Source organism: Bufo bufo, chromosome 6 (assembly GCF_905171765.1).
Source record: "Bufo bufo chromosome 6, aBufBuf1.1, whole genome shotgun sequence".
Classification (NCBI taxonomy): domain Eukaryota; kingdom Metazoa; phylum Chordata; class Amphibia; order Anura; family Bufonidae; genus Bufo; species Bufo bufo.
Window position 1 is genome coordinate 439,421,331 of NC_053394.1, and position 67,775 is coordinate 439,489,105.

General features: G+C 46.7%; 1 protein-coding gene and 1 long non-coding RNA gene across 3 annotated transcripts; one reads left to right on the top strand and one right to left on the bottom strand.

Moving 5' to 3' along the window:
• Positions 1 to 31,885: 31,885 nt before the first annotated feature.
• On the top strand, positions 31,886 to 43,709 carry LOC121003217. 2 transcript variants are annotated; one of them, XR_005779442.1, is made up of 4 exons: positions 31,886 to 32,375; positions 42,462 to 42,752; positions 42,895 to 43,025; positions 43,292 to 43,709. It is a non-coding gene; the product is annotated as an uncharacterized LOC121003217 (long non-coding RNA). The 2 variants fall into 2 exon arrangements; XR_005779441.1 differs by having other exon boundaries at positions 42,895 to 43,709.
• Positions 43,710 to 45,897: 2,188 nt separating this feature from the next.
• Positions 45,898 to 60,200, bottom strand: SLC16A6 (solute carrier family 16 member 6). The gene is made up of 6 exons (XM_040434875.1): positions 60,082 to 60,200; positions 53,268 to 53,503; positions 51,789 to 51,932; positions 51,560 to 51,688; positions 47,257 to 48,069; positions 45,898 to 46,545 (listed from the first exon to the last, which is right to left on the bottom strand). Exons 1-6 carry the CDS (start codon positions 60,093 to 60,095, stop codon positions 46,307 to 46,309), a joined length of 1,575 nt encoding a protein of 524 aa, XP_040290809.1. The 5' UTR covers positions 60,096 to 60,200; the 3' UTR covers positions 45,898 to 46,306.
• Between the last annotated feature and the right edge of the window lie 7,575 nt (positions 60,201 to 67,775).

Here is a 67,775-nt window from a genome sequence, read left to right on the forward strand (position 1 = left end):
AGCTATCAGTACAGGAGGAGGTGTTATCAGTGACAGCTATCAGTACAGGAGGAGGTGATATCAGTGACAGCTATCAGTACAGGAGGAGGAGTTATCAGTGACAGCTATCAGTACAGGAGGAGGTGTTATCAGTGACAGCTATCAGTACAGGAGGAGGTGTTATCAGTGACAGCTATCAGTACAGGAGGAGGAGTTATCACTGACAGCTATCAGTACAGAAGGAGGTGTTATCAGTGACAGCTATCAGTACAGGAGGAGGTGATATCAGTGACAGCTATCAGTACAGGAGGAGGAGTTATCAGTGACAGCTATCAGTACAGGAGGAGGTGTTATCAGTGACAGCTATCAGTACAGGAGTAGATGTTATCAGTGACAGCTATCAGTACAGGAGGAGTTATCAGTGACCGCTATCAGTACAGGAGGAGGTGTTATCAGTGACTGACAGCTATCAGTACAGGAGGAGGGGTTATCAGTCACAGCTATCAGTACAGGAGGAGGTGTTATCAGTGACAGCTATCAGTACAGGAGGTGTTATCAGTGACAGCTATCAGTACAGGAGAAGGTGTTATCAGTGACTGACAGCTATCAGTACAGGAGGAGGTGTTATCAGTGACAGCTATCAGTACAGGGGGAGGAGTTATCAGTGACAGCTATCAGTACAGGAGGAGGAGTTATCAGTGACAGCTATCAGTACAGGAGGAGGTGTTATCAGTGACAGCTATCAGTACAGGAGGAGGTGTTATCAGTGACAGCTATCAGTACAGGAGGAGGATTTATCAGTGACAGCTATCAGTACAGGAGGAGGTGTTATCAGTGACAGCTATCAGTACAGGAGGAGGTGTTATCAGTGACAGCTATCAGTACAGGAGGAGGAGTTATCAGTGACAGCTATCAGTACAGGAGGAGGTGTTATCAGTGACAGCTATCAGTACAGGAGGAGGTGTTATCAGTGACAGCTATCAGTACAGGAGGAGGTGATATCAGTGACAGCTATCAGTACAGGAGGAGGAGTTATCAGTGACAGCTATCAGTACAGGAGGAGGTGTTATCAGTGACAGCTATCAGTACAGGAGGAGGTGTTATCAGTGACAGCTATCAGTACAGGAGGAGGAGTTATCACTGACAGCTATCAGTACAGGAGGAGGTGTTATCAGTGACAGCTATCAGTACAGGAGGAGGTGATATCAGTGACAGCTATCAGTACAGGAGGAGGAGTTATCAGTGACAGCTATCAGTACAGGAGGAGGTGATATCAGTGACAGCTATCAGTACAGGAGGAGGAGTTATCAGTGACAGCTATCAGTACAGGAGGAGGTGTTATCAGTGACAGCTATTAGTACAGGAGGAGGAGTTATCAGTGACAGCTATCAGTATAGGAGGAGGAGTTATCAGTGATAGCTATCAGTACAGAAGGAGGAGTTATCAGTGACAGCTATCAGTACAGGAGGAGATGTTATCAGTGACAGCTATCAGTACAGGAGGAGGTGTTATCAGTGACAGCTATCAGTACAGGAGGAGGTGTTATCAGTGACAGCTATCAGTACAGGAGGAGGTGATATCATTGACAGCTATCAGTACAGGAGGAGGAGTTATCAGTGACAGCTATCAGTACAGGAGGAGGAGTTATCAGTGACAGCTATCAGTATAGGAGGAGGAGTTATCAGTGATAGCTATCAGTACAGGAGGAGGAGTTATCAGTGACAGCTATCAGTACAGGAGGAGATGTTATCAGTGACAGCTATCAGTACAGGAGGAGGTGTTATCAGTGACAGCTATCAGTACAGGAGGAGGTGTTATCAGTGACAGCTATCAGTACAGGAGGAGGTGATATCAGTGACAGCTATCAGTACAGGAGGAGGTGTTATCAGTGACAGCTATCAGTACAGGAGGAGGTGGAGTTATCAGTGACAGCTATCAGTACAGGAGGAGGTGATATCAGTGACAGTTATCAGTACAGGAGGAGGAGTTATCAGTGACTGACAGCTATCAGTACAGGAGGAGGTGTTATCAGTGACAGCTATCAGTACAGGAGGAGGTGTTATCAGTGACAGCTATCAGTACAGGAGGAGGAGTTATCAGTGACAGCTATCAGTACAGGAGGAGGAGTTATCAGTGACAGCTATCAGTACAGGAGGAGGTGTTATCAGTGACAGCTATCAGTACAGGAGTAGATGTTATCAGTGACAGCTATCAGTACAGGAGGAGGTGTTATCAGTGACAGCTATCAGTACAGGAGGAGGAGTTATCAGTGACAGCTATCAGTACAGGAGGAGGTGTTATCAGTGACAGCTATCAGTACAGGAGGAGGTGATATCAGTGACAGTTATCAGTACAGGAGGAGGAGTCATCAGTGACAGCTATCAGTACAGGAGGAGGAGTTATCAGTGACTGACAGCTATCAGTACAGGAGGAGGTGTTATCAGTGACAGCTATCAGTACAGGAGGAGGTGTTATCAGTGACAGCTATCAGTACAGGAGGAGGAGTTATCAGTGACAGCTATCATTACAGGAGGAGGAGTTATCAGTGACAGCTATCAGTACAGGAGGAGGTGTTATCAGTGACAGCTATCAGTACAGGAGGAGGTGATATCAGTGACAGCTATCAGTACAGGAGGAGATGTTATCAGTGACAGCTATCAGTACAGGAGGAGGTGATATCAGTTACAGTTATCAGTACAGGAGGAGGTGTTATCAGTGACAGCTATCAGTACAGGAGTAGATGTTATCAGTGACAGCTATCAGTACAGGAGGAGGTGTTATCAGTGACAGCTATCAGTACAGGAGGAGGTGTTATCAGTGACAGCTATCAGTACAGGAGGAGGTGTTATCAGTGACAGTTATCAGTACAGGAGGAGGTGTTATCAGTGACAGCTATCAGTACAGGAGGAGGTGATATCAGTGACAGCTATCAGTACAGGAGGAGATGTTATCAGTGACAGCTATCAGTACAGGAGGAGGTGATATCAGTGACAGTTATCAGTACAGGAGGAGGTGTTATCAGTGACAGCTATCAGTACAGGAGGAGGAGTTATCAGTGACAGCTATCAGTACAGGAGGAGGAGTTATCAGTGACAGCTATCAGTACAGGAGGAGGAGTTATCAGTGACAGCTATCAGTACAGGAGGAGGAGTTATCAGTGACAGCTATCAGTACAGGAGGAGGAGTTATCAGTGACAGCTATCAGTACAGGAGGAGGTGTTATCAGTGACTGACAGCTATCAGTACAGGAGGAGGTGTTATCAGTGACAGCTATCAGTACAGGAGGAGGTGTTATCAGTGACAGCTATCAGTACAGGAGGAGGTGATATCAGTGACAGCTATCAGTACAGGAGGAGGTGTTATCAGTGACAGCTATCAGTACAGGAGGAGGTGATATCAGTGACAGCTATCAGTACAGGAGGAGGTGATATCAGTGACAGCTATCAGTACAGGAGGAGGTGTTATCAGTGACAGCTATCAGTACAGGAGGAGGTGTTATCAGTGACAGCTATCAGTACAGGAGGAGGTGTTATCAGTGACAGCTATCAGTACAGGAGGAGGAGTTATCAGTGACAGCTATCAGTACAGGAGGAGGAGTTATCAGTGACAGCTATCAGTACAGGAGGAGGTGTTATCAGTGACAGCTATCAGTACAGGAGGAGATGTTATCAGTGAGAGCTATCAGTACAGGAGGAGGTGTTATCAGTGACAGCTATCAGTACAGAAGGAAGAGTTATCAGTGACAGCTATCAGTACAGGAGGAGGTGTTATCAGTGACAGCTATCAGTACAGGAGGAGGAGTTATCAGTGACAGCTATCAGTACAGGAGGAGGAGTTATCAGTGACAGCTATCAGTACAGGAGGAGGAGTTATCAGTGACAGCTATCAGTACAGGAGGAGGAGTTATCAGTGACAGCTATCAGTACAGGAGGAGGTGGAGTTATCAGTGACAGCTATCAGTACAGGAGGAGGTGATATCAGTGACAGCTATCAGTACAGGAGGAGGTGTTATCAGTGACAGCTATCAGTACAGGAGGAGGAGTTATCAGTGACAGCTATCAGTACAGGAGGAGGTGATATCAGTGACAGCTATCAGTACAGGAGGAGGTGTTATCAGTGACAGCTATCAGTACAGGAGGAGGTGGAGTTATCAGTGACAGCTATCAGTACAGGAGGAGGAGTTATCAGTGACAGCTATCAGTACAGGAGGAGGAGTTATCAGTGACAGCTATCAGTACAGGAGGAGGTGATATCAGTGACAGCTATCAGTACAGGAGGAGGAGTTATCAGTGACAGCTATCAGTACAGGAGGAGGTGTTATCAGTGACAGCTATCAGTACAGGAGTAGATGTTATCAGTGACAGCTATCAGTACAGGAGGAGTTATCAGTGACCGCTATCAGTACAGGAGGAGGTGTTATCAGTGACTGACAGCTATCAGTACAGGAGGAGGGGTTATCAGTCACAGCTATCAGTACAGGAGGAGGTGTTATCAGTGACAGCTATCAGTACAGGAGGTGTTATCAGTGACAGCTATCAGTACAGGAGAAGGTGTTATCAGTGACTGACAGCTATCAGTACAGGAGGAGGGGTTATCAGTGACAGCTATCAGTACAGGAGGAGTTATCAGTGACAGCTATCAGTACAGGAGGAGGAGTTATCAGTGACAGCTATCAGTACAGGGGGAGGAGTTATCAGTGACAGCTATCAGTACAGGAGGAGGAGTTATCAGTGACAGCTATCAGTACAGGAGGAGGTGTTATCAGTGACAGCTATCAGTACAGGAGGAGGTGTTATCAGTGACAGCTATCAGTACAGGAGGAGGAGTTATCAGTGACAGCTATCAGTACAGGAGGAGGTGTTATCAGTGACAGCTATCAGTACAGGAGTAGGTGTTATCAGTGACAGCTATCAGTACAGGAGGAGGAGTTATCAGTGACAGCTATCAGTACAGGAGGAGGTGTTATCAGTGACAGCTATCAGTACAGGAGGAGGTGTTATCAGTGACAGCTATCAGTACAGGAGGAGGTGATATCAGTGACAGCTATCAGTACAGGAGGAGGAGTTATCAGTGACAGCTATCAGTACAGGAGGAGGTGTTATCAGTGACAGCTATCAGTACAGGAGGAGGTGTTATCAGTGACAGCTATCAGTACAGGAGGAGGAGTTATCACTGACAGCTATCAGTACAGGAGGAGGTGTTATCAGTGACAGCTATCAGTACAGGAGGAGGTGATATCAGTGACAGCTATCAGTACAGGAGGAGGAGTTATCAGTGACAGCTATCAGTACAGGAGGAGGTGTTATCAGTGACAGCTATCAGTACAGGAGTAGATGTTATCAGTGACAGCTATCAGTACAGGAGGAGTTATCAGTGACCGCTATCAGTACAGGAGGAGGTGTTATCAGTGACTGACAGCTATCAGTACAGGAGGAGGGGTTATCAGTCACAGCTATCAGTACAGGAGGAGGTGTTATCAGTGACAGCTATCAGTACAGGAGGTGTTATCAGTGACAGCTATCAGTACAGGAGAAGGTGTTATCAGTGACTGACAGCTATCAGTACAGGAGGAGGTGTTATCAGTGACAGCTATCAGTACAGGGGGAGGAGTTATCAGTGACAGCTATCAGTACAGGAGGAGGAGTTATCAGTGACAGCTATCAGTACAGGAGGAGGTGTTATCAGTGACAGCTATCAGTACAGGAGGAGGTGTTATCAGTGACAGCTATCAGTACAGGAGGAGGAGTTATCAGTGACAGCTATCAGTACAGGAGGAGGTGTTATCAGTGACAGCTATCAGTACAGGAGGAGGTGTTATCAGTGACAGCTATCAGTACAGGAGGAGGAGTTATCAGTGACAGCTATCAGTACAGGAGGAGGTGTTATCAGTGACAGCTATCAGTACAGGAGGAGGTGTTATCAGTGACAGCTATCAGTACAGGAGGAGGTGATATCAGTGACAGCTATCAGTACAGGAGGAGGAGTTATCAGTGACAGCTATCAGTACAGGAGGAGGTGTTATCAGTGACAGCTATCAGTACAGGAGGAGGTGTTATCAGTGACAGCTATCAGTACAGGAGGAGGAGTTATCACTGACAGCTATCAGTACAGGAGGAGGTGTTATCAGTGACAGCTATCAGTACAGGAGGAGGTGATATCAGTGACAGCTATCAGTACAGGAGGAGGAGTTATCAGTGACAGCTATCAGTACAGGAGGAGGTGATATCAGTGACAGCTATCAGTACAGGAGGAGGAGTTATCAGTGACAGCTATCAGTACAGGAGGAGGTGTTATCAGTGACAGCTATCAGTACAGGAGGAGGAGTTATCAGTGACAGCTATCAGTATAGGAGGAGGAGTTATCAGTGATAGCTATCAGTACAGGAGGAGGAGTTATCAGTGACAGCTATCAGTACAGGAGGAGATGTTATCAGTGACAGCTATCAGTACAGGAGGAGGTGTTATCAGTGACAGCTATCAGTACAGGAGGAGGTGTTATCAGTGACAGCTATCAGTACAGGAGGAGGTGATATCATTGACAGCTATCAGTACAGGAGGAGGAGTTATCAGTGACAGCTATCAGTACAGGAGGAGGAGTTATCAGTGACAGCTATCAGTATAGGAGGAGGAGTTATCAGTGATAGCTATCAGTACAGGAGGAGGAGTTATCAGTGACAGCTATCAGTACAGGAGGAGATGTTATCAGTGACAGCTATCAGTACAGGAGGAGGTGTTATCAGTGACAGCTATCAGTACAGGAGGAGGTGTTATCAGTGACAGCTATCAGTACAGGAGAAGGTGATATCAGTGACAGCTATCAGTACAGGAGGAGGTGTTATCAGTGACAGCTATCAGTACAGGAGGAGGTGGAGTTATCAGTGACAGCTATCAGTACAGGAGGAGGTGATATCAGTGACAGTTATCAGTACAGGAGGAGGAGTTATCAGTGACTGACAGCTATCAGTACAGGAGGAGGTGTTATCAGTGACAGCTATCAGTACAGGAGGAGGTGTTATCAGTGACAGCTATCAGTACAGGAGGAGGAGTTATCAGTGACAGCTATCAGTACAGGAGGAGGAGTTATCAGTGACAGCTATCAGTACAGGAGGAGGTGTTATCAGTGACAGCTATCAGTACAGGAGTAGATGTTATCAGTGACAGCTATCAGTACAGGAGGAGGTGTTATCAGTGACAGCTATCAGTACAGGAGGAGGAGTTATCAGTGACAGCTATCAGTACAGGAGGAGGTGTTATCAGTGACAGCTATCAGTACAGGAGGAGGTGATATCAGTGACAGTTATCAGTACAGGAGGAGGAGTCATCAGTGACAGCTATCAGTACAGGAGGAGGAGTTATCAGTGACTGACAGCTATCAGTACAGGAGGAGGTGTTATCAGTGACAGCTATCAGTACAGGAGGAGGTGTTATCAGTGACAGCTATCAGTACAGGAGGAGGAGTTATCAGTGACAGCTATCATTACAGGAGGAGGAGTTATCAGTGACAGCTATCAGTACAGGAGGAGGTGTTATCAGTGACAGCTATCAGTACAGGAGGAGGTGATATCAGTGACAGCTATCAGTACAGGAGGAGATGTTATCAGTGACAGCTATCAGTACAGGAGGAGGTGATATCAGTGACAGCTATCAGTACAGGAGGAGGTGTTATCAGTGACAGCTATCAGTACAGGAGGAGGTGTTATCAGTGACAGCTATCAGTACAGGAGGAGGTGATATCAGTGACAGCTATCAGTACAGGAGGAGGAGTTATCAGTGACAGCTATCAGTACAGGAGGAGGAGTTATCAGTGACAGCTATCAGTACAGGAGGAGGAGTTATCAGTGACAGCTATCAGTACAGGAGGAGGTGATATCAGTGACAGCTATCAGTACAGGAGGAGGTGATATCAGTGACAGCTATCAGTACAGGAGGAGGAGTTATCAGTGACAGCTATCAGTACAGGAGGAGGTGTTATCAGTGACAGTTATCAGTACAGGAGGAGGTGTTATCAGTGACAGCTATCAGTACAGGAGGAGGTGATATCAGTGACAGCTATCAGTACAGGAGGAGATGTTATCAGTGACAGCTATCAGTACAGGAGGAGGTGATATCAGTGACAGTTATCAGTACAGGAGGAGGTGTTATCAGTGACAGCTATCAGTACAGGAGTAGATGTTATCAGTGACAGCTATCAGTACAGGAGGAGGTGTTATCAGTGACAGCTATCAGTACAGGAGGAGGTGTTATCAGTGACAGCTATCAGTACAGGAGGAGGTGTTATCAGTGACAGTTATCAGTACAGGAGGAGGTGTTATCAGTGACAGCTATCAGTACAGGAGGAGATGTTATCAGTGACAGCTATCAGTACAGGAGGAGGTGTTATCAGTGACAGCTATCAGTACAGGAGGAGATGTTATCAGTGACAGCTATCAGTACAGGAGGAGGTGATATCAGTGACAGCTATCAGTACAGGAGGAGGTGTTATCAGTGACAGCTATCAGTACAGGAGGAGGTGTTATCAGTGATAGCTATCAGTACAGGAGGAGGAGTTATCAGTGACAGCTATCAGTACAGGAGGAGGAGTTATCAGTGACCGACAGCTATCAGTACAGGAGGAGGAGTTATCAGTGACAGTTATCAGTACAGGAGGAGGTGTTATCAGTGATAGCTATCAGTACAGGAGGAGGAGTTATCAGTGACAGCTATCAGTACAGGAGGAGGAGTTATCAGTGACTGACAGCTATCAGTACAGGGGGAGGAGTTATCAGTGACAGCTATCAGTACAGGAGGAGGTGTTATCAGTGATAGCTATCAGTACAGGAGGAGGAGTTATCAGTGACAGCTATCAGTACAGGAGGAGGAGTTATCAGTGACTGACAGCTATCAGTACAGGGGGAGGAGTTATCAGTGACAGCTATCAGTACAGGAGGAGGAGTTATCAGTGACAGCTATCAGTACAGGAGGAGGAGTTATCAGTGACAGCTATCAGTATAGGAGGAGGAGTTATCAGTGATAGCTATCAGTACAGGAGGAGGAGTTATCAGTGACAGCTATCAGTACAGGAGGAGATGTTATCAGTGACAGCTATCAGTACAGGAGGAGGTGTTATCAGTGACAGCTATCAGTACAGGAGGAGGTGTTATCAGTGACAGCTATCGGTACAGGAGGAGGTGTTATCAGTGACAGCTATCAGTACAGGAGAAGGTGATATCAGTGACAGCTATCAGTACAGGAGGAGGTGTTATCAGTGACAGCTATCAGTACAGGAGGAGGTGTTATCAGTGACAGCTATCAGTACAGGAGGAGGTGATATCAGTGACAGTTATCAGTACAGGAGGAGGAGTTATCAGTGACTGACAGCTATCAGTACAGGAGGAGGTGTTATCAGTGACTGACAGCTATCAGTACAGGGGGAGGAGTTATCAGTGACAGCTATCAGTACAGGAGGAGGTGTTATCAGTGACAGCTATCAGTACAGGAGGAGGTGTTATCAGTGATAGCTATCAGTACAGGAGGAGGAATTATCAGTGACAGCTATCAGTACAGGAGGAGGAGTTATCAGTGACTGACAGCTATCAGTACAGGAGGGAGGGGTTATCAGTGACTGACAGCTATCAGTACAGGAGGAGGAGTTATCAGTGACAGTTATCAGTACAGGAGGAGGTGTTATCAGTGACAGCTATCAGTACAGGAGGAGGAGTTATCAGTGACAGCTATCAGTACAGGAGGAGGAGTTATCAGTGACAGTTATCAGTACAGGAGGAGGTGTTATCAGTGACAGCTATCAGTACAGGAGGAGGAGTTATCAGTGACAGCTATCAGTACAGGAGGAGGAGTTATCAGTGACAGTTATCAGTACAGGAGGAGGAGTTATCAGTGACAGTTATCAGTACAGGAGGAGGAGTTATCAGTGACAGTTATCAGTACAGGAGGAGGAGTTATCAGTGAAAGCTATCAGTACAGGAGGAGGAGTTATCAGTGACAGCTATCAGTACAGGAGGAGGTGTTATCAGTGACAGCTATCAGTACAGGAGGAGGAGTTATCAGTGACAGCTATCAGTATAGGAGGAGGTGTTATCAGTGACAGCTATCAGTACAGGAGGAGGAGTTATCAGTGACAGTTATCAGTACAGGAGGAGGAGTTATCAGTGACAGTTATCAGTACAGGAGGAGGTGATATCAGTGACAGCTATCAGTACAGGAGGAGGTGTTATCAGTGACAGCTATCAGTACAGGAGGAGGTGTTATCAGTGACAGCTATCAGTACAGGAGGAGGTGTTATCAGTGACAGCTATCAGTACAGGAGGAGGTTTTATCAGTGATAGCTATCAGTACAGGAGGAGGTGATATCAGTGACAGCTATCAGTACAGGAGGAGGTGTTATCAGTGACAGCTATCAGTACAGGGGGAGGGGTTATCAGTGACAGCTATCAGTACAGGAGGAAGTGTTTTCAGTGACAGCTATCAGTACAGGAGGAGGTGTTATCAGTGACAGCTATTAGTACAGGAGGAGGAGTTATCAGTGACAGCTATCAGTACAGGAGGAGGTGGAGTTATCAGTGACAGCTATCAGTACAGGAGGAGGTGTTATCAGTGACAGCTATCAGTACAGGAGGACGTGTTATCAGTGACAGCTATCAGTACAGGAGGAGGTGTTATCAGTGACAGCTATCAGTACAGGAGGAGGTTTTATCAGTGATAGCTATCAGTACAGGAGGAGGTGCAGTTATCAGTGACAGCTATCAGTACAGGAGGAGGTGTTATCAGTGACTGACAGCTATCAGTACAGGAGGAGGTGTTATCAGTGACAGCTATCAGTACAGGAGGAGGTGTTATCAGTGACAGCTATCAGTACAGGAGATGTTATCAGTGACAGCTATCAGTACAGGAGGAGGAGTTATCAGTGACAGCTATCAGTACAGGAGGAGGAGTTATCAGTGACAGCTATCAGTACAGGAGGAGGAGTTATCAGTGACAGTTATCAGTACAGGAGGAGGAGTTATCAGTGACAGCTATCAGTACAGGAGGAGGAGTTATCAGTGACAGGTATCAGTACAGGAGGAGGTGTTATCAGTGACAGCTATCAGTACAGGAGGAGGTGTTATCAGTGACAGCTATCAGTACAGGAGGAGGAGTTATCAGTGACAGCTATCATTACAGGAGGAGGAGTTATCAGTGACAGCTATCAGTACAGGAGGAGGTGTTATCAGTGACAGCTATCAGTACAGGAGTAGATGTTATCAGTGACAGCTATCAGTACAGGAGGAGGTGTTATCAGTGACAGCTATCAGTACAGGAGGAGGAGTTATCAGTGACAGCTATCAGTACAGGAGGAGGTGTTATCAGTGACAGCTATCAGTACAGGAGGAGGTGATATCAGTGACAGTTATCAGTACAGGAGGAGGAGTCATCAGTGACAGCTATCAGTACAGGAGGAGGAGTTATCAGTGACTGACAGCTATCAGTACAGGAGGAGGTGTTATCAGTGACAGCTATCAGTACAGGAGGAGGTGTTATCAGTGACAGCTATCAGTACAGGAGGAGGAGTTATCAGTGACAGCTATCATTACAGGAGGAGGAGTTATCAGTGACAGCTATCAGTACAGGAGGAGGTGTTATCAGTGACAGCTATCAGTACAGGAGGAGGTGATATCAGTGACAGCTATCAGTACAGGAGGAGATGTTATCAGTGACAGCTATCAGTACAGGAGGAGGTGATATCAGTTACAGTTATCAGTACAGGAGGAGGTGTTATCAGTGACAGCTATCAGTACAGGAGTAGATGTTATCAGTGACAGCTATCAGTACAGGAGGAGGTGTTATCAGTGACAGCTATCAGTACAGGAGGAGGTGTTATCAGTGACAGCTATCAGTACAGGAGGAGGTGATATCAGTGACAGCTATCAGTACAGGAGGAGATGTTATCAGTGACAGCTATCAGTACAGGAGGAGGTGATATCAGTGACAGTTATCAGTACAGGAGGAGGTGTTATCAGTGACAGCTATCAGTACAGGAGTAGATGTTATCAGTGACAGCTATCAGTACAGGAGGAGGTGTTATCAGTGACAGCTATCAGTACAGGAGGAGGTGTTATCAGTGACAGCTATCAGTACAGGAGGAGGTGTTATCAGTGACAGTTATCAGTACAGGAGGAGGTGTTATCAGTGACAGCTATCAGTACAGGAGGAGATGTTATCAGTGACAGCTATCAGTACAGGAGGAGGTGTTATCAGTGACAGCTATCAGTACAGGAGGAGGTGTTATCAGTGATAGCTATCAGTACAGGAGGAGGAGTTATCAGTGACAGCTATCAGTACAGGAGGAGGAGTTATCAGTGACTGACAGCTATCAGTACAGGAGGAGGAGTTATCCGTGACAGTTATCAGTACAGGAGGAGGTGTTATCAGTGATAGCTATCAGTAGAGGAGGAGGAGTTATCAGTGACAGCTATCAGTACAGGAGGAGGAGTTATCAGTGACTGACAGCTATCAGTACAGGGGGAGGAGTTATCAGTGACAGCTATCAGTACAGGAGGAGGTGTTATCAGTGATAGCTATCAGTACAGGAGGAGGAGTTATCAGTGACAGCTATCAGTACAGGAGGAGGAGTTATCAGTGACTGACAGCTATCAGTACAGGGGGAGGAGTTATCAGTGACAGCTATCAGTACAGGAGGAGGAGTTATCAGTGACAGCTATCAGTACAGGAGGAGGAGTTATCAGTGACAGCTATCAGTATAGGAGGAGGAGTTATCAGTGATAGCTATCAGTACAGGAGGAGGAGTTATCAGTGACAGCTATCAGTACAGGAGGAGGTGTTATCAGTGACAGCTATCAGTACAGGAGGAGGTGTTATCAGTGACAGCTATCAGTACAGGAGGAGGTGTTATCAGTGACAGCTATCGGTACAGGAGGAGGTGTTATCAGTGACAGCTATCAGTATAGGAGGAGGAGTTATCAGTGACAGCTATCAGTACAGGAGAAGGTGATATCAGTGACAGCTATCAGTACAGGAGGAGGTGTTATCAGTGACAGCTATCAGTACAGGAGGAGGTGTTATCAGTGACAGCTATCAGTACAGGAGGAGGTGATATCAGTGACAGTTATCAGTACAGGAGGAGGAGTTATCAGTGACTGACAGCTATCAGTACAGGAGGAGGTGTTATCAGTGACAGCTATCAGTACAGGAGGAGGTGTTATCAGTGACAGCTATCAGTACAGGAGGAGGAGTTATCAGTGACAGCTATCATTACAGGAGGAGGAGTTATCAGTGACAGCTATCAGTACAGGAGGAGGTGTTATCAGTGACAGCTATCAGTACAGGAGGAGGTGATATCAGTGACAGCTATCAGTACAGGAGGAGATGTTATCAGTGACAGCTATCAGTACAGGAGGAGGTGATATCAGTGACAGTTATCAGTACAGGAGGAGGTGTTATCAGTGACAGCTATCAGTACAGGAGTAGATGTTATCAGTGACAGCTATCAGTACAGGAGGAGGTGTTATCAGTGACAGCTATCAGTACAGGAGGAGGAGTTATCAGTGACAGCTATCAGTACAGGAGTAGATGTTATCAGTGACAGCTATCAGTACAGGAGGAGGTGTTATCAGTGACAGCTATCAGTACAGGAGGAGGTGTTATCAGTGACAGCTATCAGTACAGGAGGAGGTGTTATCAGTGACAGCTATCAGTACAGGAGGAGGTGATATCAGTGACAGCTATCAGTACAGGAGGAGGTGATATCAGTGACAGCTATCAGTACAGGAGAAGGTGATATCAGTGACAGCTATCAGTACAGGAGGAGGTGTTATCAGTGACAGCTATCAGTACAGGAGGAGGTGATATCAGTGACAGCTATCAGTACAGGAGGAGGTGTTATCAGTGACAGTTATCAGTACAGGAGGAGGTGTTATCAGTGACAGCTATCAGTACAGGAGGAGGTGATATCAGTGACAGCTATCAGTACAGGAGGAGGTGTTATCAGTGACAGTTATCAGTACAGGAGGAGGTGTTATCAGTGACAGCTATCAGTACAGGAGGAGGTGGAGTTATCAGTGACAGCTATCAGTACAGGAGGAGGTGTTATCAGTGACAGCTATCAGTACAGGAGGAGATGTTATCAGTGACAGCTATCAGTACAGGAGGAGGTGATATCAGTGACAGCTATCAGTACAGGAGGATGTGTAATCAGTGACAGCTATCAGTACAGGAGGAGGTGTTATCAGTGATAGCTATCAGTACAGGAGGAGGAGTTATCAGTGACAGCTATCAGTACAGGAGGAGGAGTTATCAGTGACTGACAGCTATCAGTACAGGAGGAGGAGTTATCAGTGACAGTTATCAGTACAGGAGGAGGTGTTATCAGTGATAGCTATCAGTACAGGAGGAGGAGTTATCAGTGACAGCTATCAGTACAGGAGGAGGAGTTATCAGTGACTGACAGCTATCAGTACAGGGGGAGGAGTTATCAGTGACAGCTATCAGTACAGGAGGAGGTGTTATCAGTGATAGCTATCAGTACAGGAGGAGGAGTTATCAGTGACAGCTATCAGTACAGGAGGAGGAGTTATCAGTGACTGACAGCTATCAGTACAGGGGGAGGAGTTATCAGTGACAGCTATCAGTACAGGAGGAGGTGTTATCAGTGACAGCTATCAGTACAGGAGGAGGTGTTATCAGTGATAGCTATCAGTACAGGAGGAGGAGTTATCAGTGACAGCTATCAGTACAGGAGGAGGAGTTATCAGTGACTGACAGCTATCAGTACAGGAGGGAGGGGTTATCAGTGACTGACAGCTATCAGTACAGGAGGAGGAGTTATCAGTGACAGTTATCAGTACAGGAGGAGGTGTTATCAGTGACAGCTATCAGTACAGGAGGAGGTGTTATCAGTGACAGCTATCAGTACAGGAGGAGGAGTTATCAGTGACAGTTATCAGTACAGGAGGAGGTGTTATCAGTGACAGCTATCAGTACAGGAGGAGGAGTTATCAGTGACAGCTATCAGTACAGGAGGAGGAGTTATCAGTGACAGTTATCAGTACAGGAGGAGGAGTTATCAGTGACAGTTATCAGTACAGGAGGAGGAGTTATCAGTGACAGTTATCAGTACAGGAGGAGGAGTTATCAGTGAAAGCTATCAGTACAGGAGGAGGAGTTATCAGTGACAGCTATCAGTACAGGAGGAGGTGTTATCAGTGACAGCTATCAGTACAGGAGGAGGAGTTATCAGTGACAGCTATCAGTATAGGAGGAGGTGTTATCAGTGACAGCTATCAGTACAGGAGGAGGAGTTATCAGTGACAGTTATCAGTACAGGAGGAGGAGTTATCAGTGACAGTTATCAGTACAGGAGGAGGTGATATCAGTGACAGCTATCAGTACAGGAGGAGGTGTTATCAGTGACAGCTATCAGTACAGGAGGAGGTGTTATCAGTGACAGCTATCAGTACAGGAGGAGGTGTTATCAGTGACAGCTATCAGTACAGGAGGAGGTTTTATCAGTGATAGCTATCAGTACAGGAGGAGGTGATATCAGTGACAGCTATCAGTACAGGAGGAGGTGTTATCAGTGACAGCTATCAGTACAGGGGGAGGGGTTATCAGTGACAGCTATCAGTACAGGAGGAAGTGTTTTCAGTGACAGCTATCAGTACAGGAGGAGGTGTTATCAGTGACAGCTATTAGTACAGGAGGAGGAGTTATCAGTGACAGCTATCAGTACAGGAGGAGGTGGAGTTATCAGTGACAGCTATCAGTACAGGAGGAGGTGTTATCAGTGACAGCTATCAGTACAGGAGGACGTGTTATCAGTGACAGCTATCAGTACAGGAGGAGGTGTTATCAGTGACAGCTATCAGTACAGGAGGAGATTTTATCAGTGATAGCTATCAGTACAGGAGGAGGTGCAGTTATCAGTGACAGCTATCAGTACAGGAGGAGGTGTTATCAGTGACTGACAGCTATCAGTACAGGAGGAGGTGTTATCAGTGACAGCTATCAGTACAGGAGGAGGTGTTATCAGTGACAGCTATCAGTACAGGAGATGTTATCAGTGACAGCTATCAGTACAGGAGGAGGAGTTATCAGTGACAGCTATCAGTACAGGAGGAGGAGTTATCAGTGACAGCTATCAGTACAGGAGGAGGAGTTATCAGTGACAGTTATCAGTACAGGAGGAGGAGTTATCAGTGACAGCTATCAGTACAGGAGGAGGAGTTATCAGTGACAGCTATCATTACAGGAGGAGGAGTTATCAGTGACAGCTATCAGTACAGGAGGAGGTGTTATCAGTGACAGCTATCAGTACAGGAGGAGGTGATATCAGTGACAGCTATCAGTACAGGAGGAGATGTTATCAGTGACAGCTATCAGTACAGGAGGAGGTGATATCAGTGACAGTTATCAGTACAGGAGGAGGTGTTATCAGTGACAGCTATCAGTACAGGAGTAGATGTTATCAGTGACAGCTATCAGTACAGGAGGAGGTGTTATCAGTGACAGCTATCAGTACAGGAGGAGGTGTTATCAGTGACAGCTATCAGTACAGGAGGAGGTGTTATCAGTGACAGTTATCAGTACAGGAGGAGGTGTTATCAGTGACAGCTATCAGTACAGGAGGAGGTGGAGTTATCAGTGACAGCTATCAGTACAGGAGGAGGTGATATCAGTGACAGCTATCAGTACAGGAGGAGGTGTTATCAGTGACAGCTATCAGTACAGGAGGAGATGTTATCAGTGATAGCTATCAGTACAGGAGGAGGAGTTATCAGTGACAGCTATCAGTACAGGAGGAGGAGTTATCAGTGACTGACAGCTATCAGTACAGGAGGAGGAGTTATCAGTGACAGTTATCAGTACAGGAGGAGGTGTTATCAGTGATAGCTATCAGTACAGGAGGAGGAGTTATCAGTGACAGCTATCAGTACAGGAGGAGGAGTTATCAGTGACTGACAGCTATCAGTACAGGGGGAGGAGTTATCAGTGACAGCTATCAGTACAGGAGGAGGTGTTATCAGTGATAGCTATCAGTACAGGAGGAGGAGTTATCAGTGACAGCTATCAGTACAGGAGGAGGAGTTATCAGTGACAGCTATCAGTATAGGAGGAGGAGTTATCAGTGATAGCTATCAGTACAGGAGGAGGAGTTATCAGTGACAGCTATCAGTACAGGAGGAGGTGTTATCAGTGACAGCTATCAGTACAGGAGGAGGTGTTATCAGTGACAGCTATCAGTACAGGAGGAGGAGTTATCAGTGACAGCTATCAGTATAGGAGGAGGAGTTATCAGTGATAGCTATCAGTACAGGAGGAGGAGTTATCAGTGACAGCTATCAGTACAGGAGGAGGAGTTATCAGTGACAGCTATCAGTACAGGAGGAGGTGTTATCAGTGACAGCTATCAGTACAGGAGGAGGAGTTATCAGTACAGGAGGAGGTGTTATCAGTGATAGCTATCAGTACAGGAGGAGGTGTTATCAGTGACAGCTATCAGTACAGGAGGAGGTGTTATCAGTGACAGCTATCAGTACAGGAGGAGGAGTTATCAGTGACAGTTATCAGTACAGGAGGAGGTGTTATCAGTGACAGCTATCAGTACAGGAGGAGGTGTTATCAGTGACTGACAGCTATCAGTACAGGAGGAGGTGTTATCAGTGACAGCTATCAGTACAGGGGGAGGAGTTATCAGTGACTGACAGCTATCAGTACAGGAGGAGGAGTTATCAGTGACAGGTATCAGTACAGGAGGAGGTGTTATCAGTGACAGCTATCAGTACAGGAGGAGGAGTTATCAGTGACAGCTATCAGTACAGGAGGAGGTGTTATCAGTGACAGCTATCAGTACAGGAGGAGGAGTTATCAGTGACAGCTATCAGTACAGGAGGAGGTGTTATCAGTGACAGCTATCAGTACAGGAGGAGATGTTATCAGTGACAGCTATCAGTACAGGAGGAGGAGTTATCATTGACAGCTATCAGTACAGGAGGAGGAGTTATCAGTGACAGCTATCAGTACAGGAGGAGGTGTTATCAGTGACAGCTATCAGTACAGGAGGAGGTGTTATCAGTGACAGCTATCAGTACAGGAGGAGGTGTTATCAGTGACAGCTATCAGTACAGGAGGAGGAGTTATCAGTGACAGCTATCATTACAGGAGGAGGAGTTATCAGTGACAGCTATCAGTACAGGAGGAGGTGTTATCAGTGACAGCTATCAGTACAGGAGTAGATGTTATCAGTGACAGCTATCAGTACAGGAGGAGGTGTTATCAGTGACAGCTATCAGTACAGGAGGAGGAGTTATCAGTGACAGCTATCAGTACAGGAGGAGGTGTTATCAGTGACAGCTATCAGTACAGGAGGAGGTGATATCAGTGACAGTTATCAGTACAGGAGGAGGAGTCATCAGTGACAGCTATCAGTACAGGAGGAGGAGTTATCAGTGACTGACAGCTATCAGTACAGGAGGAGGTGTTATCAGTGACAGCTATCAGTACAGGAGGAGGTGTTATCAGTGACAGCTATCAGTACAGGAGGAGGAGTTATCAGTGACAGCTATCATTACAGGAGGAGGAGTTATCAGTGACAGCTATCAGTACAGGAGGAGGTGTTATCAGTGACAGCTATCAGTACAGGAGGAGGTGATATCAGTGACAGCTATCAGTACAGGAGGAGATGTTATCAGTGACAGCTATCAGTACAGGAGGAGGTGATATCAGTTACAGTTATCAGTACAGGAGGAGGTGTTATCAGTGACAGCTATCAGTACAGGAGTAGATGTTATCAGTGACAGCTATCAGTACAGGAGGAGGTGTTATCAGTGACAGCTATCAGTACAGGAGGAGGTGTTATCAGTGACAGCTATCAGTACAGGAGGAGGTGATATCAGTGACAGCTATCAGTACAGGAGGAGATGTTATCAGTGACAGCTATCAGTACAGGAGGAGGTGATATCAGTGACAGTTATCAGTACAGGAGGAGGTGTTATCAGTGACAGCTATCAGTACAGGAGTAGATGTTATCAGTGACAGCTATCAGTACAGGAGGAGGTGTTATCAGTGACAGCTATCAGTACAGGAGGAGGTGTTATCAGTGACAGCTATCAGTACAGGAGGAGGTGTTATCAGTGACAGTTATCAGTACAGGAGGAGGTGTTATCAGTGACAGCTATCAGTACAGGAGGAGATGTTATCAGTGACAGCTATCAGTACAGGAGGAGGTGTTATCAGTGACAGCTATCAGTACAGGAGGAGGTGTTATCAGTGATAGCTATCAGTACAGGAGGAGGAGTTATCAGTGACAGCTATCAGTACAGGAGGAGGAGTTATCAGTGACTGACAGCTATCAGTACAGGAGGAGGAGTTATCCGTGACAGTTATCAGTACAGGAGGAGGTGTTATCAGTGATAGCTATCAGTAGAGGAGGAGGAGTTATCAGTGACAGCTATCAGTACAGGAGGAGGAGTTATCAGTGACTGACAGCTATCAGTACAGGGGGAGGAGTTATCAGTGACAGCTATCAGTACAGGAGGAGGTGTTATCAGTGATAGCTATCAGTACAGGAGGAGGAGTTATCAGTGACAGCTATCAGTACAGGAGGAGGAGTTATCAGTGACTGACAGCTATCAGTACAGGGGGAGGAGTTATCAGTGACAGCTATCAGTACAGGAGGAGGAGTTATCAGTGACAGCTATCAGTACAGGAGGAGGAGTTATCAGTGACAGCTATCAGTATAGGAGGAGGAGTTATCAGTGATAGCTATCAGTACAGGAGGAGGAGTTATCAGTGACAGCTATCAGTACAGGAGGAGATGTTATCAGTGACAGCTATCAGTACAGGAGGAGGTGTTATCAGTGACAGCTATCAGTACAGGAGGAGGTGTTATCAGTGACAGCTATCGGTACAGGAGGAGGTGTTATCAGTGACAGCTATCAGTATAGGAGGAGGAGTTATCAGTGACAGCTATCAGTACAGGAGAAGGTGATATCAGTGACAGCTATCAGTACAGGAGGAGGTGTTATCAGTGACAGCTATCAGTACAGGAGGAGGTGTTATCAGTGACAGCTATCAGTACAGGAGGAGGTGATATCAGTGACAGTTATCAGTACAGGAGGAGGAGTTATCAGTGACTGACAGCTATCAGTACAGGAGGAGGTGTTATCAGTGACAGCTATCAGTACAGGAGGAGGTGTTATCAGTGACAGCTATCAGTACAGGAGGAGGAGTTATCAGTGACAGCTATCATTACAGGAGGAGGAGTTATCAGTGACAGCTATCAGTACAGGAGGAGGTGTTATCAGTGACAGCTATCAGTACAGGAGTAGATGTTATCAGTGACAGCTATCAGTACAGGAGGAGGTGTTATCAGTGACAGCTATCAGTACAGGAGGAGGTGTTATCAGTGACAGCTATCAGTACAGGAGGAGGTGTTATCAGTGACAGCTATCAGTACAGGAGGAGGTGATATCAGTGACAGCTATCAGTACAGGAGGAGGTGATATCAGTGACAGCTATCAGTACAGGAGAAGGTGATATCAGTGACAGCTATCAGTACAGGAGGAGGTGTTATCAGTGACAGCTATCAGTACAGGAGGAGGTGATATCAGTGACAGCTATCAGTACAGGAGGAGGTGTTATCAGTGACAGTTATCAGTACAGGAGGAGGTGTTATCAGTGACAGCTATCAGTACAGGAGGAGGTGATATCAGTGACAGCTATCAGTACAGGAGGAGGTGTTATCAGTGACAGTTATCAGTACAGGAGGAGGTGTTATCAGTGACAGCTATCAGTACAGGAGGAGGTGGAGTTATCAGTGACAGCTATCAGTACAGGAGGAGGTGTTATCAGTGACAGCTATCAGTACAGGAGGAGATGTTATCAGTGACAGCTATCAGTACAGGAGGAGGTGATATCAGTGACAGCTATCAGTACAGGAGGATGTGTAATCAGTGACAGCTATCAGTACAGGAGGAGGTGTTATCAGTGATAGCTATCAGTACAGGAGGAGGAGTTATCAGTGACAGCTATCAGTACAGGAGGAGGAGTTATCAGTGACTGACAGCTATCAGTACAGGAGGAGGAGTTATCAGTGACAGTTATCAGTACAGGAGGAGGTGTTATCAGTGATAGCTATCAGTACAGGAGGAGGAGTTATCAGTGACAGCTATCAGTACAGGAGGAGGAGTTATCAGTGACTGACAGCTATCAGTACAGGGGGAGGAGTTATCAGTGACAGCTATCAGTACAGGAGGAGGTGTTATCAGTGATAGCTATCAGTACAGGAGGAGGAGTTATCAGTGACAGCTATCAGTACAGGAGGAGGAGTTATCAGTGACTGACAGCTATCAGTACAGGAGGGAGGGGTTATCAGTGACTGACAGCTATCAGTACAGGAGGAGGAGTTATCAGTGACAGTTATCAGTACAGGAGGAGGTGTTATCAGTGACAGCTATCAGTACAGGAGGAGGTGTTATCAGTGACAGCTATCAGTACAGGAGGAGGAGTTATCAGTGACAGTTATCAGTACAGGAGGAGGTGTTATCAGTGACAGCTATCAGTACAGGAGGAGGAGTTATCAGTGACAGCTATCAGTACAGGAGGAGGAGTTATCAGTGACAGTTATCAGTACAGGAGGAGGAGTTATCAGTGACAGTTATCAGTACAGGAGGAGGAGTTATCAGTGACAGTTATCAGTACAGGAGGAGGAGTTATCAGTGAAAGCTATCAGTACAGGAGGAGGAGTTATCAGTGACAGCTATCAGTACAGGAGGAGGTGTTATCAGTGACAGCTATCAGTACAGGAGGAGGAGTTATCAGTGACAGCTATCAGTATAGGAGGAGGTGTTATCAGTGACAGCTATCAGTACAGGAGGAGGAGTTATCAGTGACAGTTATCAGTACAGGAGGAGGAGTTATCAGTGACAGTTATCAGTACAGGAGGAGGTGATATCAGTGACAGCTATCAGTACAGGAGGAGGTGTTATCAGTGACAGCTATCAGTACAGGAGGAGGTGTTATCAGTGACAGCTATCAGTACAGGAGGAGGTGTTATCAGTGACAGCTATCAGTACAGGAGGAGGTTTTATCAGTGATAGCTATCAGTACAGGAGGAGGTGATATCAGTGACAGCTATCAGTACAGGAGGAGGTGTTATCAGTGACAGCTATCAGTACAGGGGGAGGGGTTATCAGTGACAGCTATCAGTACAGGAGGAAGTGTTTTCAGTGACAGCTATCAGTACAGGAGGAGGTGTTATCAGTGACAGCTATTAGTACAGGAGGAGGAGTTATCAGTGACAGCTATCAGTACAGGAGGAGGTGGAGTTATCAGTGACAGCTATCAGTACAGGAGGAGGTGTTATCAGTGACAGCTATCAGTACAGGAGGACGTGTTATCAGTGACAGCTATCAGTACAGGAGGAGGTGTTATCAGTGACAGCTATCAGTACAGGAGGAGATTTTATCAGTGATAGCTATCAGTACAGGAGGAGGTGCAGTTATCAGTGACAGCTATCAGTACAGGAGGAGGTGTTATCAGTGACTGACAGCTATCAGTACAGGAGGAGGTGTTATCAGTGACAGCTATCAGTACAGGAGGAGGTGTTATCAGTGACAGCTATCAGTACAGGAGATGTTATCAGTGACAGCTATCAGTACAGGAGGAGGAGTTATCAGTGACAGCTATCAGTACAGGAGGAGGAGTTATCAGTGACAGCTATCAGTACAGGAGGAGGAGTTATCAGTGACAGTTATCAGTACAGGAGGAGGAGTTATCAGTGACAGCTATCAGTACAGGAGGAGGAGTTATCAGTGACAGCTATCAGTACAGGAGGAGGAGTTATCAGTGACAGCTATCAGTACAGGAGGAGGTGTTATCAGTGACAGCTATCAGTACAGGAGGAGGTGATATCAGTGACAGCTATCAGTACAGGAGGAGATGTTATCAGTGACAGCTATCAGTACAGGAGGAGGTGATATCAGTGACAGTTATCAGTACAGGAGGAGGTGTTATCAGTGACAGCTATCAGTACAGGAGTAGATGTTATCAGTGACAGCTATCAGTACAGGAGGAGGTGTTATCAGTGACAGCTATCAGTACAGGAGGAGGTGTTATCAGTGACAGCTATCAGTACAGGAGGAGGTGTTATCAGTGACAGTTATCAGTACAGGAGGAGGTGTTATCAGTGACAGCTATCAGTACAGGAGGAGGTGGAGTTATCAGTGACAGCTATCAGTACAGGAGGAGGTGATATCAGTGACAGCTATCAGTACAGGAGGAGGTGTTATCAGTGACAGCTATCAGTACAGGAGGAGGTGTTATCAGTGATAGCTATCAGTACAGGAGGAGGAGTTATCAGTGACAGCTATCAGTACAGGAGGAGGAGTTATCAGTGACTGACAGCTATCAGTACAGGAGGAGGAGTTATCAGTGACAGTTATCAGTACAGGAGGAGGTGTTATCAGTGATAGCTATCAGTACAGGAGGAGGAGTTATCAGTGACAGCTATCAGTACAGGAGGAGGAGTTATCAGTGACTGACAGCTATCAGTACAGGGGGAGGAGTTATCAGTGACAGCTATCAGTACAGGAGGAGGTGTTATCAGTGATAGCTATCAGTACAGGAGGAGGAGTTATCAGTGACAGCTATCAGTACAGGAGGAGGAGTTATCAGTGACAGCTATCAGTATAGGAGGAGGAGTTATCAGTGATAGCTATCAGTACAGGAGGAGGAGTTATCAGTGACAGCTATCAGTACAGGAGGAGGTGTTATCAGTGACAGCTATCAGTACAGGAGGAGGTGTTATCAGTGACAGCTATCAGTACAGGAGGAGGAGTTATCAGTGACAGCTATCAGTATAGGAGGAGGAGTTATCAGTGATAGCTATCAGTACAGGAGGAGGAGTTATCAGTGACAGCTATCAGTACAGGAGGAGGAGTTATCAGTGACAGCTATCAGTACAGGAGGAGGTGTTATCAGTGACAGCTATCAGTACAGGAGGAGGAGTTATCAGTGACAGCTATCAGTACAGGAGGAGGAGTTATCAGTGACAGCTATCAGTACAGGAGGAGGAGTTATCAGTGACAGCTATCAGTACAGGGGGAGGAGTTATCAGTGACAGCTATCAGTACAGGGGGAGGAGTTATCAGTGACTGACAGCTATCAGTACAGGAGGAGGAGTTATCAGTGACAGGTATCAGTACAGGAGGAGGTGTTATCAGTGACAGCTATCAGTACAGGAGGAGGAGTTATCAGTGACAGCTATCAGTACAGGAGGAGGTGTTATCAGTGACAGCTATCAGTACAGGAGGAGGAGTTATCAGTGACAGCTATCAGTACAGGAGGAGGTGTTATCAGTGACAGCTTTCAGTATAGTAGGAGGAGTTATCAGTGACAGCTATCAGTACAGGAGGAGGTGTTATCAGTGACAGCTATCAGTACAGGAGGAGGAGTTATCAGTGACAGCTATCAGTACAGGAGGAGGAGTTATCAGTGACAGCTATCAGTACAGGAGGAGGAGTTATCAGTGACAGCTATCAGTACAGGAGGAGGTGTTATCAGTGACAGCTATCAGTACAGGAGGAGGAGTTATCAGTACAGGAGGAGGTGTTATCAGTGATAGCTATCAGTACAGGAGGAGGTGTTATCAGTGACAGCTATCAGTACAGGAGGAGGTGTTATCAGTGACAGCTATCAGTACAGGAGGAGGAGTTATCAGTGACAGTTATCAGTACAGGAGGAGGTGTTATCAGTGACAGCTATCAGTACAGGAGGAGGTGTTATCAGTGACTGACAGCTATCAGTACAGGAGGAGGTGTTATCAGTGACAGCTATCAGTACAGGAGGAGGTGTTATCAGTGACTGACAGCTATCAGTACAGGAGGAGGAGTTATCAGTGACAGCTATCAGTACAGGAGGAGGAGTTATCAGTGACAGCTATCAGTACAGGAGGAGGTGTTATCAGTGACAGCTATCAGTACAGGAGGAGGTGTTATCAGTGACAGCTATCAGTACAGGAGGAGGTGTTATCAGTGACAGCTATCAGTACAGGAGGAGGTGTTATCAGTGACAGCTATCAGTACAGGAGGAGGTGTTATCAGTGACAGCTATCAGTACAGGAGGAGGAGTTATCAGTGACAGCTATCAGTACAGGAGGAGGAGTTATCAGTGACAGCTATCAGTACAGGAGAAGGTGATATCAGTGACAGCTATCAGTACAGGAGGAGGTGTTATCAGTGACAGCTATCAGTACAGGAGGAGGTGTTATCAGTGACAGCTATCAGTACAGGAGGAGGAGTTATCAGTGACAGCTATCAGTACAGGAGGAGGAGTTATCAGTGACAGCTATCAGTACAGGAGGAGGTGTTATCAGTGACAGCTATCAGTACAGGAGGAGGAGTTATCAGTGACAGCTATCAGTACAGGAGGAGGAGTTATCAGTGACAGCTATCAGTACAGGAGGAGGAGTTATCAGTGACAGCTATCAGTACAGGGGGAGGAGTTATCAGTGACAGCTATCAGTACAGGGGGAGGAGTTATCAGTGACTGACAGCTATCAGTACAGGAGGAGGAGTTATCAGTGACAGGTATCAGTACAGGAGGAGGTGTTATCAGTGACAGCTATCAGTACAGGAGGAGGAGTTATCAGTGACAGCTATCAGTACAGGAGGAGGTGTTATCAGTGACAGCTATCAGTACAGGAGGAGGAGTTATCAGTGACAGCTATCAGTACAGGAGGAGGTGTTATCAGTGACAGCTATCAGTACAGGAGGAGATGTTATCAGTGACAGCTATCAGTACAGGAGGAGGAGTTATCATTGACAGCTATCAGTACAGGAGGAGGAGTTATCAGTGACAGCTATCAGTACAGGAGGAGGTGTTATCAGTGACAGCTATCAGTACAGGAGGAGGTGTTATCAGTGACAGCTATCAGTACAGGAGGAGGTGTTATCAGTGACAGCTATCAGTACAGGAGGAGGAGTTATCAGTGACAGCTATCAGTACAGGAGGAGGTGTTATCAGTGACAGCTTTCAGTATAGGAGGAGGAGTTATCAGTGACAGCTATCAGTACAGGAGGAGGTGTTATCAGTGACAGCTATCAGTACAGGAGGAGGAGTTATCAGTGACAGCTATCAGTACAGGAGGAGGAGTTATCAGTGACAGCTATCAGTACAGGAGGAGGAGTTATCAGTGACAGCTATCAGTACAGGAGGAGGTGTTATCAGTGACAGCTATCAGTACAGGAGGAGGAGTTATCAGTACAGGAGGAGGTGTTATCAGTGATAGCTATCAGTACAGGAGGAGGTGTTATCAGTGACAGCTATCAGTACAGGAGGAGGTGTTATCAGTGACAGCTATCAGTACAGGAGGAGGAGTTATCAGTGACAGTTATCAGTACAGGAGGAGGTGTTATCAGTGACAGCTATCAGTACAGGAGGAGGTGTTATCAGTGACTGACAGCTATCAGTACAGGAGGAGGTGTTATCAGTGACAGCTATCAGTACAGGAGGAGGTGTTATCAGTGACTGACAGCTATCAGTACAGGAGGAGGAGTTATCAGTGACAGCTATCAGTACAGGAGGAGGAGTTATCAGTGACAGCTATCAGTACAGGAGGAGGTGTTATCAGTGACAGCTATCAGTACAGGAGGAGGTGTTATCAGTGACAGCTATCAGTACAGGAGGAGGTGTTATCAGTGACAGCTATCAGTACAGGAGGAGGTGTTATCAGTGACAGCTATCAGTACAGGAGGAGGTGTTATCAGTGACAGCTATCAGTACAGGAGGAGGAGTTATCAGTGACAGCTATCAGTACAGGAGGAGGAGTTATCAGTGACAGCTATCAGTACAGGAGAAGGTGATATCAGTGACAGCTATCAGTACAGGAGGAGGTGTTATCAGTGACAGCTATCAGTACAGGAGGAGGTGTTATCAGTGACAGCTATCAGTACAGGAGGAGGAGTTATCAGTGACAGCTATCAGTACAGGAGGAGGAGTTATCAGTGACAGCTATCAGTACAGGAGGAGGTGTTATCAGTGACAGCTATCAGTACAGGAGGAGGAGTTATCAGTGACAGCTATCAGTACAGGAGGAGGAGTTATCAGTGACAGCTATCAGTACAGGAGGAGGAGTTATCAGTGACAGCTATCAGTACAGGGGGAGGAGTTATCAGTGACTGACAGCTATCAGTACAGGAGGAGGAGTTATCAGTGACAGGTATCAGTACAGGAGGAGGTGTTATCAGTGACAGCTATCAGTACAGGAGGAGGAGTTATCAGTGACAGCTATCAGTACAGGAGGAGGTGTTATCAGTGACAGCTATCAGTACAGGAGGAGGAGTTATCAGTGACAGCTATCAGTACAGGAGGAGGTGTTATCAGTGACAGCTATCAGTACAGGAGGAGATGTTATCAGTGACAGCTATCAGTACAGGAGGAGGAGTTATCATTGACAGCTATCAGTACAGGAGGAGGAGTTATCAGTGACAGCTATCAGTACAGGAGGAGGTGTTATCAGTGACAGCTATCAGTACAGGAGGAGGTGTTATCAGTGACTGACAGCTATCAGTACAGGAGGAGGTGTTATCAGTGACAGCTTTCAGTATAGGAGGAGGAGTTATCAGTGACAGCTATCAGTACAGGAGGAGGTGTTATCAGTGACAGCTATCAGTACAGGAGGAGGAGTTATCAGTGACAGCTATCAGTACAGGAGGAGGAGTTATCAGTGACAGCTATCAGTACAGGAGGAGGAGTTATCAGTGACAGCTATCAGTACAGGAGGAGGTGTTATCAGTGACAGCTATCAGTACAGGAGGAGGAGTTATCAGTACAGGAGGAGGTGTTATCAGTGATAGCTATCAGTACATGAGGAGGTGTTATCAGTGACAGCTATCAGTACAGGAGGAGGTGTTATCAGTGACAGCTATCAGTACAGGAGGAGGAGTTATCAGTGACAGTTATCAGTACAGGAGGAGGTGTTATCAGTGACAGCTATCAGTACAGGAGGAGGTGTTATCAGTGACTGACAGCTATCAGTACAGGAGGAGGTGTTATCAGTGACAGCTATCAGTACAGGAGGAGGTGTTATCAGTGACAGCTATCAGTACAGGAGGAGGAGTTATCAGTGACAGCTATCAGTACAGGAGGAGGAGTTATCAGTGACAGCTATCAGTACAGGAGAAGGTGATATCAGTGACAGCTATCAGTACAGGAGGAGGTGTTATCAGTGACAGCTATCAGTACAGGAGGAGGTGTTATCAGTGACAGCTATCAGTACAGGAGGAGGAGTTATCAGTGACAGCTATCAGTACAGGAGGAGGAGTTATCAGTGACAGCTATCAGTACAGGAGGAGGTGTTATCAGTGACAGCTATCAGTACAGGAGGAGGAGTTATCAGTGACAGCTATCAGTACAGGAGGAGGAGTTATCAGTGACAGCTATCAGTACAGGAGGAGGAGTTATCAGTGACAGCTATCAGTACAGGGGGAGGAGTTATCAGTGACAGCTATCAGTACAGGGGGAGGAGTTATCAGTGACTGACAGCTATCAGTACAGGAGGAGGAGTTATCAGTGACAGGTATCAGTACAGGAGGAGGTGTTATCAGTGACAGCTATCAGTACAGGAGGAGGAGTTATCAGTGACAGCTATCAGTACAGGAGGAGGAGTTATCAGTGACAGCTATCAGTACAGGAGGAGGAGTTATCAGTGACAGCTATCAGTACAGGAGGAGGTGTTATCAGTGACAAACAGTTATCTCTCTATGTACATTAATACACACAGTGCTATATGTCACTGACAACACCTCCTTCTGTTCCAATAGCTGTTCACAGGAGTGGAACAAAGGAAAGTTATAAATGTATAAAATATAGGCTTTACTGAATCTTCTCATAAAAAGAAACCTGGTACATATCAATCCGCTCAGCATCTTCTGCCCTATATTTAACACAGTGCTTTCAGATTGCATTGCATTTTGTGGAGACAAGTCCTCTTTAATGCCTTAATGACCGTCAAATTTTCCATTTTTTTATTCTTACTCCCAGGTTTTCCAAGCCATAACCTTTTTTATTCTGTTATTCACATAGCTGTATGAGTTAGTGCAGCCCGCAAAAAAACTTTCTAATGGCACCATTTATGGAAGCGGGAAATAAATTCCAAATGAGGTGGAATTCTTAAAAATAACACCATCTCACCACAGTTTGTGGGATTTTTTTTACACCATTCACAATGAGTTAAAACTGAGCTGTTACCTTTATTCTTCAGGTCAGTATACTTATGGTGATATCCTAGATGTATAGTTTTTCTTGCACGTTAATACTGAAAAAAAAAAACTTTCTACCGCCATATTCTGACTCATAACTCTTTTTTTAGTTATGTGTACGGCGCTGTGTGAGGGCTCATTTTTTGCAGGGCAATCTGTACATTTCAGTGATACCATTTTAGGGTATTTTGATCACTTTTTATTTACATCTTCGTGGCAGCTAAAGCGACCAAAAAATTGCAAATCTGCTATTTAGACTTTTCATGTTTGCCCTATGTGAAAAGTGTTTTTCTGTTTTGATAACATGCCCGTTTTCACACGTGGTGAGGCCGATGATGTGTATTTTTTTATTATTTGCATATTTTTATTTACATTTTGGGGAAAGGAGTTGGTCTTTAGAATTTTTTATTTTTAAAAACATATTTTTTTTTACTTTTTTATAGTTCCCACAGGGAACTGTGACTAGCAATGATTTGATTGCTTCTCTCATAAACTCCAATGCATGAGCTTTGGAGTCTAGGAGGATTTTAATATGTTTCTACAGAGCCCTGCCACAGGCAGGGGCTTCAGAGAAAGTAATATGCAGCAGCCTCCTGTCTCACAGGAGCTGCAGCATACACGTCCGCCTCCCCTGTTCTCCGCGCTTCTGGGTTTTACGGCATCCAGATGCTGTGCTCACATTTTACCACAGCATTTGAAGGGTTAAAATTCTGCAACCTGCATTACCGGGTCTTTGTGGCGGATATGGTGCACGCACCAGCAGGTGCTATTTTTAAATGCCCAGCCGCCATGTGAATTTACATTGGGCGGTCAGGAGAAGGTTAAGACAATTTCATTATTACTGTATGCCACTTCGGAAATTAGGTTCACCTGCATAAAACAAAGACAGGCTTAAAATCCCCTTCTCAATGTTGTGTCTTCAGGTGATGAGTCCGTCTTCTATGTGATGTCTCCTAGTGATGATTGCCCCTACTCCATGTGCTGTCTCCCGGTGATGACTGCCCTACTCCGTGTGGTGTCTTCAGATGATAATAAGTCCGTCCTCTACGTGATGTCTCCCGGTGATGATTGCCCGACTCCATGTGCTGTCTCCCAGTGATGATTGCGATACTCCATGTGGTGTCTTCAGATAATATTGAGTCCGTCCTCTATGTGATGTCTCCTGGTGATGATTGCCCCTACTCCATGTGGTGTCTTCAGATGATAATAAGTCCGTACTCTATGCGATGTCTCCCGGTGACGATTGCCCCTACTCCATGTGCTGTCTCCAGGTGATGATTGCCCTACTTCATGTGGTGTCTGAAGATGATAATAAGTCTGTCCTCTATGTCAGTGTTTCCCAACCAGTGTGCCTCCAGCTGTTGCAAAACTACAACTCCCAGCATGCCTGCACAGCCAAAGGCTGTCCGGGCATGCTGGGAGTTGTAGTTTTGCAACAGCTGGAGGCACACTGGTTGGGAAACACTGCTCTATGTGATGTCTCCCGGTGATAATTGCCCTACTCCATGTGGTGTCTTCAGATGATAAGTCCGTCCTCTATGTGATGTCTCCCGGTGATGATTGCCGTGCTCCATGTGGTGTCTTCAGATGATAAGTCCGTACTCTATGTGATGTCTGCCGGTGATGATGGACCCTACTCCATATGGCATCTCCAGGTAATAATGATTCCGTCCTCTATGTGATGACTTCCAGTAATGATGTGCCCTACTCTATGTGCTGTCTCCCAGTGATGATTATCCCTACTCTACGTAGTTTCTTCATATGATAATAAGTCCATCCTCTATGTGATGACTCCCACTAATGATGCATTATATTTTATGTGGTGTCTCCCGGTAATGATGGCCCTACTCTTCATGGGATGTGTCACCGTCCTCCTCTCATTAGTCCCATGAGCTTATGTATAAACACTAATCCATTGAGAGAAACTGGAAATTTCTGTGATACAATTGCCTGCAGTAAATATGTTCATAGCCAAGATTTGGATGTGGTTTGTAGTCTGCTGCCCTCCAAAAATATAGCGGCTCCAGCTTTGCAATCTAAAGTTCCGGCAGTTGCTACATTTACAGTATGGCTTATCAGGGGTGTCCAAGACCAGCCACAGTGGCGGAGGGCCCATAACTACAACAGCCAGGGCCCCTTTACATTATAGACTGGAGTACTATATAATTGGGACAGCCAGAGGACCCCTCATTGCACTAGTAGACTGGAGGCCCAATAAATGTGACAGTCACAGTAGCCCCTCGTTACAGTACAGGCTGGAGGATACCATAAATTTGACCGCCAAGGCGTTATTACACTAGCAGACTGAAGGCCTGCATAACTGTAATTGCTAGGGTGCCCCTTTAAACTGCAGACTGGAGGAGGCCCTCATAAATGAGACAGCTAGAGGGCCGCCAGTTACAGACTCGGGGATAGGCTGTTATGCTTTGCTATGCACTTTATAATTGCAAGAAATTAATGAACTTGTCCTCAGTACTAAGCATTGCCTAAGTTCTATCCTCCAAATGGATGGCCTCATCTGTTCTAATTAAATTAAGAGGACATCCACTCTTCAGTAACTTGGGTGAATAGCAAAGCAGTAACCACAAGGATGACATCTCTGACAGTTTTAGGGGACAGGAATAGTTTGCCACACAGTTTTGATGAACAGTCAGACTGCTCTTATTCTTTTAGTGCAAGTAAAAACTTGTGGTGAAATCATTCGCTTTCCTCTTTGTGGATTTGGACGAATCTAGTTCTGCAAATATATACCTTCTACAACCCTAAAAAATACAGCAAGACCTGTCAAAAGATCTAACCCTAACTGAAAGGTAGTTGTCTTTTGTGTATACACGTATGTGACGTTCGTAAGAGAGCACAGCGTCAGATGCAGCCATGTATGCGTGTGCTGGACATGCAGAGAATTGCAAGTCTGAATGGGAATAAAAAAACATTAAAAAGTGCAGCTGCTATATTCATAACTTGTCTTAGTACTGTCTTCCTGTTGTGTCTAGCAGCTCTGAGATGACTGCAGGCATGCCCACTAGAAAGCTTCCTCCTCTACTCTCCACTACTGAGCATGTGCAGCACAGTTTCAGGCATTGTAACTAAGGGCCTAAGAGTCGTATGAAGATACCGAGTATACAGAACAGGACATAACACAGGAGAGGTGAGACGATACTGAGAATAAGAAAAAGGACAAAAGACAGGAGAGGGGAGATGTTACAGGGTATAAGGGAGAACAGAGGAGAGGTGAAAAAATACCAAGTATAAGTAACAGGGGAGAACGGAGGAGAGGTGAGAAGATACTGAGTATAAGGAACAGGGCAGGACACAGGAGAAGAGAAAACATACAGAGCATAAGAGACAGTACAGAACACAGTGTAGGTAAGAAGATACAGAGTATAAGGAACAGGACAAAAGACAGGACAGGTGAGAAGACACCGAGTATAAGGAAGAGGACAGAACACAGGAGAGGTGAGAAGATACTGAGTATAAGGGAGAGGGGAGAACACAGGGCAGGTGGGAAGATACAGAGTATAAAGGAGAGGGTAGAACAGAGGGGAGGTGAGAAGCTACCGAGTATAGGAAACAGGACAGAACACAGTGGAGCTGAGAAGATACAGAGTATAAGGAACAGGACAAAACACAGGACAGGTGAGAAGATACTGAGTATAAGAAACAGGACAAAACACAGAAGAATTGAGAAGATACAGAGTATAAGAAACAGGACAGAACACAGGGGTGGTGATAAGACACAGAGTATAAGAGACAGGACAGAACACAGGAAAGCTGAGAAAACACTAAGTATTAAGAACAGTACAGAACACAAGGGAGGTGAGAGGATACCGACAACAAAGAACAAGTGTGAACACAGGGGAGGTGAGACGATCGGGTTAGGGTATAGAGTATAAAGAATAGGACAGAACACAGGAGGTAAGAAGATACAGAGTATTACAGGAGAGGTGCGAAGATACTGGAGTATAAGAGACAGGACAGAACACCGAGAGGGCAGATGTGAAGATAATGAGCATAAGAAACAGGAGAGAACATAGGAGAGGTGAAAAGATACTGAGCATAAGGGACAGGAATTGTGCAGGAGAGATGAGAAGATTTTGAGTATAAGGAACATGAGAGAACAAAGGACAGTTTAGAAGATTATAAGGAACAGGACAGAAAATGGGGAGGTGAGAATATACTGAGTATAAGGGACAGAACACAGGAAAGGTGAAAAGATACCGAGCGTAAGGAAAAAGATAGAACAAAGGAAAAAGTCAGAAGATACAGAGAACAAAGAACAAGGGAGAACACAGGGTAGGTGAGATGATACCAAGTATAAAGAACAGGACAGAACACAGGAGAGGTGAGAAGATACAGAGTATAAAAAACAGGAGAGAACATAGGAGAGGTGGAAAGATACTGAGAGTAAGGGAAGGGGAGAGTGCAGGAGAGGTGAGAAGATTTTGAGTATAAGGAACAGGTGAGAACAAAGGAGAGGTGACAGGTGTAAGAAGGTAAAAGTTATCATCATGGATGATAGGTATGTCACCGAGGTTCCTGGCCTCGGTGGAGTAAGAGCCAGTTTTCATGTGTCAGCAGCAGTTGCTGTGTGACACCTTGCTATCTAGTATGGCTGTAAATAGCTGATCGGGACGGCTCTTACTGGGAGTAGTCAAAGTGCTGGGTGGGTGACTACTCCCCACGGTCCTAGTCGGGTTTTGACAGGCCTTTAAAAAAAAAAAACAGCCAGCAGTGTCAGGTGGGTGGATTACTCCTCTCTGACACTGGAGCTGTGTGAAACTCTACTGAGATCTGAGGCCTGTGTGTGGGCTGAAAGCGGAAGACAGTGTGTCGGGCGAGCAGGTGGACTTTCTGAGGCTGAGCATTCAGCCGGGTGTGGATTAAACACCCAGGATCAAAGGTGAATGTTTTTTCCGTATGAACAGTTTTGGGTGTGAACTAAAACCAATACTGAAAATGGACTGTCATACTGTGAACCTGATACTAATGCGAATAACCACTGCAGTTTTTGTTACAAACGTGTCTTTGCCTCTATAGTGCACCCGCTTGTCCTGTCTACCAGAGCGAATCCCCACAGAAGATACCAATTATAAGGAACAGGACAGAACATAGGGAGGTGAGAATATACTGAGTATAAGGGACAGGACAGAACACAGTACAAGTGAAAAGATACAGAGTAAAAAAAAAACAGGACAGAAGACAGAGAGGTGAGAAGATACTGAGGATAAGGAGCAGGACAGGACACAGGAGAGATGAGAAGATACAGAATATAAGGAACAGGACACAACACAGGAGAGATTAGAAGATACCGAGTATAAGGGACAGGACAGAACATAGGAGAGGTGAGAAGATACCAAGAATAAGTTCTTATTCACATGATCAGTATTTGGTCAGTGTTATGCGTCAGTGATTGTTAGCCAATACCAAGAGTGGAACCTACATGGTATGAGGTATAATGGAAAGATTTCCACCTCTTCCGTGTTTTTGACCTGCACTCGGTTTTAGCTCAGACACTGATGGAAATCACTGACCAAACACTGACAATGTGAATAAGGCCTTAGGGACAGGTGTCACCGCCACTTCTGTGAGAAAGTCTGACAGACGTCCTTTTCTACCTCTTGCATGATGTTCTTTGTTTTGGTTTCACTTTGTCATCTCATTTCCTTCTCCCAGGTGTCACCTATTTAGACTAATCCTCTTTACTTTATATTCCCTCCCATACTGCCTCACTTTGCGGTTTATACTACTTCCTGGATTGAAGTGTTCACTGCTGGAGATTTCTGTTGCTGCTTGTTCAGATAAGTCCTTTCATGTATTGTGTTTACTTGCTGGTTTGATTCTAGGTGACCCTGACTCCCTCCGTATTAAGTGCAGGGAGCCGGTGGTCGTGTCCCCTCACTATTATAAGGTTTTCAGGTGTCACACAGTCTAGGTACGGGGGCATGCAATCGTCTACCTATGAGACCCTTGTATGTGCTTAGCAGTCAGGGTGAGCTCTTAGGGTTTTTAGGGGTCACCTTTATGCTCTTTAGTTTGGGATCAAGCCAGTCGGATGTTTATCCATAACTTCCAGCTATCTGCAACATCATCCGTGACATTATAAACCGCCATTACCGTCTTAAGCATGGATTCGGTTTCAGCCTTGATTGACCACATGTACGGTCTTTCACTGGAGGTAGCAGATCTCCGTAAAACTGTGTCTCAGTTTCAGGTGACAGGTTCTGCTTGCATTCATGGAGTTTGTTCCGAGCCTAAGATCTCGCTTCCGGATACGTTCTCTGGGGGTAGTGAGAATTTTGTTCGCTTTAGAGAGGCTTGCAAACTCCATTTTCGCCTACTTCCCCATTCCTCTGGTGATGAGGAGCAGAGGGTGGGGATCATCATCTCGCTGCTCAGGGATAATGCTCAGTCTTGGGCCTTTTCGCTGCCGGTGGGGGCACGGCCCCTCCGATTGGTGGATCAATTTTTTGTAGCCCTGGGGCAGATATATGATGACCCGGATCGTATTGCTCTGGCTGAATCTAAACTGCGTCTTTTATGCCAGGGTAAACAGTCCGCATAGATATATTGTTCTGAATTTCGGAGATGGGCAGCTGATACTGGTTGGAACGATGCTGCACTCCGAAGTCAATTTTGCCATGGTCTTTCGGAGGGATTGAAAGATGCATTTGCTTTTCATAAGAGACCTGCCTCGTTGGAGTCTGCCATGTCTCTAGCTGTCCGTATTGACAGGCGTCTTAGAGAGAGAGGAGAGACCACTCCTTCCAGTCATATTCAGTACAAGGACAGTGGGGCGGTCTCATTCAGTGCGCAGGGGCCTCTGTCTCTCTCAATCCCCTCTGAGCAGGAGGCCATGCAGCTGGGTTTGCTTGCCTCTGATAGTAGAGGATTCAGCTCTCAGAGGAGGGTTTGTTTCTGTTGTGGGGGTATAAATCATTTGGCTAATGTTTGCCCCTCTAGGAGATTCAGGGAGTTTTCTGAGGGTAATAAAGAAACAAAAAGAAAAAAACCCTCTAAAAACTTTCCATTTGCTACTATTGGCAAGGTTGATGCGGAAATTGAAGGTTTGCCGTTTGCTTGTAGTTCCCGTTTTGTCCTACCTGACAGGGTGGCGCTAGACAGCAAGAACATTGTTTGTGAGATTTTTGTAGATAGTGGAGCAGCTGTCAATCTCATTGATAATCAATTTTCTATAACACATGGTTTCCAGGTATGCACTTTGGAAAAGGATATACCTGTTTTTGCTATTGATTCCGCTCCAACTTTCTCAAAAATAGTTAAAGGGCATAGTTCACAATATCCGTTTGACTGTGGGTGATGCTCATGTTGAGGATATGTCATGTTTCGTCGTCCTAAGTGGATTACCTACTCCTCTAGTGTTGGGGCTACCCTGGCTCACTAAACATAACCCCACCATTGATTGTCAAGCAAGGCAAATAAATGGTTGGAGTGACTTTTGCAGAGAGAATTGCCTCATGGCGTCTCTTTCAGAGGTTTCTACCAAGACTGTACCATCTTTTCTCTCTGAATTTTCGGATGTGTTTTCCGAGAGTGGTATCCAGGAGTTGCCCCCTCACCGGGAGTACGATTGCCCTATTAATCTCATCCCAGGCGCCAAGCTGCCAAAATCACGTTTATACAATCTCTCCCAACCTGAAAGAGCCGCTATGCGTACTTATATCGCTGAGAGCCTGAAAAAGGGACACATCTGACCCTCGAAGTCACCTGTTGCCGCTGGATTTTTTTTTCTTAAGATAAAAGATGCTTCTTTAAGACCTTGTCTGGATTTCAGGGAGCTGAACTGTATCACAATTCGTGACCCATATCCGCTTCCTCTGATCCCGGACCTGTTTAACCAGATTGTTGGGGCTAAAGTTTTTTCTAAGTTGGATTTAAGAGAGGCATACAACCTAGTCAGGGTCAGGGAAGGAGACGAATGGAAGACAGCCTTCAATACCCCTGAGGGTCATTTTGAGAATTTGGTTATGCCCTTTGGTTTGATGAATGCTCCGGCCGTCTTCCAACATTTTGTATCATTTAATGGGGAAATTTGTACTGGTGTATCTAGATGACATTTTGATTTTTTCTCCTGATTTCAAAACTCATAGGGACCACCTACGTCAGGTTTTGCTCATTCTGCGGGAGAATAAATTGTACGCTAAACTGGAAAAATGTGTGTTTGCGGCTCCGGAGATTTAATTTCTTGGTTTTCTTCTCTCCGCTTCTGGTTTTCGCATGGACCCTGAGAAGGTCCGCGCTGTGCTTGATTGGGAGCTTCCTGAGAATCAGAAGGCGCTGATGCGGTTTTTGGGTTTTGCCAATTATTACAGAAAGTTCATTTTGAATTATTCCTCTGTTGTTAAGCCACTCACTGATATGACTAAAAAGGGGGTAGATTTTTCCTCGTGGTCGGTAGATGCGCTTAAGGCCTTTTCTAGTGTCAAAGAGAGTTTTGCTTCCACTCCCATTTTGGTACAACCTGATGTCTCTCTACCTTTTATTGTTGAGGTGGACGCTTCTGAGGTGGGTGTGGGTGCAGTCTTATCGCAGGGTCCCTCTCCTGCCAAATGGCAACCGTGTGCCTTTTTTTTTAAGGAAACTCTCCTCCGCAGAGAGAAATTACGATGTTGGAGATAGGGAGTTGTTGGCCATCAAATTAGCTTTTGAGGAATAGTGCCATTGGCTAGAGGGAGCCAGACACCCTATTACCGTGTTTACGACCATAAGAATCTGGCCTACTTGGAATCAGCCAAGCGTCTGAACCCGAGACAGGCCAGATGGTCTTTATTCTTTTCTAGGTTTAATTTTGTTGTCACGTTCCGCCCTGGGGTTAAAAATGTGAAGGCGGATGCCCTGTCACGTTGTTTTCCGGGAGGGGGGAACTTTGAAGACCCGGGCCCCATTTTGGCTGAAGGAGTGGTCATCTCTGCTCTTTATCCTGATTTGGAGGCAGAGGTTCAGGCAGCCCAGGCAGAGGCTCCTGATCTTTGTCCTCCTGGGAGGTTGTTTGTGCCTCTCGCTTTACGATGCAAGGTTTTTAAGGAGCACCACGATACTGTCCTTGCTGGGCACCCGGGGAGTAGAGCCACAGTGGATCTAATTGCTCGGAGATTCTGGTGGCCGGCTCTTCATAAGACGGTTGAGGGTTTTGTGGCAGCCTGCGAGACCTGCTCTCGTGCCAAGGTCCCTCATTCACGGCCATCGGGTTCTCTCCTCCCGTTACCCATTCCTTCCCGTCCTTGGACGCATCTGTCCATGGACTTCATTACGGACCTACCTCGTTCCTCGGGGAAGACTGTGATTCTGGTGGTAGTGGACCGTTTTAGCAAAATGGCGCATTTCATTCCCTTTCCTGGGTTACCCAATGCTAAGACGTTGGCGCAAGCGTTTGTTGATCACATTGTTAAATTGCATGGCATTCCTTCAGACATTGTTTCTGATAGGGGCACGCAATCTGTTTGCAGATTCTGGAAGGCCTTCTGTTCTCATTTGGGGATTCAGTTGTCATTTTCTTCTGCTTTTCACCCACAGTCAAATGGTCAGACCGAACGCGTCAATCAGAATCTGGAGACATATCTGCGCTGTTTTGTGGCGGAGAATCAGGAGGATTGGTATTCTTTTTTGTCCCTTGCTGAGTTTGCTTTAAATAACCGTCGCCAGGAGTCCTCTGATAAGTCACCATTTTTTGGTGCATATGGGTTTCATCCAGTTTGGGACATTCTCTGCAGAGGGGTCTTCTGGTTTACCTGATGAGGAGAGATTTTCCTCGTCTTTGTCATTTATTTGGCAAAAGATTTAGTGTAATCTGAAGAGGATAAGTGAGAGATATAAGCGTGTGGCGGATAAGAGACGTGTGCCTGGTCCGGACCTGAATGTGGGTGATCTGGTGTGGTTGTCTACAAAGAATATCAAACTGAAGGTTCCCTCCTGGAAGTTGGGTCCTAAGTTTATTGGGCCTTACAAGATCTTGTCCGTCATCAATCCCGTTGCCTTCCATCTTGATCTTCCTCAGACTTGGAAGATCCATAATGTTTTTCATAGGTCCCTATTAAAACCTTATGTCCAACCCACTGTACCCTCCTCTTTGCCTCCTCCTCAGATTTTTGTTGATGGTAATCTTGAATTCCAGGTCTCTAGGATTGTGGATTCTCGCATTATCCGCGGTTCTCTCCAATACCTTGTTCATTGGGAGGGTTATGGTCCTGAGGAGAGGATGTGGGTCCCAGTGGCGGACATTAAGGCCACTCGTCTCATCAAGGCTTTCCAAAGGTCTCATCCTGAGAAGGTGGGTTCTGAGTGTCCGGAGTCCACCCGTAGAGGGAGGGGTACTGTCACCACCACTTCTGACAGACGTCCTTTTCTACCTCTTGCATGATGTTCTTTGTTTTGGTTTCACTTTGTCATCTCATTTCCTTCTCCCAGGTGTCATCTATTAAGACTAATCCTCTTTCCTTTATATACCCTCCCATACTGCCTCACTTTGCGGTTTATACTACTTCCTGGATTGAAGTGTTCACTGCTGGAGATTTCTGTTGCTGCTTGTTCAGATAAGTCCTTTCATGTATTGTGTTTACTTGCTGGTTTGATTCTAGGTGACCCTGACTCCCTCCGTATTAAGTGCAGGGAGCCGGTGGTCGTGTCCCCTCACTATTATAGGGTTTTCAGGTGTCACACAGTCTAGGTACGGGGGCATGCAATCGTCTACCTCTGAGACCCTTGTATGTGCTTAGCAGTCAGGGTGAGCTCTTAGGGTTTTTAGGGGTCACCTTTATGCTCCTTAGTTTGGGATCAAGCCAGTCGGATGTTTATCTATAACTTCCAGCTATCTGCAACATCATCCGTGACAACAGGGGAGTGTGCAGAAGAGGTGAGAAGATATCGAGTATAAGGAACAGGGAAGAATGCAAGAGAGGCAAGAAGATACCGAGTACAAGGGCCAGGGGAGAACACAGAAGAAGTGAGAAGATACTGATAATAAGGAAGAGAACACAGGAGAGGTGAAAAGATACTGAGAATAACGGATGGGGAGAGTGCAGGAGATGTGAGAAGATATTGAGTTTAAGGAACAGGGAAGAACACAGGAGAAGATAGCAAGTATAAGAAGCAGAGGAGAGGGGAAAAGAAACCGAATATAAGGAACAGTATAAGGCCCCAATCACGCAACTGTATTTTTAGTTTGCATCCGATCTTCATTTCAATGGGGCCTCAAAAACTGTGTGCTGTCCGCATCTGTATGTCCATTCCGCAGTCCAGCAAAAAATAGAACATGTCCTATTCTTGTCTGTTTTGTGGACAAGAACAGACATTGTTACAATGGGTCTGTGAAACAAACAGATGCAACACAGGCGTCAACATGGATGTCATAATACATATGGTTGTATGAATGCACCCTAAGAAACAGGACAGAACAAGGAGAGTGGAGAAGCTACTGAGTATAAGGGACAGAGGATAAAGCAGTAGAAGGGAGAAGATACTGAGTATAAATAACAGGGGACAACACAGGAGAGATGAGAAGATACCAAGTACAAGGGACCGGACGGAACACAGGGAACGTGAAAAGATATCGAGTATAAGGGACAGGAGAGAGCACAGGAGAGGTGAGAAGATACCAAGTACACTGAACAAAAATATAAACGCAACACTTTTGGTTTTGCATGAGCTGAACTCGATTTCTACATACACAAAAGACCTATTACTCTCAAATATTGTTCACAAATCTGTGTTAGCGAGCACTTTTCCTTTGCCGAGATAATCCATCCCACCTCACAGGTGTGTCATATCAAGGTGCTGATTAGACAGCATGAATATTGCACAGGTGTGACTCTGAAATGTGCAGTTTTGCCTTACTAAAGGCAGGGGGGGGCAGAAAACCAGTCAGCATCTGGTGTGACCACATTTGCCTCACGCAGTGCAACACATCTCCGTGGCATAGAGTTGATCAGGTTGTTGATTGTGGCCTGTAGAATGTTGGTCCACTCCTCTTCAATAGCTGTGCAAAGTTGCAGAATATTGGCAGGAACTGGAACACGCTGTCTTATACGCCCATCCAGAGCATCCCAAACATGCTCAATGGGTGACGTCAGGTGAGTATGCTAGCCATGCAAGAACTAGGATGTTTTAAGCTTCCAGGAATTGTGTACAGATCCTTGCAATATGGGGCTGTGCATTATCATGCTGCAACATGAGGTGATGGTCATGGATGAATGGCACAACAATGGACCTCAGGATCTCATCACGTTATCTCTGTGCATTTAAAATGCCATTAATAAAATGCACTTGTGTTCGCTGTCCATAACATACGCCTGCCCATACCATAATCCTACTGCCCCATGGACCACTCGATCCACAACATTGACCTTCTGCAAACCGCTCACCGACACGCGCTGTCTGCCATCTGCCCTGAACAGTGAAAACCGGGACTCATCTCTCCAACGTGCCAGACACCATCGAATGTGAGCATTTGCCCACTCAAGTTGGTTACGACAACGAACTGCAGTCAGGTCCAGACCCCGATGAGGACGACAAGCATGCAGATGAGCTTCCCTGAGGCGGTTTCTGACAGTGCAGAAATTGGTTATGCAAACCTATTGTTTCTGCAGCTGTCCAGGTGGCTGGTCTCAGATGATCATGGAGGTGAACATGCTGGATGTGGAGGTCCTGGGCTACACGTGGTCTGCGGTTGGGAGGCTGGATGGATGCACTGCAAAATTCTCTGAAACGCCTTTAGAGACGGCTTATGGTAGAGAAATGAACATTCATTGCATGGGCAACAGCTCTGGTAGACATTCATGCAGTCAGCATGCCAATTGCATGATCCCTCAAAAGTTGCGACATCTGTGGCATTGTGCTGTGTGATCAAACTGCACATTTCAGAGTGGCCTTTTATTGTGGGCAGTCTAAGGCACACCTGTGCAATATTCATGCTGTCTTATCAGCACCTTGATATTCCACACATGTGAGGTGGGATGAATGATCTCAGCAAAGGAGAAATGCTCACTAACACAGATTTGTGAACAATATTTGAGAGTAATAGGTCTTTTGTGTATGTAGAAAATGTTTCAGATCTTTGAGTTCAGCTCATGCAGAATAGGAGCAAAACCGAAAGTGTTGCGTTTATATTTTTGTTCAGTGTATATCTAGTTTTGCTGACAAGAACGGGCATTTTTACAATAAGTTCACAAAACAAATGGATGCAACATAGACGTCACACAGATGTCATCTGTATTTTTTGCAGATCCGCAAAATACATATGGTCGTGTGAATGCTTCCTAAGGAAAAGGACAGAAGAAATGAGAGTTGAGAAGATACAGAGTATGAGAGACAAGAAAGAGTGCAAGAGAGGTGAGAAAATTCAGAGTACAAGAGACAGGGCTACGGTTAGAACACATGAGAAAATATGGCGTATAAAGGGCAGGAGAGAACACAGGAGAGGTGAGAAGATACTGAACATAAAGAACAGCGGAGAAGGCAGAAGAGGTCAGAAGATATCATGTATACGGAACAGGACATAACACAAACAGGGCAGGTGAGAAGATACTACGTATAAAGAACAGGAGAGGTGAAAAGATACCAAGTATACCTAGTTTTGCGGACAAGAATAGGCATTGTTACAATAAGTCTGTAAAACAAACAGATGCAACACACACAGATGTCCGTATTTTTTGCAGATCCGAAAACACATAAGGTGCATTCAAGCGACCATAAGGAAAAGGACAGACGAAAGGAGAGTTGAGAAGAAACCAAGTATAATGAACAGCGCAAGAGAGGTGAGAAGATACTGAGTATAAGGGGCAGGGGAGTACACTGGCGAGGTGAGAAGTTGCTGAGTATAAGGGACAGGACAGAACACAGACAGGGCAGGTGAGAAGATACAAAAGTATAAGAACCAGGAGAGAACAAAGGAGAGGTGAAAAGATACTGAGAATAAGCGACGGGGAGTAAAGGATAGGGGAGAAGATTTTGAGTATAAGGAACAGGCAAGGACAAAGGAGAAGTGAGAAGGCAGAGTATAAAGGGCAGGACAGAACACAGGACAGGTGAGAAGACACCAAGTATAGGGAACAGGACACAGGAGAAGTGAGAAGATATCCACCATAAGGAACAGGACAGAACACAGGAGAGGTGAGAAGATACCGAGTATAAGGGAGAGGGGAGAACCCAGGGCAGATGAGAAGATACTGAATATAAGGGACAGGGTAGAACAGAGGAGAGAAGATACAGAGTATAAGAGACAGGACAGGTGAGGGGATACCAAATATAAGGAACAGGACAAAACACAGAACAGGTGAGAAGATACCGAGTATAAGAGACAGGACAGAACACAGGACAGGTGAGGGGATACCGAGTATAAGTAACAGGACAGAAAACGGGGATACAGAGTATGAGGAACAGGACAGGATGGAGGGGAGGTGAGAAGACACCAAGTATAAGGAACAGGACAGAAAACAGAAGGGAGAATGTACAGAGTATAAGGCTACATGCACACGACCGTGGTGTGTTTTGCGGTACGCAAAACACGGATAGCATCCGTGCGCGTTCCACGATTTGCAGAACGGCACGGACCGCCTTTAATATAACTGCCTATTCTTGTCCGCAAAGCGCACGGAGCAACGGAGTGCTGTCCGCATCTTTTGCGGCCCCATTGAAGTGAATGGGTCCGCATCCAAGCCGCCAAAACTGCGGCTCGGATGCGGACCAAAACAAGGGTCATGTGCATGAGACCTAAGACAGGGCAGATCACATGGATGGTGAGAAGACACCGAGTATAAGGTACAGGAAAGAACACAGTGTAGGTGAGAAGATACAGACTATAAGGGACAGGAGAGAACAAAGGAGGAGAGGCAAGAATATACCAAGTATAGGGAACAGGACAGGACACAGGAGAAGTGAGAAGATATCCACCATAAGTGACACGGGAGAACACAGGACAAGAGTATGAGGGACAGGACAGAACACAGGAGAGGCGAGAATATACAGAGTATAAGGGACAGGACAAAACACAGGAGAGGTGAGAGGATACATAGTATAAGGCCTCTTGCACACAAAGGTTTTTTTTTTCAGTTTATGTTCTGTTTTTTTGTGTTCCGTATACGAACCGTATTCGGAACCATTCATTTCAATTGATCCACAAAAAACGCAAGTTCCGTATTTCCGTTCAAAGATAGAACATGTCCTATTATTGTCCGCATAACGGACAAGGATAGTACTGTTCTATCAGGGGCCAGCTGTTCCGTTCAGAAAAAAACAGAATGCACACGGACGTCATCCGTATTTTATACAGAACGCAAAATACTGAAAAAGCCATACGGTCATGTGCAAGAGGCCTTAGGAACAGGGGAGAACACAGGAGAGGGGAGAAGAATATAAAGAACAGGACAGAACACAGGAGAAGCGAGTAGATACAGAGTATAAAGGAACACAGCAGAGGTGAGAAGATACAGAGTAAAAGGGACAGGGGAGAACAGAGGAGAAGATACGGAGTATAAGGGACAATACTGAAAAGGTGAGAAGATACCGATCACTCACTGATCAGTGTAGGATACCCTATTCGGGACACTTTCCCTGGACTGTCAGTTATAGGGAGTTCTCAGGACTGCAGTATATATTACAATGTGCATCATTTTCTTGATGCAGTTTCATCCGACTCCTGCTCCACATTGCTCTCACTTTATGTCAACCTGCTCCAAGTCACCCTTGTTCCATGTCATACTACTTCACATCATCCTTCCCTTGTCATTCTACTTCAAATCATCACTCCACCCACCGTAGCAAATCCTGAACTGTGTGAGTTGGAGGTCAGCACAGGTTTTCTGCCTCCGCATGTAACCCTAAGGCTAGGTCTACACAACAACATTTAGGGCACAACTACACTGCAACATTTGTCGCACCAATTTTTATAATGATAATCTATGGCAGGGCTGGCCAACCTGCGGCTCTCCAGCTGTTGTAAAACTACAATTCCCACCATACCCCGCTGTAGGCTGATAGTTGTAGACAGTCTGGGCATGCTGGGAGTTGTAGTTTTGCAACAGCTGGAGAGCCGCGGGTTGGCCATCCCTGATCTATGGTGTCGCAATCCGACATGCTGCGACTGTCGCAGAAAAATCCATCTTGATTTTTTGCAACTGTCGCGTCGCAGCATGTCGCAGTGCAACACCATAGACTATCATTATAAAAATTGTCGCACGACGCGTGTCATCGTGTAGACCTAGCCTAATTGTTTTCAGTCAGTGTCAGCATGCAGAGAAGAAATAAGGCTCTTTGTATTAAGAAGTTGCAGAACAGTTTTTCCTCCAGTGATGTCACAGACATGTACCCCATTCCTTGTGGGTCATGCCCAATGTCATAGGTGAAGCGCAACACCTTCCCATCCTTGGAAGTAGGGGCACATGTAGCGCTGCTGTGGGCAGAATGGAGAAACTTTTATTGTAGATCGCTGGTTGGCTGCAACTTATGATGCCCTTGTTATTTCTAGGATATTGAATGGCCTGCACATTTCTTTTTGGGGGTGTATTTCTTCACTTGTGTGTATGGCTGGGACCTTCCATGTGTAGACATAGCTCACTATAATCTTCTGAAGTGGACACCAGATGTCTTGTGTGAATCCCAGCGCCTGCCTGGGCTCAAAGTACACACACAGAACCAGGATAACAGAAAACCGCAACACAGTGCACATGAAACATGGTTTGTTATTTCAAGGCCCATGTCACCAGATAGTAGCAGGGCTGTGTCGGACAAATAGAATCCTGAGAACACTAAAGGGATCGTCCGTCATCAGGACTTGCCTGTCCATCCCCTAAAAGCAGCTTCAACTAGTATAACTTAATAAATATTTGGTTTGCATGGTCCTCAGCAATGAACGCTTCGACGATTACCCTGTAGGCGTTGCCCAGGTTCCGGGTGCAGATAGTTGCAGCCGATAATGAGTGAATGTGTTCCCTGCATGCAGAAGATAATGGCCCTCCCTCTCCTCCTTCAACCCCATCGTTCACATTTCTGGTTTGCGTTCCCTTTTACCACGCGTGATGGGTTCTGGTGCAGTGGGATTTAAGGGAGGCTGGAGGTTTATTGCAAGCTGTGTTATACTGTCCCAGTGAGACTTTCACAGCTTTTGCTCAGCACCTCGCCTCTGCTCATGTCCATTTCCAGAAAATCGTCTGGCACTTCCAGTGTTCCCTGACGTAGAAGAGGAGGCTTCCTCTGGCAGAACCCTGTCCGGCATGGCCTCACCAAGGCCAGAAAAAAGGCCCCTAGTGTCATCCCAACCGCACAAGAGTAGAATGCAGAACCGTAATTCTGTGTATAGTCCACCAGAACTCCTGCAAAGAAGAAAGAGACCACCATTAATGGTCTGACAGAACAGCTATAGTCATTGCAATCATTTAATATCTCACTTCAGGTGACAGCAGCTTGCTAACCCTAGTCAGACATGTTTGGTGCCATTTTTCTTAGGTGAATAATGGATCAGAAACTAAAGCTTGTACGGACCCAGAACATAGTCATACGAGAGTGACTGGCCTGTGGAACCAAATCCCCTGCACCATTTCAACCATAAAACATAGGCAAAAAGGTTGGAGTTAGCCCAGCTCATGCTCAATGATATCAAGGCTCCTCCAGATTTGAATAGCCACAACCTAGAGAGCTATGGATGTCGGAGTTGCTGTTGTCTAACTAGAGCAATAATTAGGGGAGCTGTAGGGACCTGGCGTTATGTGCTTCCAAACTTTCCTTGTAGGAAACAAGAGGATCAGCTACAGGGAAGGCACTCTGACAGCCAGAGCCCAGCTCAGATCTGTAACACCCCATTCTCGTTACGTTGTGCTCTCCTAGACTATTGTGTAAGGGCCGTTTTCACTGTGAGCCCTTATTGCATATGTTGGCCAGTGGTGGCAGGTTAGAATTATTATGCTGCCAGAAATGGCGCCATGGCACACACAGGATAAAAAGTTCTGCAGCTCACCCTCTCTGTTCTACCTCTGCAGTCTGTGTCAACTAGAAAACCTATCAGCAAAAGAGGATAAGGTTCTTACCTCCAAGTGGTGGTCCAGCCAGCCCTGCAATGCTCTGAATGAACACGTAGACTCCCACAGCAGAGGACATCTTTTCAATGCCAACAATGTCGTCTTCAGCCAGCATAGGAATGTGAGTACCAGTCACCATACCCAACATGCAACCAAAGAACATACTACATATCATGAGCCCCCAGAAGCTGCTAGCAAATGGGAAGGCAATTAAGGCGAAGCACAGCAGCACAACAAAGATAAGTTCGATGTAGACCTTGCGGATGGGCTTCTTATTGAGCAGCCAGCCCGCCCCAATCCTCCCAAAGACCTCAGCAATGGCCATTGCAGACAGCATATAAGCAGACCGGTCCTTGTCTATCCCTAGGCTTAGGCTGAGGGGAATTATATATAGCGACGGAGCAAAGAACCCCAGTGTGGCAAAAAGACCAAAAAGGGCATAACATATGAAACTGGAATTTCTTAAGACAGAAAAGTCTAGAAGAGGAGGTGTCTTGCAAGCGTCTGCCTGCTCCGCCATCTCTGGTCTCTCTGTTGCCCTTTCTGTTCTAGTGTCAGATTTCACATTGTTTGGGAGATTTTTAGGTGAGGTAGATACTTCGACTCCAGAGTCAATGGAGTCCAATGATGTGATGGTCTGCTCATTCTCCAGCATGTAGGTGCTCTCCAGGTTTTCAGGCTTTGGAAGTTCCTTGGTTTCCTCTTCGGCTTTGATGATTATTGGTCTTAGTAACGCACCACAGACTACAATGTTCAGCTGCAGAGCTCCTACCGTTAGCAGACAATATCGCCACCCAACCTGATCGCTTAATGCCGTGATGGCTGAAAAAGAAAGCACAGAAAGGTTTTAGTCACAAGAGCAAGCTAGACAGTGGGACAGGAATACATCTGGCCACAGGGAAAACTTTGCACAGAGTCATCCTTTAGCAGGTAAATCCAAAATGAAATCCACTGGTATTACATGCAGATTTCATTGCGTATTTTGGTGCGGGCTGAACCAGGGATATACTTACTGCATGGCAACTAATGAAATCTAGAGCTAACTTGCTCCATTTTTCACTCTAATAGTCCATCAATGACTTGACTGACACCCACACTGCTAGGGTCTCCACTGTCTTATGCTACGGTGCAGCCGCACCACTACAGCAGAACATGTCCAGTGCTATAGCCTTACCTAGTGATGTGAGCAACCTTCACTTCCACAGTAGACACAGAAACCCGCACATGCTACCCGAGTAATAGCAGAACACCCCCCGTAGTCAGAGGACTCTGCTCCCCCCTTTAGATCTGCCTCCCATCCCAGAAGTCACAGAAAGGCCTTCCCTAGTCCCTACACTGTGTCCCTACTCTCTGCTGGTCGCGTTCTTCATCCATTCCTGCATGCAGCAGTGTTAGAACTGCCACCATGTGCGGTCTCTGAAGGTTTTGTCATCGGAGAGATCAGGCATTGATGACATCATTTACACAATCCCATTATATGAATTATGAAACTGGCAGCCAACAGGCACCAGGTCTTCTAGTTTCTTCTTATTCACATTGATTGCTCTAAATACTTCTACAAATAAATATACAGTAGTTCTGGCCAAAAGTTTTGAGACTTGGTTTTTACAGTTTTCTACTTCAGTGGATCTTTTTGTTGGATGTTTCTGTGGTAACTGAAGTACAATTGAGGTTTATCACAATGTCTGGTTTTTTTGTTTGTCCACCTGCTTTGAGGACTGACCACAGGTTCTCAATGCGATTGAAATTTGGGGAGTTTCTAGGCCATGGACCAAAATTTCAATGTTTTGTTAAGTTATCCTGTTAGTTCTCCCTTTCGCCTTGTGACATGGTGTCCATCATGCTGGAAAAATTGCTCCTGGATGGTTGAGGGATGTTGCTCCAAGGAGAAGGCTTGATCTTAATCATTATTCATGGCAGTGTTCCTAGGCAGAATTGTAGGCCCACTCTCTTGGATGAGAAGCAACCCCACAAATGAATGATCTAATGCTTTAATGTTGGCATGACAAGACTCATGGTAGCACTCAGCTTGTCTTCTCCAGGTGCCCCAAACAGTGTGAAGGGTGCTTTATCAGAGCAAATAACTTTCCCCCAGTCGAATCCCTGTTCTTCCTGCAGAATGTCTGTCCTTGATGTTTTTCTTGGAGGGAAGTGGTCTCTTTGCTGCCCTTCCTGAGGTCAGGCCATGCTCCAAAAGCCTTTGCCTCACTGTGTGTGGAGATGCACTCACACCTGCATTTCCTAAACCAGCTCCGCACTGGTGGGGACCAGATCCCATAGTAGAATCCTCTTTAGGAGACTGTTCTGGCACTTGCTGGAGTTTCTTGGGTGCCGTTGAAGTTCTTGATGATCTGATAAATGATTTATTTAGGTGGATATAATCCTAAACACCAACCCGCACACAATATTCCAACAAAAACACAGTCAGGTTTGTGGAAATTAGTACAAATTTATAAAAAACAAACAAAACTTAAATCTCACATTTCTGTTAAGGGGTTGTCCAACCCTTTACAAGTGATAACCTATGCTCAGGAGCGATGGGGGTCAAACACCCTGCCGATCAGCAGTTCTGCAGTAACCAGCTCCATCCACTGTGCAACGTACAGAGCGGTGCATTTCTGGTATCAGAGTTACTGCAGAACAGCCGTTTGGTAGGCGTGCAGGGTATTGACCCCCTGTGATCATAAAGTGATGGCCCATCCTGAGAATAAACCAGCACTTGTAAAGGGTTGGACCACTCACTTAAAAGAGGACTTTTCACCCCCAGGGCAGTCATTAGGCCAAGACATCCAGGGCTATGAGCCTGGCTCTTTTGCCTGGGGCCTCAAACACGATGACCGCCACACATTCAATTTTATTGACATCCTCCGGCCAGCGATACAGTTGAATATTGAGGATCCCTGCCCCACCGTAAATCACTCTCATAGGCCACTGGGCCTCAGGCCTATTAGAGGCTGCATGATGACATCATTGCGACAGCCTGAGCCGGGATGCAGAGAAGTTCAGCCTGTGATCTGCATTGCTGATGGCGGTAGAGAGCAGGAGTGATGTATTTTTAGTTTTATTTGTCACTTTTGGGCAACAACAGGGTTTGGGGCAGTACAGGAGGAGCGCACTAGATCTCCCGAGTGGAAGCACTGTCCAGAGCAGGAGAGGTACATTTTTTAAATTTTTTGTCTGATCAATAATTGGGGTCTGATGAAAAATATATTTTTCTTGTTTTGCTCCTCTAAGACCTCCTAAGTGCATCAGATATAAAATTCCAGTTTCCCAGAGTCCACCCGACCACGGTTATACGCCTTATGAATAAGGAGGGAGGAAACCTAAGACTCCGGGAAACTGGAATTTATATCAGGTATACTGGTCCCTGGATCGGGAGGATTCCCCTCATTCTCCACAGTGTTGATCCTGTATTGGGAGGATTCCCCCCCCCCCCCCCCTCCATTTTCTCCAGTGTTGATTCTGGATTGGGGAGGGGGCGTAGATGCAGCTATTTATGGTGGCCCCTCGTGTTGTCTTGGCTGTAGAGTTCTTTGCTCTGTTGGAAGGTGAATCTTCGCAAGAGTTTGAGGTCCAGAGACCTGTACTCTGTCTCCCAGCACCACCATGCATTATAGACCAGCTCCCTGGTTTCTTCCAGACATGACACTTTCAGACCACAGAATCATTTTTTTTTTTTTTTAAGTTTAGACAAATTTGCAGACCTTTCTAGAAGCAGGATTCTGCTTGGTAATTGTGTTTCATCAATATGGCTGTTATGTGGAAAAAGCGAAGGGGTGTGAAGACTTTCTGAATGAATCTACAGATGCTGCAGAACTGAATAGGTCTCATGTTTTCAGTTTTCTTTTTTGCAAAGTGATCAGATGAAACAGAATCCACCTCTGTGTACACAACACATGACAAGTTCTAGATCAGCTGAGAGGCCATACATCTTCCATAGCTGTCAGCCATCTCTCCTACTGTCCCCAAACACATGCGTTGTCAACTTTGCTAAGCGTGTATGCGTTTTGAGTTTTGTGTTGAGAGAAGAAAAAGACACTGTGCAACACCTCTGTCCCCTCCAATAGTAGCTGGTTTCCAGGAAGAACCCAAGGATTGGGTGTTGAAACTCAACATGTCCAATCCTCATCTTCCCCAACATAATCAGTTGGGATCAGACTGTCACCTTTATTAAGGGTAAGGCCATTTACTGGGCACTAGACACACATGGAGCACTCCCAACAACTGTCTAGAAGACAGAGCCCTGCTTCTACTAAGATCAGCATGCATGTCTACCAGACTGCTTCAGAAGGCAGGAGATATCATACTCTACCTGGTGCGAAGGCAAACACGGCAAAACATTCTCCAGTGGACGCTACAGCGGTGACCAAAGAGCGCCGTTTGTCAAAGTACTGTGACAAAATTGTGACAGTGGGAAGGAAGCTGAGACAATACCCAAGACCTGAAACATAAGACAAAAACTCCATTTACTCAAGAGTCTGAGCTCCTGCCCACAGTTCTCATCCACGGACTGACGTCCTACACTACATTAAGATACTTACCAGACACCACTCCAATGCTGACATAAATCTCAACAACGTTGCGTGCAAATGAAGCAGATATCATTCCCATGCTGACGAGGAAGCCTCCAAACATGACCACTGGCCGATGCCCAAAGCGGTTGCTGAGAACTGTCGAGATGGGAGCTGAAGAAATCAGAAGAGAGGAGTAAAGACACTGAATGCCACGTGCGTCCTGTTGAGATGAGGACTATGCGCTAGTTGTTCAGCCAGGGACAGGTCAGGCCTCAGGTCCCTAGAAAAATGTGTGGAAGCAGCTGGTCCACAAACCCTAACCTTCATGAGGCCTGGCTCTCCTTCCCCAGGACACAGATCCTGTATCTAACCCTTTAAGGACCAAGCCAATTTTTGCCTTTTAATTTATTCCTTTCTACCTTACAAAAGCAACAACTTTTTACATTTTCTCTTCACAGTCATATGAGGGCTTACTTTTTTGGGGGACAAATTGTACTTTTAATGGCACCATTTAATTTACCATAGCTGGTAATGGAAAAAAAAATATATACACATGGACTTTTGGGTTTTGATATTGCAGCATCCACGGTGCACAAGGAAGGATGCGACTTTCTCATTATGCAGGTCAGTACCATTACAGCGATAACAAATTTGCTTAGTTATTGTTTTACTTTTTAAAATTAAAACCTTTAAAAAAAAGCTTTACATCACCATCTTTTCACACCCTTACCTTTTTTTTTAAATATATTTCCATCTACAGAGCTTGCTTTTTGTAAGACAAACTGTAGTTTTTATTAGTACCATTTTCAGGTACATACAACTTTTTGACGACTTTTTATTCACTTTTTCGGGGGACAAGGTGACCAAAAAATGGTGAATTGTGGATTTTTATTTTGTGTTCACTATGCAGGAATTTTTTTTCGATTTTAGTATTTCAGACATTATTGAACGCAGTGATACCTGTTATGTTTATTTTTTTTAGTGTCTAATTTGACATATTAAAATAAAGGGGGCGATTTGAAACGTTTGAAATCACTTGTCCCATAGATTGCAACAGAATACTACTGCAGTCTATGGGTCTCTAACAAGCAGATGACGGGCAACCAATCGGAGACCCCCTTCCTCTGTCTACCCCCACAGATGTCCTATTCTTTATTAGGACTGGTCATTGCTGGCACTTGCCTGCTGTATTATATAGCTGGCACCAGCCATTTATGGAGCAGGCTATGCATGCGGGCCTGCTCCATACATTCCCTACATGCTCGGCATTAAGGGGCTAATTACTCTGGCCAAGGAAGAGTGGTCTGCCGATGCCCCCAGCACATGCTTCACCTGCCCTAGTCCTCCCCAGTTACGCCCCTGAGTCTTAGTTTTTATTTTACCTAGATTGAACCTCTCACATCTGGAAGTTGTGGCCACCAACAAAGGCCATTTTACTCATTATGGATTAGAATGACCTGAGAAACTTACAGATAACACAGACGTCATCTGTGTGATAGGACTTACCCGTGAACGTAAGGACAAAGATACAGATGGAGATGATCCATGATATTCGGCTGTTACTTTCTTCAAAGTAGATCATCAGATCATTAAAGAACACCCCAAAAGACTTGATGACCCCGTAAGTAAACACTTCCACAAAAAAAAAGGCCACAGCCACCGCCCAGCCCCATCCTCCATCAGGCACTTTGGTGTAGACGTTGGCACCGGAGCATTTCTCCATGTTTCTCATCTTTGTCTGCCTAGGAACAGGAATTGGTACAGAAAATTAGAAGCAATCCGGCTTCCCATGGAAATACTATCAACATATTAGGGCTGAGGAAACCGCACAATTCTTCAAGCTCCAGACAAAGTCAGCAACAATCTTCTTTCTGCCTACACCGTACGTACTCGATGAGGCCGGCACTGCTCAGGTGAATGAACCCATAGAGGTCAGGTGATGAAAAATACAGGCTCCTACTTCTAGACTGGTCTCCAACCACCATCTCTCCCGCTATGCAAGCCATATGGTTGTCAGTGCATGATGGGAGTGGATAGAGACTAATATGGCAGGGAGTTGCACTAGAATAATAATCTTTATTAATATAGTGCCAACTTATTCCGCAGCACTTTACAATCAGGGGGTTCAAGTACAAACAGTCATAGCAACAGACAAGTCAACAACTAAAAACAAGAGGAATGAGAGCCTTGCTCAGAAAAGCTTACAATCAGGAGATAAGGAAACACATAAGATAAGTGCTTTTTTGTAAAATGCTCCAGCCATCTTAAAACACAATAGGGTAGTAGATCTAAGGCTACATGAGTCGTCACCAGTCGATATCTCTAGTGCTTCTCAGTGTATAGGGAGTGATATTGGAAGATGGATCAGGTTCAGAACAATGATGCAGAACGGTGGTGTGTGTGTGTGTGTGTGTGTGTGTGTGTGTGAATGGAAGAGAGTCAGATCAGGGAACGGTCAACCTAAAAAAATAAATAAAATAAAAAAGTGATTTTAAGGGAGTGCCTAAAACTGTGGATGTTATGAAACAATCTAATTTATTGTGGTAGATCATTACAGAGAACTGGTGCAGCTCAGGAGAAGTCTTGGAGATGGGCATTAGAGGTTCAGATTATGGTGGATGTCAGTCATAAATCATTATCTGAACGGAGAGCACAGGTAGAGATGAGGAGGAGATGTAGGGGGTGCAGCACTGTGGAGAGCACAGGTAGGGTGGTAGACAAGGAAGAGGGGGAGGAGGAGGAGGAGGAGATGTAGGGGGTGCAGCACTGTGCAGAGCACAGGTATGGTGGTAGACAAGGAGGAGGGGGAGGAGGAGGAGGAGATGTAGGGGGTGCAGCACTGTGGAGAGCACAGGTAGGGTGGTAGACAAGGAGGAGGGGGAGGAGGAGGAGGAGATGTAGGGGGTGCAGCACTGTGGAGAGCACAGGTAGGGTGGTAGACAAGGAGGAGGGGGAGGAGGAGGAGGAGATGTAGGGGGTGCAGCACTGTGGAGAGCACAGGTAGGGTGGTAGACAAGGAGGAGGGGGAGGAGGAGATGTAGGGGGTGCAGCACTGTGGAGAGCACAGGTAGGGTGGTAGACAAAGAGGAGGGGGAGGAGGAGATGTAGGGGGTGCAGCACTGTGGAGAGCACAGGTAGGGTGGTAGACAAGGAGGAGGGGGAGGAGGAGATGTAGGGGGTGCAGCACTGTGGAAAGCACAGGTAGGATGGTAGACAAGGAAGAGGGGGAGGAGGAGATGTAGGGGGTGCAGCACTGTGGAGAGCACAGGTAGGGTGGTAGACAAGGAGGAGGGGGAGGAGGAAGAGGGGGAGGAGGAGATGTAGGGGGTGCAGCACTGTGGAGAGCACAGGTAGGGTGGTAGACGAGGAGGAGGAGGAGGAGGAGGAGGAGGAGGAGATGTAGGGGGTGCAGCACTGTGGAGAGCACGAGGAGGAGATGTAGGGGGTTCAGCACTGTGGAGAGCACAGGTAGGGTGGTAGACAAGGAGGAGGGGGAGGAGGAGATGTAGGGGGTGCAGCACTGTGCAGAGCATGAGGAGGAAGAGATGTAGGGGGTGCAGCACTGTGGAGAGCACAGGTAGGGTGGTAGACAAGGAGGAGGGGGAGGAGGAGATGTAGGGGGTGCAGCACTGTGGAAAGCACAGGTAGGATGGTAGACAAGGAAGAGGGGGAGGAGGAGATGTAGGGGGTGCAGCACTGTGGAGAGCACAGGTAGGGTGGTAGACAAGGAGGAGGGGGAGGAGGAAGAGGGGGAGGAGGAGATGTAGGGGGTGCAGCACTGTGGAGAGCACAGGTAGGGTGGTAGACAAGGAGGAGGAGGAGGAGGAGGAGGAGGAGGAGGAGGAGGAGGAGGAGATGTAGGGGGTGCAGCACTGTGGAGAGCACGAGGAGGAGGAGATGTAGGGGGTTCAGCACTGTGGAGAGCACAGGTAGGGTGGTAGACAAGGAGGAGGGGGAGGAGGAGATGTAGGGGGTGCAGCACTGTGCAGAGCATGAGGAGGAAGAGATGTAGGGGGTGCAGCACTGTGGAGAGCACAGGTAGGGTGGTAGACAAGGAGGAGGGGGAGGAGGAAGAGGGGGAGGAGGAGATGTAGGGGGTGCAGCACTGTGGAGAGCACAGGTAGGGTGGTAGACAAGGAGGAGGAGGAGATGTAGGGGGTGCAGCACTGTGCAGAGCATGAGGAGGAAGAGATGTAGGGGGTGCAGCACTGTGGAGAGCACAGGTAGGGTGGTAGACAAGGAGGAGGGGGAGGAGGAAGAGGGGGAGGAGGAGATGTAGGGGGTGCAGCACTGTGGAGAGCACTGGTAGGGTGGTAGACAAGGAGGAGGGGGAGGAGGAAGAGGGGGAGGAGGAGATGTAGGGGGTGCAGCACTGTGGAGAGCACTGGTAGGGTGGTAGACAAGGAGGAGGGGGAGGAGGAAGAGGGGGAGGAGGAGATGTAGGGGGTGCAGCACTGTAGAGCATGAGGAGGAAGAGATGTAGGGGGTGCAGCACTGTGGAGAGCACAGGTATGGTGGTAGACAAGGAGGAGGGGGAGGAGGAGGAGATGTAGGGGGTGCAGCACTGTGGAGAGCACAGGTATGGTGGTAGACAAGGAGGAGGGGGAGGAGGAGATGTAGGGGGTGCAGCACTGTGGAGAGCACAGGTATGGTGGTAGACAAGGAGGAGGGGGAGGAGGAGATGTAGGGGGTTCAGCACTGTGGAGAGCACAGGTAGGGTGGTAGACAAGGAGGAGGGGGAGGAGGAGATGTAGGGGGTGCAGCACTGTGGAGAGCACAGGTATGGTGGTAGACAAGGAGGAGGGGGAGGAGGAGATGTAGGGGGTGCAGCACTGTGGAGAGCACAGGTATGGTGGTAGACAAGGAGGAGGGGGAGGAGGAAATGTAGGGGGTGCAGCACTGTAGAGAGCATGAGGAGGAAGAGATGTAGGGGGTGCAGCACTGTGGAGAGCACAGGTAGGGTGGTAGACAAGGAGGAGGGGGAGGAGGAGATGTAGGGGGTGCAGCACTGTGGAGAGCACAGGTATGGTGGTAGACAAGGAGGAGGGGGAGGAGGAAATGTAGGGGGTGCAGCACTGTAGAGAGCATGAGGAGGAAGAGATGTAGGGGGTGCAGCACTGTGGAGAGCACAGGTAGGGTGGTAGACAAGGAGGAGGGGGAGGAGGAGATGTCGGGGGTGCAGCACTGTGCAGAGCACAGGTACGGTGGTAGACAAGGAGGAGGAGATGTAGGGGGTGCAGCACTGTGGAGAGCACAGGTAGGGTGGTAGACAGAGATGAGGAGGAGATGTAGGAGATGTAGGGGGTGCAGCACTGTGGAGAGCACAGGTAGGGTGGTAGACAAGGAGGAGGGGGAGGAGGAGATGTAGGGGGTGCAGCACTGTGCAGAGCACAGGTACGGTGGTAGACAAGGAGGAGGAGGAGATGTAGGGGGTGCAGCACTGTGGAGAGCACAGGTAGGGTGGTAGACAAGGAGGAGGGGGAGGAGGAGATGTAGGGGGTGCAGCACTGTGGAGAGCACAGGTAGGGTGGTAGACAAGGAGGAGGGGGAGGAGGAGATGTAGGGGGTGCAGCACTGTGGAGAGCACAGGTAGGGTGGTAGACAAGGAGGAGGGGGAGGAGGAGATGTAGGGGGTGCAGCACTGTAGAGAGCATGAGGAGGAAGAGATGTAGGGGGTGCAGCACTGTGGAGAGCACAGGTAGGGTGGTAGACAAGGAGGAGGGGGGGGAGGAGATGTAGGGGGTGCAGCACTGTAGAGAGCATGAGGAGGAAGAGATGTAGGGGGTGCAGCACTGTGGAGAGCACAGGTAGGATGGTAGACAAGGAGGAGGGGGAGGAGGAGGAGATGTAGGGGGTGCAGCACTGTGGAGAGCACGAGGAGGAGGAGGAGGAGGAGATGTAGGGGGTTCAGCACTGTGGAGAGCACAGGTAGGGTGGTAGACAAGGAGGAGGGGGAGGAGGAGGAGATGTAGGGGGTGCAGCACTGTGCAGAGCACAGGTATGGTGGTAGACAAGGAGGAGATTTAGGGGGTGCAGCACTGTGGAGAGCACAGGTACGGTGGTAGACAAGGAGGAGGAGGAGATGTAGGGGGTGCAGCACTGTGGAGAGCACAGGTAGGGTGGTAGACAAGGAGGAGGGGGAGGAGGAGGAGATGTAGGGGGTACAGCACTGTGGAGAGCACAGGTACGGTGGTAGACAAAGAGGAGGGGGAGGAGGAGGAGATGTAGGGGGTACAGCACTGTGGAGAGCACAGGTACGGTGGTAGACAAAGAGGAGGGGGAGGAGGAGATGTAGGGGGTGCAGCACTGTGCAGAGCACAGGTAGGCTGGTAGACAAGGAGGAGGGGGAGGAGGAGGAGGAGATGTAGGGGGTACAGCACTGTGGAGAGCACAGGTACGGTGGTAGACAAAGAGGAGGGGGAGGAGGAGATGTAGGGGGTTCAGCACTGTGGAGAGCACAGGTAGGGTGGTAGACAAGGAGGAGGGGGAGGAGGAGATGTAGGGGGTGCAGCACTGTGGAGAGCACAGGTAGGGTGGTAGACAAGGAGGAGGGGGAGGAGGAGGAGATGTAGGGGGTACAGCACTGTGGAGAGCACAGGTACGGTGGTAGACAAAGAGGAGGGGGAGGAGGAGATGTAGGGGGTGCAGCACTGTGGAGAGCACAGGTAGGGTGGTAGAGGAGGAGGAGATGATGTAGGGGTGCAGCACGGGTAGGGTTGTAAGTGTTTAGCAGACCGCACATGGCCAATCCTATGATAGAAATTACTATTCTTGTCTGCAGAATAGGACTTTGCTCTATCTTTCTTGCGGGGCCGTGGAATAGAACTATGGATGCGGACAGCACACTGTGTGCTGTTGGCATCTTTTGTAGCCCATTGAAATAAATGGGTCCATCCACACCCGCTCTGCAAAACTGCGGAACGGATGCAGACCCATTCATATGGTCATCTGAATGAGCCCTTAGACAGATAGGGGACCCTGGCTGCTGCATTCAGGATAGACTGGAGAGGGGAGAGTCTGGTGAGGGGAGGCCAATTATAAGTTACAGTAATCGGGACGGGAATGGAGCAGGGCAACAATGAGAATTTTTGTTCTTTCCACAGTCAGAAAGCGGTGGATTCTAGAGATATTTATGAGGTGCAGACGGCATGAGCGGGCGAGAGACTGATTAGAGGGGGTGAAGGAAAGACCAGTGTCAACCATAACACAGAGACAGCGGGCGTGCTAACCAGTAGTTATAGTAGTGTCACACAATAAGAGGGCGATATCAGGTTTAGGGTAGTAGATGGAGGGAACAGTTACATTTTTGAAAAATTCTGTTTCAAATAGAGAGAGAGGACGTGATATTCCACAGAGGACAGACAGTCACTGGTGGACTGTAGTACAGCAGGGGTTGTCACAGGATGAAGTGTATAGTTGGGAGTCATTGGCATAGAAATGGTAGTGAAAACCAAATCTGCTGATAGACTGTCCAATTGAGGCTGTGTAGAAAGAAAAGAGGCGAGGACCTAGGACTGAACCCTGAGGAACCTCAACAGCAAGGAGGAGAGGAGGAGGGTACAGCCAGCAAATGACACACTGAAAGAGACTCCAGAGAGATAGAATGGGAAAGAACGGTGTCCTTAAGGCCAATACATTGGAGCATGGTGAAGAGAAGATGGTGGTCTACTGTGTCGAATGCTGCAGAGAGATGAATTAGTAGAGAGTAGTCACCATTGCATTTAGCGGTCAGGTCATTTGTTACTTTGGTGAGGGCAGTTTCTGTGAAATGTAGGGTTTGAAAAACAGATTTTAATGGATCAAGGAGAGAGTTAGCGAAAAGATAATGGATGAAGGGAAGATTGGAGACTGGTCTGTAGTAAGAGGAAAAAAAAAAATTTTTAACATTTTTTTAAAAAAAGAGAGAAAGAGACCATTTCATGGTTTAGGTTATATTGACGAGTTAATTAGATGCAACTTTAACAATTACTGAGAACTGCAAGTGTGCACATGGCGAGCCTCCACGGACACGCAAGTGGAGCAGTGATTTGACGCACATTCATCCTCCTCGCTCATGGACCTTGCTAACTCTCATAACACTGGCCACAGCATCAGGTTTGTCTGTCTGCTACACCTTATGAATTGGACAGTTTCTACAGTTCCTTCCTACTGTGTGCTGCCATATGGTGCCTCCATCCAGCAGTATTCATAGAGATATTCTCCCCAAGATGTAATGTTGGGAATACATCTAAAAGCATAGAAACCAGATGTAGCATTCCCATAGTTTACAGTACATGGTAGAGGGTCTCAGGTTTACTACAGACTAGACTGGCGGTTTTACTTGTACACAGGCATTACTGGATGGCGATATTACTGGTATAGTCTGGCGCTCAGTGTGCCGCCTCACAGTCTACAATGTGTGGTTGATGTGTGCCAAGACTTTCCACTAGGGCCATCGCTCACATAGACTTCATCTTCTAAGCATCTGATTTTTCCCTAAATCAATTTTGGGGTCTTTTTGCTCAAAAGTTCTTTATCTGCAACTCCCCACTTTCACATCTTGCAGACGCATCCCTTCTCTACATTTTCCCGATTGCGCATCAGTCATGGCTTCCAACGTTACCCTCACACTGCACCAGCCCTTCTGTGGGACATGCTTGACTATGTATTTATCCTCTGATGACCACACCACTATCTGATCTTTTTCACTGTGAGAAGTCAAGTGAGCTCTTTAAATGGACTGTTCAGATTCAACCCCATTTCATCCATGACAGCATGGCACCGTGATCTGGCTTTGTCCGGTCCCCAGCATGTAAGACTTCTAGATGGGGCCCATGTGTGCTGCTGTAGCCAGGACACCGGCCTCAGCTGTGACAAGCCCAGAAGTAGCTCAAGACCTGACAGTAACCAGCATCTTGGGGACACGTCACTTCTAAGGCCAGCACTCCAGAGGCTCTGGACAGAGTGGCGGGGCACAGGCGAGTGCCCTTTATGTCAGGACACTGACCTGAGGGATGGATCTTAATTTATGGTGCAGATGATTATGGTGGGCCTCACCCCTTGCAATGTATAGGGTGAATTCCACAGCTGGTCCATATGTCACTCATACAGAACTGCCCCAGGTTCGCATGCAAAACACACAGCGGTCTCCCCATATAAGAAAGCCATTTTCCCCACAGTACAGATGTCATATGTCGTGTATTGCGAGGAAGAATTTAAGAAGATTCTACATAGATTTTGTTACAGAATATGCTCCAAAAATCATTGTGCAAAAAAAATAAAACAAAAAACAAACCTGAACAGACCAGACCTAAAAATCGAACATCTCTGTCCGGGAGAAAACACGTGGCTACAATGGACAGAAGCAGGGTGATATGGAGGACCCCTCCTCTGCCGGTATATAGGTGATGTGTCACATGTAGTAGACATTTACTCCAGCAGGCACAGTGCAGTCTTCATGGTCTCTTTGGTGCTCAGAAGCAGGGTGATATGGAGGACCTTTCCTCTGCCGGTATATAGGTGATGTGTCACATGTAGTAGACATTTACTCCAGCAGGCACAGTGCAGTCTTCATGGTCTCTTTGGTGCTCAGAAGCAGGGTGATATGGGGGACCCCTCCTCTGCCGGTATATAGGTGATGTGTCACATGTAGTAAACATTTACTCCAGCAGGCACAGTGCAGTCTTCATGACCTCTTTGGTGCTCAGAAGCAGGGTGATATGGAGGACCTTTCCTCTGCCGGTATATAGGAGATGTGTCACATGTAGTAGACATTTACTCCAGCAGGCACAGTGCAGTCTTCATGGTCTCTTTGGTGCTCAGAAGCAGGGTGATATGGAGGACCTTTCCTCTGCCGGTATATAGGTGATGTGTCACATGTAGTAAACATTTACTCCAGCAGGCACAGTGCAGTCTTCATGGTCTCTTTCAGGGCCGGCACTATCATAAGGCAGCCCAAGCGGCTGCTTGAGGGAGCAGAGAAGGGGGGAAGGGGGGCAGCGCCAGGGTGGAAAACAATTAACTTGCTAACTTACACTAGCCCGGCCGCCCCCCCGGCCCTCAATGTCTCAGTCACAGAGCGAGCGGCAAAACACACTGAGCTACGAGACCCTGGTGTATTTAAATCTCATTTAACATGTCTTTCAGAAAAGTTTCTCCTGGGATTCGAACTCGCGACCTTTCACATCGAACTCAACTGTAGGTAACTTTGATACCTAGTGTACATCCATACACATGACAGCTGCCCCAACACACCCAACTCTGCTACATCCATACACAGTGTACTGGGGCAGCTGTCATGTGTATGGATATACACTAGGTATCAAAGTTATCTACAGTAGAAGTCTTATATATTTTTTTATTAAGTAACTGGCTATACAGCTCTCATAGCTGTGTGGGTAAGTGTCTTGCCTCTGATACAGAAGGTCATGGGTTCGAATCCCAGCATTAACTTTTCTGAAAGACAGGCTAAATAAGAACACGAGCACCAAATCTTCAACACTAGAGGCTGGTGGGAACTCAGGCCGGAAGAGGCCTGCATCGCATCGCTGACATGGAGGCAAGTATAAAAGTGTTTTTTTTTTTTTTGTTTTTTTTAAATACCGGACTGTTACTTTACTGCAACGGGGGAGGGGGCTAGGCGGGGGGGGGGGCTATTGGCGCCATGATACTGGCACATGGAGGGGGGAGGAGAGAGGCACTTGATACTGGCACATTAGGGGGTAGGGGGAGAGGATGGCACTATGATATTAGCACATGGGGGGACAAGACATGGACATGAATCATGAGGGGCAGAAATGTGAAATGATGGGGGGGGGGGGGGGGGGGGGCGCCAAAATGTAGATTCGCTTGTGTTGACAAAAATCCTTGAACCGGCCCTGGTCTCTTTGGTGCTCATAAGCAGGGTGATATGGAGGACCTTTCCTCTGCCGGTATATAGGTGATGTGTCACATGTAGTAGACATTTACTCCAGCAGGCACAGTGCAGTCTTCATGGTCTCTTTGGTGCTCAGAAGCAGGATGATATGGAGGACCCCTTCTCTGCCGGTATATAGGTGATGTGTCACATGTAGTAGACATTTACTCCAGCAGGCACAGTGCAGTCTTCATGGTCTCTTTGGTGCTCAGAAGCAGGGTGATATGGAGGACCCCTTCTCTGCCGGTATATAGGTGATGTGTCACATGTAGTAGACATTTACTCCAGCAGGCACAGTGCAGTCTTCATTGTCTCTTTGGTGCTCAGAAGCAGGATGATATGGAGGACCCCTTCTCTGCCGGTATATAGGTGATGTGTCACATGTAGTAGACATTTACTCCAGCAGGCACAGTGCAGTCTTCATGGTCTCTTTGGTGCTCAGAAGCAGGATGATATGGAAGACCTTTCCTCTACCGGTATATAGGAGATGTGTCACATGTAGTAGACATTTACTCCAGCAGGCACAGTGCAGTCTTCATGGTCTCTTTGGTGCTCAGAAGCAGGGTGATATGGAGGACCCCTTCTCTGCCGGTATATAGGTGATGTGTCACATGTAGTAGACATTTACTCCAGCAGGCACAGTGCAGTCTTCATTGTCTCTTTGGTGCTCAGAAGCAGGATGATATGGAGGACCTTTCCTCTGCCGGTATATAGGTGATGTGTCACATGTAGTAGACATTTACTCCAGCAGGCACAGTGCAGTCTTCATGGTCTCTTTGGTGCTCAGAAGCAGGGTGATATGGAGGACCCCATCTCTGCCGGTATATAGGTGATGTGTCACATGTAGTAGACATTTACTCCAGCAGGCACAGTGCAGTCTTCATTGTCTCTTTGGTGCTCAGAAGCAGGATGATATGGAGGACCTTTCCTCTGCCGGTATATAGGTGATGTGTCACATGTAGTAGACATTTACTCCAGCAGGCACAGTGCAGTCTTCATGGTCTCTTTGGTGCTCAGAAGCAGGGTGATATGGAGGACCCCATCTCTGCCGGTATATAGGTGATGTGTCACATGTAGTAGACATTTACTCCAGCAGGCACAGTGCAGTCTTCATGGTCTCTTTGGTGCTCAGAAGCAGGATGATATGGAGGACCCCTTCTCTGCCGGTATATAGGTGATGTGTCACATGTAGTAGACATTTACTCCAGCAGGCACAGTGCAGTCTTCATGGTCTCTTTGGTGCTCAGAAGCAGGGTGATATGGAGGACCCCATCTCTGCCGGTATATACAGGGCTCCAGATGGTGACCAAAATAGTCGCCAATGCGACTTATAATTTACAAATGGCGATAAGACTTTTTAGTCTTGTCGCCATTTGCAACTAAACCCGCCGCCCCAGCTCTGCAGTTGAATACAGCGGTGGGGCACAGGAGCTGATAGTTCTCTGCCCCGCCGCCGATGTTTTTCTCAGCAGCGCAGTGGAGGAGTCTCTCTCTCCCCCTGTGCTTCTGCCGCCAATAAGAAGAGACGAGAGGAGGGGAGGGGCTGTGGCCACTGCGCCACCAATGAAGATAACTGACCCGTTAATACAAATACAGGAGGCGGGTGCTGGAATCAAATAGCCGACACCCGACCTCTATGACAGGGAGCTGCGATCCGCTGCAGTTAACCCCTCAGGTGCGGCACATTTACACAGGCAGATAATCAATGCCGGTTAGCTGGTCACTGTAAGGTCAATGCCCGCTCAATGTAAGTCTTTAGCTGAGGCTTTATCACATGATGATCTGTTCTTAGTAACACAGTACATAAGTACTTCACAGAAGTCTTGACCGACCAGGTTCATCTGGCGTCAACCAAACACCACAGGAAGGACATGAGATACCACCATGGCCTGACCTCATGTATGGGGCAGTGTAATGTAGAAGCTGCTCTTCACCGAAAATGACGTGTCTAGCGCCCCGCACTATATACAGCATATGTGACACCAAAGACATGCTACAATTTGAGGGATAGTGGCGGCACTTTACTCATGAGCTGTGACCATCTACAGGTGAAACTCAAAAAATTAGAATATCGTGCAAAGTCCAATTTATTTCAGTAATGCAAATTAAAATAAGAATTTTGTGAAAAGGTTGAATATTCTCGGCTCAGTGTCGCCCTCTAGTCGGCTAATTAATCCGTACCCCCTGAGCAAAGGGGACCTGAGATTGAGACTTTGGGGTTTCCATAGCTGTAAGCCATAATCATCCGAATTATAACAAAGGCTTGGAATATCTCTGCCTGTAATGAGTCTCGTGTGTTAGTTTGCACGATATTCTAATTTTTCCGAGTTTCACCTGTAGGTGTGTATATATATATATATGCATGGACTTGCATGTTGTGTCAGTAGATGAATAGCACAACTCTATTAGGGAAGCCTGACCCCAAACCTTAAAATATATAGGGATCATCATGGCAGTTATGGTTGAGACAGGATGTCACTATAGGGGATCATACAAGGCAGTATGGTGAGACAGGATGTCACTATAGGGGATCATACAAGGCAGTATGGTGAGACAGGATGTCACTATAGGGGATCATACAAGGCAGTATGGGGGAGACAGGTATGTCACTCTATAGGGGATCATACAAGGCAGTATGGTGAGAGAGGATGTCACTATATAGGGGATCATACAAGGCAGTATGGTGAGACAGGATGTCACTATAGGGGATCATACAAGGCAGTGTGGTGATACAGGATGTCACTCTATAGGGGATCATACAAGGCAGTATGGTGAGACAGGATGTCACTATAGGGGATCATACAAGGCAGTATGGTGAGACAGGATGTCACTATAGGGGATCCATACAAGGCAGTATGGTGAGACAGATGTCACTATAGAAGATCATACAAGGCAGTATGGTGAGACAGGATGTCACTATAGGGGATCATACAAGGCAGTATGGTGAGACAGGATGTCACTATAGGGTTCATACAAGGCAGTATGGTGAGACAGGATGTCACTATAGAAGATCATACAAGGCAGTATGGTGAGACAGGATGTCACTCTATAGGGGATCATACAAAGGCAGTATGGTGAGACAAGATGTCACTATAGGGGATCATACAAGGCAGTATGGTGAGACAGGATGTCACTATAGGGGATCATACAAGGCAGTATGGTGAGACAGGATGTCACTATAGGGATCATACAAGGCAGTATGGTGAGACAGGATGTCACTACTAGGGGATCATACAAGGCAGTATGGTGAGACAGGATGTCACTATAGGGGAATCATACAAGGCAGTATTGGGTTGGTGAGACAGGATGTCACTATAGGGGATCATACAAGGCAGAATGGTGAGACAGGATGTCACTATAGGGGATCATACAAGGCAGTATGGTGAGACAGGATGTCACTATAGGGGATCATACAAGGCAGTATGGTGAGACAGGATGTCACTATAGAAGATCATACAAGGCAGTATGGTGAGACAGGATGTCACTATAGGGGATCATACAAGGCAGTATGGTGAGAGAGGATGTCACTCTATAGGGGATCATACAAGGCAGTATGGTGAGACAGGATGTCACTATAGAAGATCATACAAGGCAGTATGGTGAGACAGGATGTCACTATAGGGGATCATACAAGGCAGTATGGTGAGAGAGGATGTCACTATAGGGGATCATACAAGGCAGTATGGTGAGACAGGATGTCACTATAGGGGATCATACAAGGCAGTATGGTGAGACAGGATGTCACTATAGGGGATCATACAAGGCAGTATGGTGAGACAGGATGTCACTATAGGAGATCATACAAGGCAGTATGGTGAGACAGGATGTCACTATAGAAGATCATACAAGGCAGTATGGTGAGACAGGATGTCACTATAGGGGATATACCAGGCAGTATGGTGAGAGACAGGATGTCACTATAGGGGATCATACAATGCAGTATGGTGAGACAGGATGTCACTATAGGGGATCATACAAGGCAGTATGGTGAGAGCAGGATGTCACTATAGGGGATCATACAAGGCAGTATGGTGAGAGAGGATGTCACTTATAGGGGATCATACAAGGCAGTAGTGAGTGAGAGGATGTCACTATAGGGGATCATACAAGGCAGTATGGTGAGACAGGATGTCACTATAGGGGATCATACAAGGCAGTATGGTGAGACAGGATGTCACTATAGGAGATCATACAAGGCAGTATGGTGAGACAGGATGTCACTATAGAAGATCATACAAGGCAGTATGGTGAGACAGGATGTCACTATAGGGGATCATACAAGGCAGTATGGTGAGACAGGATGTCACTACAGGGGATCATACAAGGCAGTATGGTGAGACAGGATGTCACTATAGGGGATCATACAAGGCAGTATGGTGAGAGGATGTCACTATAGGGGATCATACAAGGCAGTATGGTGAGACAGGATGTCACTATAGGGGATCATACAAGGCAGTATGGTGAGAGAGGATATCACTATAGGGGATCATACAAGGCAGTATGGTGAGAGAGGATGTCACTATAGGGGATCATACAAGGCAGTGTGGTGATACAGGATGTCACTCTATAGGGGATCATACAAGGCAGTATGGTGAGACAGGATGTCACTATAGGGGATCATACAAGGCAGTATGGTGAGACAGGATGTCACTATAGGAGATCATACAAGGCAGTATGGTGAGACAGGATGTCACTATAGAAGATCATACAAGGCAGTATGGTGAGACAGGATGTCACTCTATAGGGGATCATACAAGGCAGTATGGTGAGACAGGATGTCACTATAGGGGATCATACAAGGCAGTATGGTGAGAGAGGATGTCACTATAGGGATCATACAAGGCAGTATGGTGAGACAGGATGTCACTATAGGGGATCATACAAGGCAGTATGGTGAGACAGGATGTCACTATAGGGGATCATACAAGGCAGTATGGTGAGAGAGGATGTCACTATAGGGGATCATACAAGGCAGTATGGTGAGACAGGATGTCACTACAAGGGATCATACATGGCAGTATGGTAGAGAGGATGTCACTATAGGGGATCATACAAGGCAGTATGGTGAGACTGGATGTCACTATAGGAGATCATACAAGGCAGTATGGTGAGACAGGATG

Bases quoted from the DNA above. Each gene is read 5' to 3' on its own strand.
- SLC16A6 (XM_040434875.1), bottom strand. The intron at 51,933-53,267 runs GTAAGTCCTATC...TGATTTCTTCAG, and splicing joins CTTTGTCCTTACGTTCACGG to CTCCCATCTCGACAGTTCTC. The intron at 51,689-51,788 runs GTAAGTATCTTA...CTTATGTTTCAG, and splicing joins CAGCATTGGAGTGGTGTCTG to GTCTTGGGTATTGTCTCAGC.